Source organism: Pristiophorus japonicus, chromosome 8, assembly GCF_044704955.1.
Source record: "Pristiophorus japonicus isolate sPriJap1 chromosome 8, sPriJap1.hap1, whole genome shotgun sequence".
NCBI lineage: Eukaryota > Metazoa > Chordata > Chondrichthyes > Pristiophoridae > Pristiophorus > Pristiophorus japonicus.
The window spans coordinates 63,106,723-63,178,811 of NC_091984.1; positions in this window are offsets into that span (position 1 = coordinate 63,106,723).

The window sequence follows — 72,089 nt, forward strand, 5'->3', positions numbered from 1 at the left end:
CCTCTGATTTAATGGCCTAAGTGTGGTATACTTTTTACAACCTCACAATGCACACAGGACTCCAAGATGGCTCCATTCCTTTTATCCTTGTCGAAGCTGCATTACCACGGTTGTCCACTAGGTGGAACCTATATTACACTTCTCCCTCCTAATGAAGAATAAAACAAAAAAATCATCATACATAACTTGCATGATTACACATAACAAAAGATATGGGGCTAGATTTTGCACTTTTGTGCAGATCGTCCATAAATGGGCGTTATTTCCAGTGTGGGCGGTAAAACTGGGTTTTCAGATTGCTGGTTTGCCGCCCATTTTCAAAGCCCCTAGTCTCCATTTTAAAATTTGGGCGTCACCACGAGCGATCTGAAATGGGTATTAGCATTAAATCTCTGACCTTCTGCCGTAAAGTGTCGCCATCCTTAGCAATGGTATGGCAACGGTCGTTTCCCACGATTCAGGAGGTCAGGGGGCATCATTACATGCGCAGAAGAGGAAACAGAGAGAGAGTGATGAGAGAGGGACTGCAAGTGTGTGTGGGTGTGGCTATTGCTGGAGGGAGATTCACCAGCAGCAAAAGACCTACTAAGCACCAAGAACGTAGTTGGCACCAAATAATAGATAACATGGAAGGGATGGAGGAGGCCCTGGTGCTGTTAGCCAGGAACACTGGTGGCAGAGGGCTCCCAGTGGTTCCAGAGCATGGCACTGCACCCCAAGGTGCTGCACCCCCATTGCCAATGACACTTGAGATCCAGGAGGAACATCTTGCTTCTGGCTCGAAGCACGAACCCACCTGGGGACCGTCCTCTCCCGTATCCGTCCAAGAAGCGGTTCTGCTGTCATCCCGCCCCCCCCCCCCCCTGAGGAGCTCCTCGGCCAGGCAGTTTCGAGTGAGGAGGGGAAGGGGAAGTGGTAGAGGTGGGAAGGAAAAGCGGGGGGGGGGGGGGCAGCGGCAGGAAAGTGAGATGCATGGCCGCAGGTGTTGTCTGGGGCATATTTTTAGGTTGCGGCTGCTATTTTGGTGGGAGGATCAGGGCAAGGGGCGAGGGGGATACCTTGTTGGATTGCATTTGTGTTCTGTTTTGCGGGAAATGGGGACCATTATAATGATGTAAATGTGATAAATTTGTTGTGGGCTGGGGCGGGGGTGGGGTGGGGTATTTATAACAGATATACTTATGATTTCAGACAAATGGTCGGATTAAATGTTTTTTATTTAACATAACTGTCATGTATTCAACTATCATTGTAACCCATGTTTAAGCTGACCTAAGTTGTACACCTTAAGAACATTGACCACAAGAGGGTGAACTTGTGGGAGATACTCCTAACTTGGACTTTCAGGTATAAAAGGGGAAGCTCCACCCACCTTCATCACTTGAGGTCTTGGTAATAAAGGTAACTGGTCACAGAGTGACCTTCACTCAAGTATGAGCCTCGTATGCATTTATACTGTATAGTAAGACATATCATTGGCGACGAGAAACTGGGATTTAAACCACACGAGCATGGCCACTAGCAGCACAGAAGAGAGGTACTGTGTTAGTGATGATTGGGACGACTTTATTGAGAGACTATAGCAAAGTTTTGTCACTAAGGAATGGTTGGGACAGGATTCGGCCGACAAACGCAGGGCTCATCTCCTGACGGTTTGTGGATCCAGAACGTACTCCCTGATGAAGGACCTTCTAGTGCCAGAGAAGCCGGCGGACAAGACGTTCGAAGAGCTCAGTAAGTTGATCGGGGAACACCATAAACCAGCGAGCAGCATGCACATGGCGAGACACCGGTTTTACACGCACCGGCGGCGAGAAGGGCAAAGCGTTCCTGACTTCGTGGCAGATCTCCAGCGACTGGCGAGCCTATGTAAGTTCCCAAATGCATGCAGAGCGGAGATGCTGCGAGACTTTTTTATTGAGGGCATCGGGCACGCTGGGGTTTTCAGGAAACTGATTGAGACCAAAGACTTAAACTTGGAAGTGGCGGCTCTGATAGCCCAGACATTTATCTCAGGGGAGGAAGAGACCAGAATGATGTATGACAAAAATCTTGGCTCAAATGCGGCAAACAGGGAGTCAACATTGTTAACGTGGCACACAGTTCTCTAGGCAGACAAGGGCAATAGGACATGCCCCAGCATGCAGTCGAACCCAAAGGGGGTATTCAACAGAGACAATGGCTAGCTGAACGGCGATTCATGCCATCGCAATGGACAATGCGGCCAGTAATGGGGCCATCAACACCTGTTAATGGTGCGCTTATGGATAGTTACAGAGACAGAGATGATCTTTTGTTTCCAACAACGGGGCCTCCAGCTCATGCTGCAGGTGTGGAGGCAAACACCCAGCCAGAGCTTGCAGGTATCAGCAATATACCTGCAGAAACTACAACATCAGCGGTCACTTGGCACGTATATGCAGGAAGCCTGCAGCCAGGTTGATGTAGGAGGAGGATGGGCCCGAGGTAAGCCCTACGAGGCCAAATGAATACTGGGGGAAATCGCTGGAAGCTGAAGTTCAGCGAGTTCATGTGGAGCACATATACAGTTCATACACCAGGACGCCACCGATAATGATGAAAGTGCTCCTCAATGGCATCCCAGTATTAATGGAGCTAGACACGGGGCCAGCCAGTCCCTGATGAGTATCAAACAGTTTGAAAGGTTGTGGGTGTCCAAGGCCAGGAGGCCAAAATTATTGCGGAGTGACGCACAGCTACGGACATATACAAAGGAGATCATACCAGTTTTAGGCAGCGCCACAGTAGTCGCGACCCACAAAGATTCGGAGAACAGGTTGCCACTCCTTCCTGGGGAGGAGGGTAGCAGCAGACGGGATCAGACCCATTGCGTTCAAAATGGAAGCGATCCAGAGAGCACCCAGATCCCGTAACACGACAGACTGCATTCGTTCCTCGGGCTCCTGAACTATTTTCTTCCCAAATTAAGCACATTGTTAGAACCACTACATGTGCTCCTACGCAAAGGTCGCGATTAGGTCTGGGGGGACAGCCAGGAAATGGCTTTTGATAGAGCACGCAATTTGTTATGCTCCAACAAACTGTTAACATTATATGACCCGTGTAAGAAACTTGTTTTAACGTGCGATGCGTCGCCCTATGGGGTCGGGTGTGTGTTGCAGCATGTGAATGCCAATGGTCAGTTACAGCCGGTAGCTTATGCCTCCAGAAGTCTGCCCTAGGCAGAAAGGGGCTACGGGATGGTAGAAAAGGAAGTGCTAGCATGTATATATGCAGTAAAAAAAATGCACCAGTACCTGTTTGGCAGGAAATTTGAGCTGGAGACAGATCACAAACCCCTAACGTCCCTTTTGGCCGACAACAAGGCCATAAATGCGAATGCATCGGCCCGCATACAGAGGTGGGCACTTATATTAGCTGCCTATGACTACACAATTCGGCACAGACCAGGCACTTAAAACGGCACCAATGCACTCAGCAGACTCCCACTAGCCACCATTGAGGGTGTGGATATATGAACGGGATTATATGGAATTTAAAACAGTAAAGTAAACTGGATATATGAAAATGTATAAGCCATGGAAAAATAACTAAGAGAATGTCAGATTGCAAATAATACAACATCAGCACAATTAACAGGCTTTCTCAAGGTTTTAAGTTACTAATCCTGCCAACAATATAAATTGTAACATGAAATGAATATATGGATAAATCTGCAGAATTGCAAGGTCTCAGTTAGTAGTCACACCACTAAAATTGTAACATTCAGAGGCAATGTTTGAGCTTTCGTAAAAACATCCCATATAGATTGACTAATGAGTGACTGAGTTAGAATGTCAATCTAATTGTATCTTGTTATCTATTTTCAAAAATGTATAACTGTTGTCGCTTTACGATGTAACTTCACTTATCCGTAGGGAGTGTGTACGCTCTATCGAGAGAGTATATCTTCTGTCTGATAAGTCTTGCCGGCCGGTAAAATAAAGACTGCTTTGTTTAAAGCACAATAGGTATTCGACTCAGTAATTTTACTGAACCAGATTGAGAGAAAAGAATCTACATTTACATTTGGTGTCAGAAGTGGGATCTCAACGGACGACTGCCGAAAACTTGCGAATTAAGAGCCAGACTAGCCTTGGACGAGACGAGGGGAAAATGGCCACTGGAGTGAGTATGATTTCAATACTGTTCCAGTTTCCCCCGGTTTCAAAAGTCTGAGGAAAGTTTAGCCACTCGCTGGTTCTCGGGTAGTGTCTGAACGAGATCCATAACAATCTGGCGAATACCTTCTAAATTTAGAAATAAGTGTTCAAGTCAGGTGTGACGTCGACCTTGTATATCACTTGGCCCGTCTAGGCACTGATTAAATTTAAACTGCGCAGTGACACGAAAGGATAGGGAAATTTGGAGACTAAAAGAAATTAAATAACGCTCATAAGAAATCAGATTTAGAAAATTAGGCTCACAGGGAATTAAGTAAGGCTTATGGGGAATTAAATAGAGGATAGGTGTTCAAGTCAGGTGTGACGTCAACCTCGTATATCACTTGGCCCGTCTAGGCACTGATTGAATTTAAATCACGCAGCAACTCAAAAGGTAGGGCTAGATAAGCGCGCGGCGGCGCGAATGCGCAGCGGCGTGGGACGTGCGGCGGCGCGAGCGCGCGGCAGTGAACGTGGGCCGACGCAGACGCGCGGCAGCGCAAACGCGCAGTGGCGTGGGACGTGCGGCAGCATGAGCGCGCGGCAGAGTGAACGTGGGCCGACGCAGACGTGAAGCAGTGTGAAACGTGTAGCGGCGTGGGACGTGCGGCAGCGTGAGTGCGCGGCAGAGTGAACGTGGGCCGATGCGAACGCGCAGCAATGCGAACTGCGGGGTGATGCCGAAGTCAGTGCTGGTTTCAGTAAGTCTGTGTTTATTTTAAGTGTTTCAAATCGCGCGGCGACGTGAACCGCGGGGCGACGCGGAAGTCTGTGTTTATTTTAAGTGTTTCAAATCACGCGGCGACGCGAACTGCGGGGCGATGCGGAAGTCAGTGTTAGTTTTAGTAAGGTCTGTGTTTATTTTAAGTGTTTCAAATCGCGCGGCGACACGAACCGCGGGGCGACACGGAAGTCAGTGTTAGTTTTAGTAAAGTCTGTTTATTTTAAGTGTTTCAAATCGCGCGGCGACGCGAACCGCGGGGCGACGCGGAAGTCAGTGTTAGTTTTAGTAAAGTCTGTTTATTTTTAGTTTGTTCAAAGTCAGTGTTAGTTTCAGTAAAGTCTGTGTTTATTTTAAGTTTGTTCAAATCGCACGACGACGCGAACGCGTAACGACACAGTAATTAGAGTCAGTTTAAATACGAGGGGCAGCGTGAAAATGGGTAATCAGTTGGATAAAACAACGGATGCGGATAGTCCGCTACAAAAGTTATGTGAGGAATTCCCTGAAAGAGCTGGAGACTTTAGAAAATTATCAGGAGCCCTGAACAAATTATTAGGAGATGACCAGTGGCCTCTAGGTGGCACTAGAAGCATAGAGGTAGCAAAAAAAGCACAGGGATTAATTTGGAGAAGGGGACGAGGAAAAGGGGACAAAAATTTAATTGCAACATGGCGACACTATTGTCAAAAATTAAAAGATGCATCACTTCTGTCAAGTTGGCAAATAAATGCTATTAAATTGGGATTCTCATTGACAGAGGGAACACATGTTAAAACTGTAGACGTCTTTAAAAAAAAGAATGTGCACACGAGAAACTTACTAAGAGATCCTCTGGGACCTCTGAGAAAGGTATTGACCGACTACGTAGTCAAATGGCTGGCTTTGCGTTAACCGAGGCTGATGATGAAATTGATGAGTGGTCACTGACTCAGCGCCCAACGGCACCTCCCGCACCCCCTGGCCCCTTGCTCCAGTCCTCTTCCCAACACCCTCCACCTTACACTCTGGCGAGAGGAGTTAAAAATAACCCCATACCACCAAAGCAACAAACCCAAACTGACTCCTCATCCTCTGATAGTGATTCGGATCCCCAGTTCACAAGCAATATAGCCGAAAGGACCAGATCTCATACTCAAAAGGGCAGAACTATATCTCGATATCACAGACAGTCCCGTAAATCTTCTAGTCAATCTACCAGCCCAAGTTGTGAAAGACATAGCAAACACCCCCGCCGATCGAGACGCAGAACTGTCAAGCAGTCAGACAGCTCTGAAACATCCTCTGGCCTAGAAATGATTTCCAAGATCCCAAAGTCCCGACACCAATTCCCTGTCAGACCAATGCCAAACCCTGATGCACAACAAGCTGCAGACCAGCCCACTATAGATGTCTATGTGCCCTGGAAACCGAACGAAATTATGGCCCTTATGGCCAGCATACCAGATCGGAAAAAAGAACCTATCAAATTTATAGATTATCTTCGAACAACTATTTCAGTTTATAATGCAGAATCAAGGGACCTGTGGGCCTTGGTAAAGCAAACCTTGAGCTCAACTGAACACACCCGATTTCTAACTCACCTAGGACGTGCTACTCATGATGCATTGTTGGTTGCTCACCCTAACGATATCCAGGATTGCCTAAATGCTATCTTCAATGCTCTCACCACGACCCTTCAGAAGCCCATTAGTATGGCCACAGTATTAGAAACTAAACCCAAGCGTGAAGAAACTTCCGATGAATTTATGGAAAGATTTATTGAAATATACGGGAGTCAATCAGGAGATAATGCCTTCAGGGCAGGAGAGGATTCTCCTCAATTCTGCGCTATCCTACTTCAGTGCCTGCCCTATTCGATTGCTCACGCTATCCGGACAAATAATATGAATTGGGCAGATAACAGTAAAGCCCAGATGGAAAGGGCGGTTAGATATTATTGGCAGGAAAAGAAAGGGGAGGGGGGAGGTGCACCCCCAACCCGGGTCAAGACTGAATACGTGACTAGAAAGGAAGAGCCGCCTCAGGTGGAAGGACCAAAACCTGACCCAAGGGGATACCAGATGGAACCGCAGTATTGCGTGCCGGGTTGGGTGGATAAACAGGGATACGGTTATATCGAACACCCAAATGGCCCGGGCCCTGCTAATTACGGACCGCCCTACTGTCCCCGGCCTGGTATGGGAAGAGGTCGGGGCTGGGAAAGACGAGATGGATGTTTTAATTGTGGGCAGGAAGGACATTGGAATAAAAATTGCCCCTACTGTCAGCGTGGAAAAGGAAGAGGAGGAAGAGGAGGGGGGCAAGGGAGGAGAGGAGGATCTTACACTAACTTCTCCCAGAACAACCCCTTTGGTCAATTGTCCCCCGATTGACTACGCAGCTTGATTGTGCAGGGATCCTCCCCGGACGACGAACCAATGATATTGTTAAAAATCCTGAATGAGTGGCAACCCTTTTTGATAGATACGGGAGCCTTCATGTCTTCTGTACAATCAAAGCTTAAACTCCCTGCCTCTACTGAAACACAGGAACTTTCAGGATTCCTGGGACAAATCTCGACATTCCCGGTGTCAGAACCAGTTAAAGTGGGTTACCAGGAAGAATCGGTAGAACATCGATTTGTCATCACTACCAATCTGGACTGTAACTTGATGGCTAGAGACCTCCTCTGCAAATTCCAGTTGCATTTGGAGTGTGGAGATGATGGGATTATTGTAAAACAGGGAACCCTTAACCCTTAAGTATTATACCACTAGAACCCCTCAGTGGTGGTCTCTGGACCTGTCGCAGGCACCCTATCACGTAACCCTAGCATACGATCCCAGCGGAAAGAATCAGGACCTGCAGAACTTTTATCAGGATCACGAAGGGGAAGTGAAGAGAATTATATTAAGGGCTAGAGTGACTGGACCGGAAGGAGAGGCAGATTTTGTGGAAATGGATAAGAATCTGTGGAAACAGCCCCTAACAATGGCACCGCATATTACTCGTGAAGTATTAGCCCCTCACCATGCTAAAGATTTGGGAGTGATGGTACGCAAGGCCATAGATGAGGCTGACCCTACCAGCCGGGATGTGCAAATCGTAAAACATGGCCGAACAGTCCAATTTCATGGGGACCCCGAGAAGGTCTTAACGACTCTACAGCATCATACTGGCTCGGACATACCTGACTATGTGGATCCTCATGTGTGGACAGAGGACCCCTCCCATGTGGGTTATACTCCATTGATCCGATTGAGATCCCAGTGAAGGGCAATGTGGACTGGCCCTCTATCCAACAGTACCCACTGAAATCACAGGCAATACCGAGTATCCACCGACTGATTAAGGGGCTAATGGAACAGGGGATTTTGGTCCGATGCCAGTCCCCGTGTAATACTCCTATACTGGCAGTGCCTAAGCCAGGCAGACCAAACGAATACCGTTTAGTCCAAGACCTTCGAGCTATCAATGCTATCGTCCAGCCCCTGCACGCTCTGGTTCCCAACCCAGCACAGATACTGTCTTTAATCCCAGCAGACGCCAAGATCTTCACAATAATAGACCTCCAACACGCCTTCTTCGCTTTACCGCTAGCCCAGGCGAGTCAGTATCTATTTGCCTTCACTTACCAGGGACAGCAATATACCTGGACTAGACTTCCCCAAGGGTTCATCCACTCCCCAACCTTATTCTCAAGGTGCCTGCAGAAACAGTTACAATCTCTCACGCTGACTAAGGGATCTACTTTAATTCAGTATGTGGACGATTTACTGGTATCCAGCACAGATGAACCAAGTAATAGAGAGGATGCTAATCAGTTATTGAATTACTTGTCCTCCCTGGGATACATAGTATCCCCGTCAAAGGTCAAAATTGGCCAGTCTCAAGTCAAATTTCTTGGGATCATTTTATCAGGCACCCACCGAGCCTTGGAGGCATGTCAAATCAAACCCATCTGCCAGTTTTCAGTCCCTAGCACGGCTAGACAAATGCGGCAGTGGCTGGATATGATAAATTACTGTAGATCCTGGATCCCTAATGCTGCCCTGATGACCAAGCAACTCACACCGTACACTACCAAGGAAGGCAGCTTTAAAATAGAAACCACAGACATCCAAGCCTTTAAGGAACTAAAAACAGCCCTGCTGCAAGCTCCGGCTTTGGGACGGCCCGTCTACGACCGTCCCTTTCAACTGTATTGTACGATCATGAAAGATTGTGCTACCGCTGTCTTAACTCAGAAACACGGGGATAAACATAGACCTGTTGCTTACTACTCTTCTAAAATAGATCCCGTGGCCTTGGGACACCCCGTATGTACTCAAATATTAACTGCTATCTACAATAGCCTACAATCTGCCGCCAACCTTACCCTCCAGCAGGATATTGTTGTATATACCTCTCACTCCGTAGCTGCCCTCTTGGGTCAACTGCAGACTCAATATCTTACCATGGCTAGGCAAAGTAGATATGAGATCTACCTACTAAATAATCCAAGGCTGACCTTTCGGCACTGTACTGCCATCAATCTGGCCTGTTTTCTTACCGAGCCACCCCAAGATGAGGAAGAACCCAGTCATGATTGTTTATCTTTAATTCAGGAGGCCACATCAGTCAGGGAGGATTTAGTTGATGTACCAATGGAAGATCCAGACTGTATTATGTATGTAGATGGAAGTTCTTCCATTGACCCAGAAGACAGACGAAATTCTGGATACGCTATAGTAAACCAGGAGAATCAGACTGTGGAATCTGCCGCCTTTGAGACCGCCTATTCCGCCCAACAAGCTGAACTATTTGCTCTTACCCGAGCCTGTATCTTGGCTAAAGACCTTAAGGTTAATATCTATACCGACTCTGGGTATGCCTTTGGAGTAGCCCATGATTTCGGACAATTATGGAAAAATAGGGGATTCCTAACCTCACAGGGGAATGAGATATCTCAAACAGCTAGTATCTGATTTGTTGCAAGCCCTCATGTTCCCCAAACACATTGCCATTGTCAAATGTACCGCCCACACTACCGGAAATTCTCTGGTTGATATAGGGAATCGTTGTGCTGACCAAGAGGCCAAACAGGCCTCTCGTGGACAACGAATGGTAGTGCCTAGAATGATGAGTCAAACTAAAACCTTAGAAAGGATAAGTTAGCCTCGGAAAAACCAATGCCAACCATCCAAGATGTTATTAAAGCACAGGAGGACGCTCCTGAAAAAGATAAACTGTTGTGGAAAGATTATGGATGTACCTATGACAATGTCTCTAAACTCTGGACCACTCCCGCGGAACAGACTTGCATGTCTGACGAGTTGGCCTCATGGGTTATAGAATGTCTGCATTTTGCTACTCATTGTGGAGCAAGGGCGACAAGTGATACGCTTTTGGCTACTTGGTGGCACCCAAGACTTCAGGCGTTGGCCCAGAACACTAGTAGTCGTTGCCTTGTTTGCCAACAGCATAATCCAGGGAAGGGAGTCCCCTGTGATTGGGGTAAGACGCTCCTACCAGAAGGTCCCTTTGAGACCTTACAGTTGGACTACATTGAGTTGCAAAGGGTTCAGTGTTACAAATATGTGCGAGTAATAGTGGATGTATTCAGCAAATAGATCGAAGCTTATCCTACCCTGGACAATAAAGCTCAAACTGTTGTTAAAGTGTTAATGAGGGAAATTGTTCCTAGATATGGTATCCCTGCTCGACTGAGTTCTGATAATGGCCCTCACTTTATTGGCCAAGTTAACAAAGAATTCTGCTCCCAGATGCACATTAACCAGCAGCTGCATTGCGCCTACCGACCCCAAGCTGTGGGATTAGTTGAACGTGCTAATCAAACTCTGAAAACTAAACTTGCAAAACTAGTAGCATCAACTGGACTAAATTGGCTTAAACTCCTTCCCATAGCCCTATTCCAGATACGCACTACCCCAACTGGTAAAACTAGGCTGACCCCCGCTGAAGTCATTTATGGTAAACCCCTAAGAACCCCTTGAAATCAGAATGTCCCCTCCACTGTCCAGTTCCACCACATGACTGAGGAGATGACCACATACATTCTTTCCTTAACTCAGGCTCTGCGAGTAGCCCACAACCAGGTTCGAGGGGCTCACCTTGACCTCCCAGTCTTACCTGAATCATCCCTCGTGGTCCCAGGGAAGTATGTCTTGATTAAGAAATGGATTCGAAAGGGATTGGAGCCGCGATGGGAGGGGCCTTTTCAGGTGTTACTCACTACCCCTACTGCAGCTAAGGTTGAGGGGAAAAATGCCTGGGTTCACCTGCACCACTGCAAGCTCATCACCCTTTAACAAATCTATTTTACTGGTTATTCTAACTACTGTTTCTGTTCCAGACTTCCTCTTCTCCATAGCTAAACAAGGCCGTTGGCATCCTAATTGGAATGTGGACCAGTTTGAACTTTTACCCGTAGTGATAGACAGCCAGCTACACCAACAGTGACCTGAGAAGAGAGACGGGAAAACTGAACTCTTTTAAATCAGCAAAATAATTGGACTATTTATCTGAATCCTGAGCCATAAGATGAGACTGTGTCTGTATGCCACAGTCTGTATAATAGTGTTAATATATGACAGTTTTGGCGCATGGGAAGGAAGACAAAGGCGAGAGCTCCATGTAAACACCTTTTTGTATATGTCTTACGTTTATGCGCAAAAAGGGCACTTTTCTAGATGCTGGGTGTGTTCACATATCCCTATACATTCCAAAGGGGGAATTCCTTTGCGCACCGTTCCATTGACCCTAACTGAGACTATCAGATGGATTCAGAGCCAAACTATAATAAGAGGAGGGGGGCCAATACAGGTACGAATGATGAAAGGCGGGTCAAAAGAGGGATCACGGAGACCAGGAGGAGTATCATACCGTTACCACCTGAACAAACACGGGGAGGTCACCAAGTGGGAGAGTATTGGAGATCCCATTAGTCAGACATTCCAGGGATGGTACCAACCAACCTACAACCGTGAAAAGGAACCCCCATTCATAGCTCTGACCAATATCTCAGGGATTGGGAGGCCAACAGGGGGCATATGTCTAATTCGAAATGATACCAGTAACAAGGGACATATCGTAGGGTACAGCAATTGCCCACACAGTCTCAACCTCACCACAGGTGCACGAGTCACCATCCACTCTCACGATCCAAATAACACAGGTGGAAGTTTGTGGGCCCAGTCCTGGGACCCGGAGGCAATATATCAGAAAGCAGCTTTTAACGGCACGTATTTCGTGTGCGGTCATAAGGCATATCCTTGGTTGCCCAGGCGATGGACAGGGTCCTGCTATATGGGATATGTGGTGCCATTTGTGCGACAAGTACGTACCCTGGCGGAAGTACATGCCTCCAGCCGATATAAGCGAGCCATCACCCCCGCCGACAAGTTCTTTGGGGTCCTGGTGTTCCCAATCGGGATAAAACGTCTCATGGACGAAGTACAGAACTTAGAAATGATATTGGAACAGGTAGCTAACAATACTGCTGAAGCTCTGGAAGGCATCACAGCTGAAATGGTAGCAATAAGGACTGTAGCATTACAAAACCGTATGGCCCTCGATTACCTGTTAGCTGAGAAAGGGGGAACGTGTGCCCTGATAGGATCTGAATGTTGCACTTACATTCCTGATAGTTCAGAAAACATAACCAATCTTTCTGATCATATAAGGAGGGAGGTGAAGAAGTTATCCACACCAGCAAAAGAACCTAGCAGGTCTGATTGGCTTTTAGGTAGGTCTTGGAGATCCTATCTAATGCATGGGGCAATTGTTCTCATCGTAATAATAATTACCTGTTGTTTGATTGTTGGTTGCCTTAACCTCTGCTGTAAAGTAATGATGGCAAGGTTAGCAAACCCTCTTGTGGTCAAGGGTTCCCGGGTTATGATCCAACAAACTAAAGAATCTACATCTACTAAAGAACTACTCAACAATATGATTCTGGAAATGGAGTGTGAACGAATGAATGCAATACTCTTAGAATAATCCTAAATGTTATCATGGAATGATAAAAGGAGGGAATGTGGATATATGAACGGGATATATGGAATTAAAAACAGTAAAGTAAACTGGATATATGAAAATGTATAAGCCATGGAAAAATAACTAAGAAAATGTCAGATTGCAAATAATACAACATCAGCACAATTAACAGGCTTTCTCAAGGTTTTAAGTTACTAATCCTGCCAACAATATAAATTGTAACATGAAATGAATATATGGATAAATCTGCAGAATTGCAAGGTCTCAGTTAGTAGTCACACCACTAAAATTGTAACATTCAGAAGCAATGCTTGAGCTTTCGTAAAAACATCCCATATAGATTGACTAATGAGTGGCTGAGTTAGAATGTCAATCTAATTGTATCTTGTTATCTATTTTCAAAAATGTATAACTGTTGTCGCTTTACGATGTAACTTCACTTATGCGTAGGGAGTGTGTACGCTCTATCGAGAGAGTATATCTTCTGTCTGATAAGTCTTGCCGGCCGGAAAAATAAAAACTGCTTTGTTTAAAGCACAATAGGTATTCGACTCAGTAATTTTACTGAACCAGATTGAGAGAAAAGAATCTACATTTACAAGGGGGCCACTGAGCATGATACTGAGATGGTCAAGGCTGTTGAAGCTTTCGAAAGCAAAGGCTCACCTGTGACAGCCGTCAGATTAAAGTCTGGACAAATAAAGACCCGCTACTGTCTTTAAAATGTGTCCTGAATGGGGACTGGGCAGCCACGTACGGGACATGCCCTGAGGAATTTAAATCGTTTCATAGGCGCAAGGATGAACTCTCGATCCAGGCCGATTGCCTACTGTGGGGAAACCGAGTAGTCATGCCCCAGAGCGGCAGAGAGGTGTTTATCAGAGGACTTCACAATGAGCACCCGGGCATTGTCATAACGATGGCAATTGCCAGGTCACACGTTTGGTGGCCAGGGATAGATGCAGACCTGGAACTTTGTGTTCGCAGGTGCAACACGTGTGCTCAGTTGGGCAACACACCCAGGGAAGCCCCCCTTAGCCCCTGGTCCTGACCCGCCAAACCATGGTCACACATCCATGTGGACTAGGCAGATCCTTTCATGGGAAAAATGTTTTTGGTTGTAGTAGACGCCTACTCCAAATGGATTGAGTGTGCCATTTTAAATTCAAGCACATCCTCTGCCACGGTAGAAAGTCTATGGGCAATGTTCACCGCCCACGGTCTACCGGATGTCTTGGTCAGCGACAATGGCCCGTGCTTCACAAGCACTGAATTCCAGGACTTCATGGCAGGCAATGGAATCAACCATGTCAGAACGGCACCGTTCAAGCCAGCCTCAAACGGTCAGGCAGATCGAGCAGTGCAGATAATAAAACAGGGGATGCTCAGAATCCAAGGGGGTTCCCTACAAAGCCGCTTATCACACCTCCTGTTGGCCAATAGCTTCTGACCACACTCGCTCACAGGGGTTCCACCCGCAGAGCTGCTGATGAAAAGGACGCTCAAATTCAGGTTATCCCTTATACACTCTACTATGAAAGAAATTGTTGAGAGCTGGCGTCAGTCACAATGTGACTACCATGACAGGAATGCGAGGGCGCGATGTATTGATGTCAATGACCCTGTTTTTGTCCTTAATTATGCTGCAGGGCCCAAATGGCTTGCAGGCACTGTGGTTGCCAAAGAGGGGAATTTGGTAGTTAAACTTGCCAATGGACAAATCTGCCACAAACACGTGGATCAAACTAAAAGGAGGTTCAGCAACCCCATAGAAGAAGCAGAGGAAGAACACAACGTAGAGTTTACTCCACCACAGGTGACCGAACACCGGAACCAAGTGGAGGTGAACCCAGTCACTGTGGGCAGTCTGGACAGGCCTGAGGCACCGCAAACAGCAGACACTCAGGCCAGCGCCCAACAACCGGAGCCCCAACTCAGGCACTCTACAAGGGAGCGTAAACCACCAGAGAGACTTAACCTGTGAGGGGGGAGGTGATGTCATGTATTCAACTGTCACTGTAACCCATGTATAAGTTGAGAACATTGACCACAAGGGGGTGAACTTGTGGGAGACACTCCTAACCTGGCCTTTCAGGTATAAAAGGGGAAGCTTCACCCACCTTCATCACTTGAGGTCTTGGTAATAAAGGTAACTGGTCACAGAATGACCTTCTCTCAAGTATGGGCCTCGTGTGCATTTATACTGTATAGTAAGGACATATCAATAACGTTGTTGCGCATTGACTCAGATAGCTGCACCGTTACACACTGGTGATTCCTTAACATGAAGGGGTATAATTACACTTAACTTGAATCATCTTACACTTTAACTGTCACCAAGGTGGTACACACCATTGATGTATGACCTGCACACCCAGCAGCGTTGCAGCTTTGTAATACCACCAATGTTCTTTCAAGCAAAGTGCTCATTTATGAGCTCCTGACGTAAGAGTCTTGCAGTTATGATGCCACCACACGCCCTTTCCTGCGGTATAGAGGGTGGTGGGGGCATGGCTTCAGCATCAGCCTGATTGTCTGGCCCAATGTCAGCATCCACCTCCTTGTCCTCTTTTTCCTCTCTCTCCTGAGGTGGACCTTCAAACCCTTCAGGCAATTCTTGTCCCCTCCTGAAAGCCAAGTTGTGCAGCATGCAGCACACCATCACAAATTGAGCTGCCTGCTCAGGGTGGTATTGGAGCTCGCCTCCTGAGTGGTCCAGGCATCTAAAGCACTGCTTAAGCACTCCAATGGTTTTCTCCACGATATTGCGAGTGGATCTATGGCTCTCGTTGTATCGCTTCTCGGTTTCAGTGTGGGTGTCACGCAGGGGGGGTCATCAGTCAGGTGGCGAGGCCATATCCTTTGTCACCAAGCATCCAGCATTGACCTTGTGGCTGATTGGTAAACATGTCAGATACAGTGCTCTCACACAGGATGTGAACATCATGGATGCTTCCCGGAAATTTAGCATTTACTGCCATAATAATTTGCTGGTGGTCGACAACGAGTTGCACATTCAGGGAGTGGAATCCCTTGTGGTTCCTGAAAACCTCTGCATCCTGAAAAGGTGCCCGCACCATGATATTGGTACAGTCTATTGCTCCCTGCACCTTGTGAAAGTTAGAAATTTGGTAGAATCCTAAAGCCTTCTCAGTCTGAGCCTCCCTGGTCATAGGGAAGCTGCTAAAGTCCATCCAGCATGCGTACAGGGCTTCAGCGAGCTTTCCAATGCAGCAATGTGTGGCATGCTGAGATATACCGCAAATATCGCCAGCTGAGGCCTGAAAGTAACCCGATGCGTAGAACGACAGTGCCGCGGTGACCTTGACCTCGATGGACAGTGCGGTCCTGATGGTGCTGGCAGGCTGCAGATCTCCCTTGATGAGCTGGCATATCTCACTGATAACCTCTTTGTGGAAGTGCAGTCTCCGAAGGCAGGTGGTGTCGCACAAGTTGAGGTAAGACTGCTTCTCCCTGTACTTGTGGAGGATGTAACTTCTGGTCCTCCTCATCAGTCTGGCACGTCTTACATTGGGCACATGATGCTGTCTAGCATACATTCTGCCATCTCTAGTCTGCAGCATGTGCATGGTCATCTGGAGAGGGTGAGAAATGACAGGCCCCATTCCAATAGTTATCTGCTTTACACCGATTGTTCACAAAGAATGAATGTCCCCTCTAAGACACCAAGTAAATTCCAATCGTCCACAGTAAGATAAGATGTTTGTTCAGATATTCACATAATCTCAAAACACCTCCAGAATACATCTGAACTCCCACGAGGTTGAAGCAGAGCAGACTTTTAAATGATGCGACCTGCGATTTAGAACATGGCGTCCATACGGCTGTGAGTAGTTCTGGTTAGTTCAACTTTTTCACTGTGGTTTTTTTAGCGAGCGATATTGTTGGCAAGATGTGTGCGAGGTGCCGAAAGTAAGGATGGGCGATATACTGGGCATTAGTTTTGGCAAATTTGATCTTTACGACAAAAAACAGTGGCCGATCGGTATTATTAAATATCGGCGTTAATTACGTGCCAAAAGTAACGATCACCGATATTATGGGCGTTGGGATCAGCCATTCTGATGATTTTTCCCAAAAAAAGTGGGCAGGCGGTATTATTTTTTCTCAGTGTTGCGCACATGCCGAAAGTAGCGCTTGGCGATAAGTGACCGAGAAATTGGCGACAGCTTCCATTTTGTGCCTAAATGGGCGATATATGGGCGTTACACCTCATTTCAGCGTTAAAATGGATGTTAAGTGGGTGATATGCATGCAAAAATAATGGAAAATCTAGCCCATGGACTTATTTTGCCATATTTACAAATCAAACTTAACCACTGGTTTTCTGTTTCAAAGAGGATACCTTCACTCTCGAACTGAACCTTCCAAACATGGTGTCAAACTTAAACTCATTCTAGGCTGATCCTGAGGAGAATTTTCCTCCAAGGAATGCCCTTGATCTACATTTGAACTCTCTACAACTTCAGATTGTTTGTCTGCCTGACTCGGACTCAGACTTAAATTCTGACTTTCTCTTGGACTTGTTGCTAGTACATTTGATGTTGGATATGCTACTGGTACTCTACTTGTAATAAGACTATCTGATGAGTCAGAAATAATCGAATCATTCCAACTTTCAACTCCTTTCACATCTGTAGGTAAAATATGATCAATGTGAACAAACCTAACCTGTCCATGATCAAACATCTTGACCAAATATGTGCAAGGACCACATATCTTCACCACTCTTCCTGGTAACCACGTTACCCATTTATGGTGATGGTTCTTCACTCTCATCTTCTGATTTAATTTCGCCCTTCTCTCTCTTACTCTACCTTTATCATGATTCTCTTTCTGTCTTAATTGTTTCTCTTCTACTGACTGTGCCAAGTTTGGTTTTAACAACAAGAACCTAGTTCGTGGCTGTCGTTTGAGAAACAACTCTGCTAGTGTTTTACCAGTAGTTGTATAAGGAGTATTACGATACATAATTAGAAAAATAGCCAAATTGTGGTCCAACAACACCTGTCGTTTCTTTGGATTTGGATCCAAAATTTGTTTGATGAGGGCACGTTTTACAATTTGTACTGTGCGCTCTGCTGCACCATTTGAAGCAGGGTGTTATGGTGGAACTTTGGGGTATGTTTCACACCATTTCTGCTCATGAACTGTGCAAATTCTTCTGAACAAAATTGTGGTCCATTATCAGACGCAATTTCTTCTGGGAGGTCATATGAAGAAAATAATCTTCGCAACTGGTCGAGTGTTTTACTTGTTGTTATTTTCCGCATCAGAAACACCTCTACACATTTCGAATGGTTATCAATCACAATGAACAATTGCTGTCCTTCTAGCAATATGTAACCTTTGCCACACCCTGTGAGGCCATTTCCATGGCTGTAACGGTACTGATGGTGCTTTCTTGCTTACCAATTGATATGTTATTCACTGACTAACGATGTATTCTATCTTTATCTTGACCTGGCCACCATAAGTAACTGCATGCAAAACTCTTGGTCAAGCACATTCCCAGGTGCCGGTCATGAAGATCTCCTAATAGATTGGACCTGAATTTATTTGGGATAACCACTCTTGCACCCCACATGATACAATCTTTATCTATGGACAATTCATTCCTATGAATGAAGACTGGATGAATATCTTTCTCTGATACTTAGTGTTACATCCACTGAATGAACTGTTGAAAAATAGGTCCATTGGAAGTGGTCAGAAGAATGCGATGCAGCATTCAAGGAGTATAAAAGCTAGTTGGTAGAGAATACCATGTTCCTTCACTATGATGTATCTAAGGAGATCAAGCTAGCATGTGATGCCTCTCTATATGAGTTGGAGCAGTGACCTCTCATGTACTACATAGTGGGGAGGAGAGACCAATTGCTTTTGTTTCACACACTTTCAGTGCCAGTGAGCGTAATTATGCACAAATTGAAAAGGAAATTTTGGCATTAATTTTTGGGGTCAAGACATTCCACAAATACTTGTATGGTCGTAAGTTTACCATTATTACAGACCATAAGCCCGACAGCAATCCTCCATCCAAAGTCCCCAGTTCTAACATTAGCTGCAGCCCAACTGCAGAGATGGGCTTTAATTTTGTCAGCACCTCGCACAGTCAGTAGAAGAGAAACAATTAAGGCAGAAAGAGAATTATGATAGAAGTCAGGTAAGAGAGAGAAGTGTGAAACTGAATCAGAACGTTAGAGTTGAAGAACCATCACCATAAATTGTTAAAGTGGTTACCAGAAAGAGTGGTGAAGATATGTGGTCCTCGCACATATTTGGTCAAGATGTTTGATCATGGACAGGTTAGGTTTGTTCACATTGATCATATTTTACCTACAGATGTGGAAGGAGTTGAAAGTTGAATGATTCGATTATTTCTGACTCGTCAGATAGTCTAGTACCAGTAGCATATCCTACATCAGATGTACTAGAAACAAGTCCAAGAGAAAGTCAGAATTTAAATCTGAGTTCGAATCAGGCAGACAAACAGTCTGAAGTTGTAGAGAGTTCAAATGTAGATCAAGGGTTGCCCTTAGAGAAAAACTCTCCTCAGGAATGAGTCTAAGTTCGACACTAAGTTTGAAAAGTTCTGTTCGTGAGAGAAGGTATCCTCTTTGAAACAGAAAACCGGTGGTTAAGTTTGATTTGTAAATATGGCAAAATAAGTCCATATCTTTTGTTGAGTAAAACCATGCAAATTATGTATGATGATTATTTTGTTATGATTACTTTTTCAGTAAGGAAGGAGAAGTGTAAATAGAGCTCCCTCTAGTGGACTACTGCTCCACCTAGTGGACTACTATGATAATGCAACTCCTGACGTAAAATAAAAAGATCATGTGGCAAGGTCACATGATGACAGTTTCCAGTAAGAGCCATCTTGTGTAATGTGTTTGTTAGTGATGTCTTAAGGAATATATCACAAGAGAGAAATAAGGGGAGAGAGAGAGAATGGGGCAGAGAGAGAGAGACTTGGGGGGGGGGGTGGACAGAGACTGGGGTAGAGAGAGAGACTGGGGGGAGAGAGAGAGAGACTGAGAGAGAGACTGGGGAGAAAGAGAGAGTCTGAGGGGGGAGAGAGAGACTGGGGGGGAGAGAGTGAGATAGGGAGAGAGAACGAGACTAGGGGGAGAGAGACTAGGAGGGGAGAGAGAGAAGCTGGGATAGAGAGAGACTGGGAGAGAGAGAGACTGGGGTAGAGAAAGAGAGTGAGGGAGAGAGAGAGACTGGGGTAGAGAGAGAGAGAGAGACTGGGAAGAGATAGACGGGGGGAGAGAGAAAGACTGGGGGAGAGAGAGGGACTGGGGGGAAAAACAGAGACTGGGAGGGCAGGGGAGAGAGAAACTGTGGTAATAATAATAACTTTTATTTATATAGCGCCTTTAACGTATTAAAACGTCCCAAGGCGTTTCACAAGACAAAACAGATAAATTTGACACCGAGCCATAAAAGAAGAAATTAAGGCAGATGACCAAAAGTTTGGTTAAAGAGGTAGGTTTTAAGGAACATCTTAAGGAGGAAAGAGAGGTGGAGAGGTTTAGGGAGGGAGTTCCAGAGCTTAGGGTCCAAACAGCTGAAGGCACGGCCACCGATGGTTAAGCGATTATAATGAGGGATGTTCAAGAGGCCGGAATTAGAGGAGCACAGTCATCTTGTGGGGTTGTGAGGCTGAAAAAGATTACAGAGATAGGAAGAGGCAAAGCCATGGAGTGATTTGTAAACGAGGTTGAGAATTTTTAAATCGAGGCGTTGTTTAACCGGGAGCCAAGGTAGGTCAGAAAGGACAGGGGTAATGGGTGATCCTGACTTGGTCTTCCCAATATTTAATTGGGGAACATTTCTGCTCATCCAGTATTGATGAGAGAGAGAGAGAGACTGGGGCAGAGAGAGACTGGGGGATAAAGAGAGATTGGGGGAAGAAAGAGAGCGATAGTTTTGGGTAGAGAGAGAGAGACTGGGGCAGAGAGAGAGAGAGACTGAGGTGGGGAGAGAGAGAGACTAGGGCAGAGAGAGAGACTGAGGCAGAGAGAGAGACTTGAGGGGAGAGAGAATGAGACTGGGGCAGAGAGAGAGGGGGAGAGAGACTGGGGCAGAGAAAGAGACTGGGAGAGAGAGAGATTGGGGCAGAGAGAGAGAGAGATTGGGGCAGAGAAAGAGACTGGGAGAGAGAGAGAGAGATTGGGGCAGAGAAAGAGACTGGGAGAGAGAGAGATTGGGGCAGAGAGAGAGAGAGATTGGGGCAGAGAAAGAGACTGGGAGAGAGAGAGAGAGAGATTGGGGCAGAGAAAGAGACTGGGAGAGAGAGAGATTGGGGCAGAGAGAGAGAGAGAGAGATTGGGACAGAGAGAGACTGTGGGGAGAGAGAGAGACTGGAGGATAGAGAAAGAGAGACTGGGGGCAGAGAGAGAGACTTAGGCAGAGAGAGAGATTGGGGATAGAGAGAGAGACTGGGAGCAGAGAGAGAAAAACTGGAGCAGAGAGAGATAGACTGGGAAGCAGAGAGAGACCGAGGGGGAGAGAGACTGAGAGGGGAAAGAGTGGGGGAAAGGGAGAGAGACTGGGGCAGAGAGAGGGGGAGACTGGAGGATAGAGAGAGAGAGACTGGGGGATAGAAATAGAGACTGGGGGCAGAGAGAGACTGGGGGAGAGAGAGAGACTGGGGGAGAGAGAGACTGGGGGAGAGAGAGAGAGACTGGGAAAGAGAGAGAGAGAGACTGGGGGAAGAGAGAGAGACTGGGGGAGAGAGAGAGAGACTGGGGGAGAGAGAGACTGGGGAGAGAGAGACTGGGGGAGAGAGAGAGAGAGAGACTGGGGGAGAGAGACTGGGGGAGAGAGAGAGAGACTGGGGGAGAGAGAGACTGGGGGAGAGAGAGAGAGAGACTGGGGGAGAGAGAGAGACTGGGGAGAGAGAGACTGGGGGAGAGAGAGACTGGAGGAGAGAGAGACTGGAGGAGAGAGAGACTGGAGGAGAGAGAGAGAGACTGGGGGAGAGAGAGAGAGACTGGGGGAGAGAGAGAGAGACTGGGGGAGAGAGAGACTGAGGGAGAGAGAGACTGGGGGAGAGAGAGAGAGACTGGAGGAGAGAGAGACTGGGGGAGAGAGAGACTGGGGGAGAGAGAGAGACTGGGGGAGAGAGAGAGAGAGAGACTGGGGGAGAGAGAGAGAGACTGGGGGAGAGAGAGAGAGAGACTGGGGGAGAGAGAGACTGGGGGAGAGAGAGAGAGAGAGACTGGGGGAGAGAGAGAGACTGGGGAGAGAGAGACTGGAGGAGAGAGAGACTGGAGGAGAGAGAGACTGGAGGAGAGAGAGAGAGACTGGGGGAGAGAGAGAGAGACTGGGGGAGAGAGAGAGAGACTGGGGGAGAGAGAGACTGAGGGAGAGAGAGACTGGGGGAGAGAGAGAGAGAGAGAGACTGGAGGAGAGAGAGAGAGAGAGACTGGGAGGAGATGGAGATACTGGGGAGAGAGAGAGAGAGAGAGACTGGGGGAGAGAGAGAGAGAGACTGGGGTAGAGAGAGAGAGAGAGAGAGATTGGGGAGAGAGATAGAAGATGGAGAAGAGAGAGAGACTGGGGGGAGAGAGAGCGAGAAACTCGGGAGAGAGAGAGAGATTGGATCAGAGAGAGAGAGAGACTGGGGTATAGAGAGAGACATTGGGGGGAGAGAGAGATAAAGTATGGGGCAGAGAGAAAGAGTGACTGGGAGGGCAGAGGCTGGGGGATATAGAGAGAGACTGGGCAGAGGGAGAGAGACTGGGGAGAGAGTGAGACTGGGGCAGAAAGAGAGAAAGAGAGACTGGGGATGAGCGAGAGAGATGGGGGATAGAGAGAGAGAGACTGGAGATAGAGAGAGAGAGAGAGACTAGGGGCAGAGAGAGAAAGATATGGGAGGAGAGAGAGAGAGATTGGGGGAGAGAGATACTGGGGGCAGGGAGAAGGAGTGGGGCAGAGAGACTGAGGCTGGGGGTAGAGGCAATCGGAGGGAAGAGAGAAAGAAAGAGAGGGAATTCAAGGAAGACAGATCATGTTCTTCCAACCCCACCCCCTTTACACCCACACCACATTCTCCCTCTCCTTCCCCCTACACCTGATTGATTTCTCGGAAGCTTGGTTTGTGTGTGGCAAGTGACATAATTGGAGTGTCGAAATCCGGACATCATGACACTTTCACTATTCACTTCATACCTAATAAACCTGTTAACAATCTGTGACCCACACACAATGCCCCATCCATGGTATGAGGCAGAGGGGGCGGGGGGGTGGGTGGGGCTAAAGTCAGGAACTTGTTGACAAGGTTATGAATCCATGGGGGAGGAACTTGGGCAGAGGGAGCAGGTCAGGTCAGGAACTTGGGGGGTAGGGGTGGGAGGAGGATCAGAAACTTGGGGGGAAAAGTTCAGAAGCTTGAGGGAAGTCAGGCACTTGGGCTGGGATGGGGCAGGAACTTGGGCTGGGGGGCATGAAGTTGGGCTGGGGTATGGGTCAGGAACTTGGGCAGGGGGGGCGGGGAGGTTTTAACCTGTGGAGTCGGAAGTCAGAATGGCTCGAATTACACTTTGCAAAGTCACTGTTTATGAAGACAGGGCGGTTCTAATTACATATTCCAGAGAAACTGCATGGGGACCAAACAGCAATCAGGTCATGTGATCAAGGGGACCGAATCAGAGCATTTCGCTATTGCAAATAAACATGTCCATAAATGCTGGTCTTGCCAGCGACGCCCTTATCCCAGGAACAAATTTTTAAAAATGTAATATACCGAACAAGCAATCATAAGTAAGTCAGCTTGTCTAACTCATTCATATCAAAGACTCTGCACCCGAAGTTGCTCAATTATATATTTTGGGGGGGGGCAATCTGCGATGGGCAATAAAAGCAAACTAAAACTAAAAAATGGTAAAAAAAAAAAAATTTAAAAGCTCTTTATCTGAATGCACGCAGCATTCGTAACAAAATAGATAAGTTGATGGCTCAAATAGATGTAAATAGGTTTGATCTGATAGCCATTACCGAGACGTGGTTGCAAGGTGACTAAGGCTGGGATCCAAATATTCAGGGATATTTGACAATTCAGAAGGACAGACAGAAAGGAAAAGGAGGTGGGGCAGCACTGTTAATAAAGGATGAGATCAGTGCATTAGTGAGAAACAATATTGGCTCAGAAGATCAAGATGTTGAATCAGTTTGAGTGGAAATAAGAAATAATAAGGGGAAAAAATTGCTGGTGGGTGTAGTCTATAGACCCCTCCTGCTCCATCCACTGCCAAACAAAGCCTGTTAATTCTGCACCACAGAATAAATGTTCCTTGAAGTTCAGCAATGCGAATTAATGATTAAAGTAGAACTAACTTCAATTACACAAACAGGAAAAACATGCTTCTTATAAGAATAAAGCTACAATCACAGACACATAAATAACATCTCAGTAAATTGAAAGTATTTTTTATCACTCCAGGCACTATATTTTTTATTATGCAGGGAACATTGGATCATTATTACATTGAATATTACATTGGATCAAAATTACTGAAGCTGTTGACCAAAATTGCCTCGTTTTTATATTTTCCAAGTCTGCCTTCACATGGGTTGCTCAAATTACATGTTCGTGGTTGATAGTAAATGAGTAGAAACATTTTCTATCTCTGCTTCTGCTTGTCTCTTTCTTTATTTCTATTGTTTTCTGCGTATTTTTGGTTTTCTCTCTTTTTTTCTTTTTCTGTGGCCCAATCTTTCTCTGTAATCTATGTCTGTCTCTCCCTCTCTATCTGTCACTGTATTTATCTGTGGTTCTCTTTCTTTGTCCATGTTCCTGTATGTATCTATGTTTCTCTCTCTATTGGGGGAAATTTCGGGCCGCGTTTAGAACGGCGCACCTCCGAGAGGCACGCCTGTTTTGTGGGCTAAAAAGTGCGCCTCATACTTGCTGCGAGATTCTCCGCTCCAAATCGGGCCCGTTCCAGGCCGGCGCGGCAAGGAAGCATCTGCGGGGGGCAGGGCCAAAGTGTCGCGCCAATTCTCTGCCAGCAGGGGGGCGGGGCTAGCTCACAGAAGCTGACGTCGTGCCGGCAGCCCTGCACATGCACGTTAGAGTGTGAGCGCATGCGCAGTGTGATACAAACATTGGCACTCGGCCATTTTTAAAGGTACATCAGGAAAAGTGCTGTTTTGTTTTGAGGAGCTGTGGAAAGGCTTGTGAGTGATTTTTGCTGAATTTTTGTGCCTGAAGGAATGCTTTTAGCAGCACTGTTGAAGAAATCACCTGCTGAAATCAGTGAGTGCTGTTTATTGCTGCTAAACTTCCAGAACAGTGCTGCATGGGTGCATGCAAAATAAGGACTGTGTGTTTTGAAAAATCAGAGTGTCAATTGAATACAGCAATGGAACAACGTCCACCAAGAACAAAGAATTTCTTGCATGAGGAAGTGGAGACATTAGTTAACGTCATTGAGCAGAGATGGCAGGAGCTAGATACCAGCAACAGAGGTCGCATAAAAGTGTCACCCAAAGAAATGAAGAAACGCTGGAACCTAGTTGCAGAAGGTTACTGTGCAGTGGTGCATACCAGGAGATCTGGAAGCCAGTGTAAAAGTAAATGGCACGACCTTGGTCAAGTAGTTACTGTAAGTAATATTTTCATTTTTCAATGGAATCGTAATTGTAAATGTGACTATCTATATGTGTCCCACCCTGCAGAAAGTGTAAAAAGTTATATTTTAATCTTTGCAGAAGAAATTGGCCCACAACAAAAGGGAAGCAACTCAAACAGGAGGAGGCACGCCAAATCTGCATCCACTGACACCCTTGGAACAGAGGGTCGCTGCTATGATGAGTCGTACATGGAGAAAAGCAATCCGTACAGCACAAGCTGGGCCCACACGCGAGGAAGAGGGTAAGTCCTGAAAATGCATCGTGGCCCTTCAAATCAACCTGCTGCCTGGCCTGTTATGTGTGAGAGTACTCATGCCACCCATCCTGCCCCCTCCTCTGCTGCTAAACATTTGACTGTTATGATATATTTTGCAGTAGATGATGATGCCAATCCTGAAGATCCAGAAGAAGAACCAGAAGAACTAGATGCGGACGATCCAGACCAAGGTTGGCTGCAGGCGGTGACGGAAATGTCTTCAGGGGAGACCTTCCAACTTAATATTTATGAGCCCACATTAGCAGACATCAGAGTTTCAACGCATTGCATAGGTTCTGGTTCCACCTTCCATGGTTTTGATTCCGATGTTGCGGGTCCCAGTGGTGCTGCTGGTGTAATCCAGCAGTTTACAGCCACTGCCCCACCATCCCAGCCTGCGCCTCCCACTTGCATAGGTTCTGCTTCCACCTTCCATGGTTATGATTCCGACGTTGCAGGTCCCAGTGGTGCTGCTGATGTAATGCAGCAGTTTACACCCACTGCCCCACCGTCCCAGCCCACGGCTCGCACTCGAGTGCTGCTATTTGGAACACCCAGGGTCCCACCGTTCTAGCCCGTGGCTCCCAGTGTAGTGGTGCCGTGAGGCAGACCCAGGCAGAAGAGAAGGAGATTGGAAACACGTTCTCCTAAGATGCAGCGTGCAACAGCTGCAGCTCAGGTTGTGGCATTGGGTGTGGAGACCAATGAGCTTACCCGATCACTCGTGGGCAACGTCAGTGCAGTGGGTGAAGAGGTAATGGTACTGACGGGAGAAATAGCAGTAATGACACGGGAAATGAGGGAGGGAATGTCCGAGGGAGTGCAAGCGACAGCACAGGCCGTCAGGGAGTGCTTGGGTGAGGTAGCTGCTGCAATAAGGGCACACAGCCTGGCCAATCAAATGACACCCCCATGAAGAAGTAAACATTCATTGAGATGTGGATGAGACATGGTTGCAGCCTTTCTTTGCTGCTTTTGTTCTTGTTCTTGATGTAACTGTAGTGACGTTTTTCCAATTGAAATTGTTTTGTAATTTTTGTAACTTTACAACTTATAAGTGATCTTAGGGTTGTGAAGTGATCTTACAGTGTAAATGCTCTCACATTTTGTAACTTATTTAATTTTGCACCTAAAAAGTGATCTTGAAGTTTAAGTGATCTTAAGAGTGTAAGATTTTTCACATTGAAATTGTTTTGTAACTTTTGTAACTTTACAAGTTTATGGGGCCAAGTTTCGGCCTGAGTTGCTCCTGTTTTTTTGGAGCAACTGGTTTAGAATGGAGTATCTTAGAAATTGCAATTCTCGGCATTTAGTTTGCTCCAGTTCTAGTCAGTTAGAACAGTTTCAGTTTGGAACAGATTTTTTTTTTCAAAAGGGGGGGTGTCCGGCCACTTACGTCTGTTTTGAAAGTTTAGGCAGTGAAAACATACTCCAAACTAACTTAGAATGGAGTAAGTGTAGATTTTTGTACGCTCAGAAAAACCTTGCCTACACTTAGAAAATCAGGCGTAGGTTACAAATGAGGCGTAGGGAACTGGGGGGGGGGGGGGGGGGAAGGGAACTTTACAAACATTAAACAATTCAGTTTTACAAATAAAGAGCCATCATCAATAATAAATGATAAATACATCAATAAATCAACCAATAAATCAATCAAAAAAAATTAATTAAAAAATTTTAAAAAATTTAAAATCAATAAATAAAAAATGTCCTACTCACCGACTGCAGGACCAGGAGCCCTCCAACAGCATGCTGGGATGGGCCCCCCCCCCCAGTGTGTCGCTCTCTCTCTCTGTCTGTCTGTGTGTCTCTCTCTCACTCTCATCAGGGAGGGGGGAGAAGAGAGGAAGGGAGGTGGGGGAGAGGAGGGGGTGGGAGGGGAGAGGAGAGGGAGGGAGGGAGGGAGGGAGGGGGAGAGGAGAGGGAGGGAGGGGAAGAGTAGAGGGAGGGAGGGAGGGGGGAGAGTAGAGGGAGGGAGGGAGGGGGAGAGTAGAGGGAGGGAGGGAGGGGAAGAGAAGAGGGGGGAGGCTGAACGGGCCCGGCTGACGTGAAGAAGCCGGGCCGAAGACTTCGGGTGGGGGGGGTCGTCGGAGCGGGAGCTGGGGGCGGGGGGTCGTCGGAGCGGGAGCTGGGGGGGATCGCGGAGCGGGAGCTGGGGGGGGGGTCGCGGAGCGGGAGCTGGGGGGGGGGGTCGTCGGAGCGGGAGCTGGGGGGGATCGCGGAGCGGGAGCTGGGGGGGGGGTCGCGGAGCGGGAGCTGGGGGGGATCGCGGAGCGGGAGCTGGGGGGGGGGTCGCGGAGCGGGAGCTGGGGGGGGGGGTCGTCGGAGCGGGAGCTGGGGGGGATCGCGGAGCGGGAGCTGGGGGGGGGGGTCGCGGAGCGGGAGCTGGGGGGGGGGGGTCGTCGGAGCGGGAGCTGGGGGGGGGGGGTGTCCGGGGGGGAGCTGGGCGGGGGTCGCAGCGGGAGCTGGTGGGGGCGGGGGTTGGGGGGTTGAGAGAGCCAGATGAACAGGGGCGGAAGCTGGAGCCAGAGCAGGAGCTGGACGAGGGAGGTGCAGCCTCATTCACGGATGAGCTGCTGGCGCAGGGCTCGAGCAATCGTTAAAGGAACACGATGGACGCCCTCCTCCGACCTCGTGCTCCGGCATCAGGCACTTGCATGCTTTCCTGATCATCATCATCATCCTCATCCTGCTCTTCCAAATTACTATCATCAGGCACTGGTCCCTCATGTGGGTCTTCTGGTTCCATTACCAACTCCTGCTGCCTCATGATGGCTAAGTTATGCAGCATGCAGCACACAACAGTGAACTGACCGACAATCTTAGGAGAGTATTGCAAGTGGCCTCCGGAATGGTCCAGGCATCGGAAATGCTGTTTCAAGATGCCAATGGTCCTCGCTATGATGCTGCGCATCGCAATGTGCGCCATGTTGTATTGATGGTCAGCTTCCGTCCGTGTTATGCGTAGGGGCGTGATGAGCCAGGTGGCCAGGCCGTACCCTTTGTCTCCCAGTAGCCAGCTCTGCCCTTCTGGCTGCTGCTCAAACATGTCAGATATAACGCTGTCGCGTAGGATGAACGCATCATGGGTGCTGCCAGGGTATCTCGCATCGACTGACATAGAAACATAGAAACATAGAAAATAGGTGCAGGAGTAGGCCATTCAGCCCTTCAAACCTGCACCACCATTCAATAAGATCAGGCTCATCATTCCCTCAGTACCCCTTTCCTGCTTTCTCTCCATACCCCTTGATCTCTTTAGCCGTAAGGGCCATATCTAACTCCCTCTTGAATATATCCAATGAACTGGCATCAACAACTCTCTGCGGCAGGGAATTCCACAGGTTAACAAATCTCTGAGTGAAGAAGTTTCTCCTTATCTCAGTCCTAAATGGCCTACCCCTTATCCTAAGACTATGTCCCCTGGTTTGTACCGAGGCGGTCCACCAGGGAAAGAAAGGCTCCCGACCGCCTCACCTTGTAAATAGTTTTCACTTTGACTTTGGGGGGTGGTGGGGGAGTGATGTTGTGTATCTGTAAAGCATGCACTCCCATGTTCCGCCACCAGAGAGCGCAACCCCTGAGGTCCCTAGATTCTGGGGAGGTTCCAGCATATTGGAAAACTGCAAATGTAATGCCCCTATTTAAAAAAGGAGGCAGACAAAAAGCAGGAAACTATAGACCAGTTAGCCTAAAATCTGTGGTTGCTAAAATATTGGAGTCCGTTATTAAAGAAGCAGTAGCAGGACATTTGGATAAGCAAAATTCGGTCAGGCAGAGTCAGCATGGATTTATGAAGGGGAAGTCATTTTTAACAAATTTGCTGGAGTTCTTTAAGGATGTAACGAACAGGGTGGATAAAGGGGAACCAGTGGATTGTATTGTGTTCCTAACTGCACACAGGGAGGTTAAAGTAACAGTGACCTCAGTCTTTGTTAAGACACTCCAGAGAGAGGAACAGGCCTTAGATGCTGGGATCCCTTGGGACTTCAGGGGATGCGCTCCCTGGTGGCGGAACATGGGAGTGCAAGCTTTACAGATACACAACATCACTCCCCCCCCCCCCCCAAAATCAAAGTGAAAACTATTTACAAGGTGAGGCGGTCGGGAGCCTTTCTTTCCCTTGTGGACCGCCTCGGTACAAATGTCTGTTCTGGTGTGTTGGCTGTGCCCTCACTGGGCTGGCGTGTTGTTGGCCCTGCAGGGCTGCTGGGTGAGCCTGGCCTTGCTGGGCTGTTGGGCGTGATGGGTTCAATTTCCTGGTCCAGGGTGGTGTCGTTGATCCTTTGGGTGTGGTCTCGAAAAAGGTGGTGTCTGCTGTGGGTTGTTCAGGGCAGTTTGTGAACTGCAGCCTCGTTTGGTCCAGGTGCTTTCTGCAAATTTGTCCATTGTCTAGTTTGACTACAAACACCCTACTTCCTTCTTTAGCTATCACCGTGCCCGAGATCCACTTGGTATGTGCTAAACTATGTCCATAGTTTAGCACATACACAGGGTCATTCAGATCAATTTCCCGTGACACAGTGGCGCGACCATCATTTACATTTTATTGCTGCCGCATGCTCTCTGCCTGATCATGCAGGTTGGGGTGAACCAGCGAGAGTCTGGTTTTAAGTGTCCTTTTCATGAGTAGCTCAGCCGGGGCCACCCCTGTAAGTGAGTGGGGTCTCGTGTGGTGGCTGAGCAGTACTCGGAACAGGCGGGTTTGGAGTGAGCCTTCTGTGACTCGTTTAAGGCTCTGTTTGATCGTTTGTACTGCCCGCTCTGCCTGCCCATTGGAGGCTGGTTTAAACGGGGCCGAGGTGACATGTTTGATCCCATTGCGGGTCATGAATTCTTTAAATTCAGCACTGGTGAAACATGGCCCACTGTCACTGACCAGTATGTCAGGCAGGCAAACATGGCCCTCAGGCTTTCAATGGTGGTGGTGGCAGTACTTCCCGACATTATTTCACATTCAATCCATTTTGAAAAAGCATCCACCACCACCAGGAACATTTTACCGAGAAACGGGCCCGCATAGTCGACATGGATCCTCGACCATGGTCTGGAGGCCAGGACCACAAACTTAGTGGTGCCTCTCTGGGCGCGTTGCTCAACTGAGCAGACACGCTGCATTGCCGTACACAGGACTCTAAGTCAGAGTCGATACCGGGCCACCACACGTGGGATCTGGCTATCGCTTTCATCATTACTATACCCGGGTGTGTGCTGTGGAGATCAGAGATGAATGTCTCCCTCCCCTTTTTTGGTAGCACTAGGCGGTTACCCCACAACAGGCAGTCTGCCTGAATGGACAGCTCGTCCTTTCGCCGCTGGAATGGCTTGATTCGCTCTTGCATTTCAACGGGGATGCTGGCCCAGCTCCCATGCAGTACACAGTTTTTTACTAGGGACAGCAGAGGACCTTGGCTGGTACAAGTCCTAATCTGGCGGGTCGTGACAGGTGATTTATCATTTTCAAACACTTCCATGACCATCAACAAGTCTGTGTGCTGCGCCACCATCAACAAGTTTGCAGGCTGCGCCATTTCCACCCCCGTGTTGGGCAATGGTAGCCGACTGAGAGCATCCGCACAGCTCTCGGTGCCTGGCCTGTGGCGGATGGTATAGTTATACGCTGATAGCGCGAGTGCCCACCTTTGTATGCGGGCTGAGGCATTAGTATTTATCCCATTGTTTTCAGCGAACAGGGATATGAGGGGCTTGTGATCGGTTTCCAGCTCAAATTTGAGGCCAAACAGGTACTGATGCACTTTTTTTACCCCAAACACACACGCTAATGCCTCTTTCTCAATCTTGCTGTCGGCTCTCTCAGCCTTAGACAAGCTCCTGGAGGCATAGGCGACAGGTTGCAACTTCCCCGCAACGTTAGCTTGTTGTAATACACACCCGACTCCGTATGATGACACATCATGTGCTAGCACAAATCTTTTACACGGGATATACAATAGAAGCAGCTTGTTGGAGCATAAAATGTTTCTGTTTTTTTTTTTCCCATACCCAGTTCTCATCTTTACGTAATAATACATGTAAGGGCTCTAACAGGGTGCTTAACCCCAGTAGGAAGTTACCAAAATAGTTGAGGAGTCCCAGGAACGACCACAGCTCTGTGACGTTCTGTGGCCTGGGCGCGTTCCTGATAGCCTCTGTCTTGGCGTCTGTGGGCCGAATGCCGTCCGCCGCGATCTTTCTCCCCAAAAACTCCACTTCTGTTGCCATGAAGACGCATTTCGACCTCTTCAGCCGCAGCCCTACGCGATCCAGTCGCTGGTGGACCTCCTCCAGGTTTCGTAGGTGCTCGATGGTGTCCCGACCCGTGACCAATGTGTCGTCTTGAAAAACCACCGTGCGTGGTACCGACTTGCGTAGGCTCTCCATGTTTCTCTGGAAGATCGCTGCAGCCGACCGAATTCCAAACAGGCATCTGTTGTAGATGAACAGTCCCTTGTGCGTGTTGATGCAGCCTCCCTTCGAAGACTCCTCCAGCTCATGCGTCATGTAGGCCGAAGTCAGGTCGAGCTTGGTGAACGTCTTGCCTCCTACCAGCATCGCAAATAGGTCGTCTGCCTTAGGTAGCGGGTATTGGTCCTGTATCGAGAAACGATTAATAGTTACTTTATAATCGCCGCAAATTCTGACCGTGCCATCACTTTTGAGTACTGGAACAATCAGGCTCGCCCACTCACTGAATTCCACTGGGGGGATGATGCCCTCGCGTTGCAGCCTGTCCAGCTCGATTTCTACTCTCTCCCTCATCATGTGAGGTACCGCTCGCGCCTTGTGGTGAATGGGTCGTGCATCTGGGACCAAGTGGATCCGCACCTTCACCCCGGAAAAGTTTCCAATGCCTGGCTCAAAAAGGGAAGGAAATTTGTTAAGAACCTGGGTACATGAGGCCTCATTGACATAAGTTAGCGCTCGGATGTCATCCCAGTTCCAGCGGATTTTGCCCAGCCAGCTCCTTCCAAGCAGTGTGAGGCCATCGCCCAGGACAATCCAGAGTGGCAGTTCATGCACCGTGCCCCCGTAGGTGACCTTGACCATGGCGCTGCCCAGGACAGTGATGAGCTCTTTGGTGTACATTCTCAGTTTCGTGTGGATGGGGCTCAGGGCTGGTCTGAGTGCCTTGTTCCTCCACAGTCTCTCAGACATCTTTTTACTCATGATGGATTGGCTAGTGCCAGTGTCCAGTTCCATGGCTATGGGTAAGCCATTCAATTTTACATTTAGCATTATAGGTGGACATTTCGTCGAAAATGTGTGCACCCCATGTACTTCAGCATCTGCCTCCTCTCTCTGAGGCTCGAAATTGCTATGATCCACCATGGAACGATCTTCCTCTGCCACATGGTGGTTCGCAGGTTTTGCAGAGTTTGTAGTTCATCTGCAAGCTCATTGGAGGTGCCCCATTGTTCCACAGCTCTTGCAAACATACCCTTTGAAGCGGCATGAATAGGCTGAATGGAAGCCTCCACAATGCCAAGAAGGTGTGAATTGCCTTGCATTCATCCTTTGTTGTGGACTCTGAGTCATCTGGGTCACCTGAGGCCTGCTGGCAGTTGCAGACTCGTGGTTTCTGCCCTGTACATTTCTGCTCGCAAACACAGTTTCAGTTAATTTATAAACATTGCTAGCACTTGTGTGCTGAGAGATTCGTTTGGTGTTATCACTGGTAGACATAGATGCCTGTGCTATCGCAATGGCCTTACTGAGGGTCGGTATCTCTACAGTCAAAAGTTTTCGTAGGATGGTCTCGTGGCCAATGCCCAGTACAAAAAAGTCTCTGAGCATCTGCTCCAGGTAGCCATCAAATTCACATTGTCCTGCAAGTCGCCTTAGCTCGGCGACGTAGCTCGCCACTTCCTGACCTTCAGATCGCTGGCACGTGTAGAATCGATACCTCGCCATCAGCACGCTCTCCCTCAGGTTAAGATGCTCCCGAACCAGTGTACACAGCTCCTCATACGACTTATCTGTGGGTTTCACCGGAGCCAGAAGATTCTTCATGAGGCTGTAGGTCGGTGCCCCGCAGACCGTGAGGAGGACCACTCTCCTTTTTGCAGCGCTTCCTTCTCCGTCCAGCTCGTTGGCTACAAAGTACTGGTCCAGCCATTCGACATAAGCTTCCCAGTCCTCACCCTCCGAGAACTTCTCCTGGATGCCCACAGTTTGCTGCATCTTTGCGTTGGATTCGTATACTCGTCGCCAGTTATTGTGTTCCTAACACAGATGAGACTGCACTCAGGGAGGTTAAAGTAACAGTGACCTCAGTCTTTATTAAGACACTCCAGAGAGAGGAACAGGCCTTAAGGGGCCGGCTTATATACAGTGCTCCCAAGGGATGCTAGGATCCCTTGGGACTTCAGGGGATGTGCTCCCTGGTGGCGGAACATGGGAGTACATGCTTTACAGATACACAACAGATGTGGTGTATTTGGACTTCCAGAGGCATTTGACAAGGTGCCACATCAAAGGTTACCGCACTAGATAAAAGTTCACGGGGTTGGGGGTAATATATTAGCATGGGTAGAGGATTGGCTAACTAACAGAAAACAGAGAGTTGGGATAAATGGTTCATTCTCTGGTTGGAAACCAGTAACTAGTGGAGTGCCGCAGGGATCAATGCTGGGACCCCAAATATTTACAATCTATATTAACGACTTGGAAGAAGGGACTGAGTGTAAGGTAGCCAAGTTTGTTGACGATACAAAGATGGGAGGAAAAGCAATGTATGAGGAGGACACAAAAAATCTGCAAAAGGACATAGACATAAAGTGAGTGGGCAAAAATTGGCAGATGGGGTATAATGTTGGAAAGTGTGAGGTCATGCACTTTGGCAGAAAAAATCAAAGAGCAAGTTATTATTTAAATGCAGAAAGATTGCAAAGTGCCGCAGTACATCGGAACCTGGAGGTACTTGTGCATGAAACAAAAAAGGATAGTATGCAGGTACAGCAAGTGATCAGGACAGCCAATGGAATCTTGGCCTTTATTGTAAAGGGGATGGAGTATAAAAGCAGGGAAGTCTTGCTACAGCTATACAAAGTATTGGTGAGGCCACATCTGGAATACTGCGTGCAGTTTTGGTTTTCATATTTATGAAAGGATATACTTGCTTTGGAGCTAATTTAGAGAAGGTTCACTAGGTTGATTCCGGGGATGAGGGGGTTGACTTATGAGAAAAGGTTGAGTAAGTTGGGCCTCTACTCATTGGACTTCAGGAGAATGAGAGGTGATCTTATCGAAATGTATAAGATTATGAGGGGACTTGACAAGGTGGATGCAGAGAGGATGTTTCCACTGATGGGGGAGACTAGAACTAGAGTGCACGATCTTAGAATAAGGGGCCACCCATTTAAAACAGAGATGAGGAGGAATGTCTTCTCTCAGAGGGTTGTAAATCTGTGGAATTTGCTGCCTCGGAGAGCAATGGAAGCTGGGACATTGAATAAATTTAAGACAGAAATATACAGTTTCTTGAGCGATAATGGGATAAGGGGTTATGGGGAGCGGGCGGGGAAGTAGAGCTGAGTCCATGATCAGATCAGCCATGATCTTATTGAATGGCGGAGCAGGCTCGAGGGGCCATATGGTCTACTCCTGCTCCTATGTTCTTATGTTATTGGTTCCGGCCCTGTTGAGGTCCCTCCTCCCCTAGAACTGGTTCCACTGCCACCGGAATCGGAAGCACTCCCTCCTGCACTACCTCTCCAGCCATGCATTCATCTGCTTTATCCTCCTATTTCTATGCTCACTTGTGCATGGCGCTGGGAGTAATCTGGAGGTTACTAACTTTGAAGTCCTGCTGTTTAATCTCCAGCTGATAACACTTCCTGCACATGTGTTTTTCCAGGACGCGGGAAGGAGCCTAGACTTCCCACATGGTGCAGGATGTGCATTCCACGGGACTGAGCTGCCCTGCCATGCCTCTATTTAATAGGCTAATAACTACTATACAGAAACTTAAGACTAAGATGTATCTAACTCAAGTTATTAATATATATTATTAACAGTTACAAATTTAATATAGTATTAACAGTAACTAATATAATATTAACAGTTACTACTCTGCTAGCTCCTACTTTATCTCTAACCAGCTATTTAACCTCGGCCCCTAACTCGAGGAAAACAAAATGGCGTGACCTTTACCAACCAATCAGTTACCAGTAATCCTGTGATGTCACTCCTGGATTTTTATTTTCTCTCAACACTGCTCTCTGTTTATATTCTCACTGCTCCTCGCTATTTCCTCTCAGGCCCATGCAGTGGTCGGCCTCCCGCTCCCAGTTTATATTCTCGCTGCTTCCTCACAGATAGATGAATTAATGGCACAAATAGAGATAAATGGGTTTGATCTAGTAGCCATTACTGAGATGTGGTTGCAGGGTGACCAAGGTAGGGAACTAAATATTCCCGGATACTTGACTTTTAGAAAAGATGGACAAAATGGAAAAGGAGGTGGAATAGTCCTGAAATTAATGATCAGATAAAGGCAGTAGAGAGAAAGGATCTTAACCCAGAAAATCAGATGTAGAATCAGTATGCGTGGAGTTACGAAATAACAAAGGGCAGAAAACATTGGTAGTTTATAGATGCCATAACAGTAATCATTGTGTTGGAGAGAGTATAAATCAGGAAATTAGAGGAGCGTGTTACAAGGGTAATGCAATAATCATGGGGGACTTTAATCTTCATAGAGAAAGGGCAAACCAAATTGGCAAAAGTAGCTTGGAGGATGAGTTCATGGAATGTTTTTGAGACAGTTTTCTGGAACATTGGCCCTGAAATTCCAGTCGGAGGCTTCTTTCGGATGAATGCCTCCGACCGGAGAATTTTTCCAAAAGTACCTGGTGGTCCCGGAGGAACGTGGAATTCCGTTTGGGAGGCCTTCTCTTCCTGCGCTGTGGAGCACGCTCCCATCCTCCAGGTTCCCACGCAGAAGATGCAGTCACATGTGACTGCTCAACCAATCAGGTACAGTATTCCACTGCATTCTCATTAAATGCAATGAGAATTCCGTATCTACGAGTTCTCATTGCTATTAATTGAGAAAAAAAACAAACACAATAACACCAAATAAAAAATAAAAAACACACCTCACATAATTAAAATTAATTGAAATTAAAGTTAATAAATATCTTAGAGAAAAATTATTTTTCCGAGTTTTAAAAAAGTTTTTTTAATTATGGTTTAAAATACATTTAACGTAGTGGGCTGGGTTTTAAAAAATAAAATGTGTTTGTTTAATTTTATTTTTCATGTTTTAAGTATGTTTTAAAACTCTTATGCCTGTAAAAGTAGATTATGCGCCTGCTTTTATCAGGCGCAAGAGTTTTGAGGATATTTGCTGGGCAAGATATGGGTAAATACTGCAATCTTGCCCAAGCAAATGTTCTCGCTCCTGATATGTGGATGATCTGTCAGAGCTTGACAGATCAGAAAAGCCAGTTTTCAGCACATGCGCATTGTGCGCTGAAAAACGGCTTTTGCGATGCCTTCCTGGGTCCGTACACACTCAGCACGGACCCAGAGAGACCGTAATTTCTGGGGCAATATGTCAAGGGACCAAATAGGGAACCGGCTATTTTAGATCTTGTAATGTGTAATGAGACAGGATTAATTAATAATCTTATAATAAACGTTCCTCTGGGGAAGAGTGATCATAATATGATAGAATTTCCTATTAAGTTTGAGAGTGATGTGATTAAGTCTGAAACTATGGTATTAAATTTAAACAAAACCATTACAGAGGTATGAGGGGTGAGTTCACAAAGGTAGATTGGAAAATTAGATTAAAAGATATGATGGTAGATAAGCAATGGCAAACATTTAAAGAAATAATTCCTAATTCTCAACAAATATACATTCCTTAAGGAATGAAAACTCCACTGGAAAAGTGGTACAACCCTGGCAAACAAGAGAAGCTGAGGATAGTATTAGATTAAAAGAAGAAGCTTACAATGTCGCCAACAAGAATAGTAAGCCCAAGGATTGAAAGGGTTTTAAAAATCAGAAACGATGACCAAGAAATTGATAAAGAGGAAAAAATAGGATGAAAGTAAACTAGCAAGAATATAAAAACAGATTGTTAGGGGGTTTACAAGTATGTAAAAAGGAAGCGAATCGTGAAAGTAAACGTGGACCCCTTAAATGCAGAGACAGGAGAAGTTATTGTGGGGAATAAGGAAATGGCAGAGACATTAAACAAATATTTTGTGTCTGTTTTCACAGTTGAGGACACAAAGAACATATCCGAAATTGTGGGTAATCAAGGTTCGAACAAGAGTTAGGAACTTAAAGTAAATAATATTAGTAAAGAAAAATTACTGGAAAAATTTAATGCTGACAAATTCTCTGGACCTGATGGGTTACACTTTAGGGGCTGGATTATCTGCTCTTTTGTGCCTGTATGCACCCCGGAGGGGTGGTAAATGGTATATCTGGGCATTACGCCAGGCGTCCAGGTTTTAGCGGCCTACCGGTAAATTAGGCTCTTGATTTGCGGTGGCACAAAAACTTACCACCCTGACCTCCAGTTTGACTGAGATCGTGACATCAATCGTCATGCCATACTGCGCTAGCACCCCAGATGGAAAATTCGGCCCTCACGCCTCATTTAACGTTCGCCCCAGGAAACGTCTGAAAAATATGGCGGTGCCAGGGTGCAGCAGGTAGTATTGCCGGTGTTTCTAAATGGAGGGATGAGGATCCTACATCACAGGTCACACTAAATGCAACGGTTGCACACACCACGCTGTGTGAAGCTCCAACTTGCAAACGACACTTTTATTTGCCAATACAGTGTCCTTACAAGGTCAGTGAGAGAATTTAATGGGGGCATTAGTAGCTCGCCACTGTGTCATGCTAGTTGCTATTGCCAGGAGACGTCAAGCTAAAAGAAGAGCTGCTGGCCATGTCGGGCCACGGATGAGGAGAGGCCGAATAATCTGGGGAGGAGGCCTTACCACCCACCACCTCCCCCCCCACGGATTTACAGGCATCAAACTTATACCTCCAGCTCTCTGAGGAACAGTGTGTGAGAAGGCTGCATTTCTGAAAGGAAATGCTGACAAAGATATGCCAGCTCCTACAGGCAGACCTAAAGCCTTCCAGCACCAACAGGACTGCGCTTCCCATCAAAGTAACAGTGACTGTGGTGCTGGCCTTCTATGCCTCCGGCTCCTTCCAGGCAGCAGCAGGGGAAATATATGCAGCATCTCTCAATACACTACACATCACTGCATTTGCCACATCACAAAGGCTCTGTATGCCTTCAGAATGGACTTCATAAAGTTCCCAATGAGCAGAGAGAGCCAGAATGAGAGGGTATGTGGGTTTGGCAGAATTGCAGGCTTCCTGAGGGTTCAAGGAGCCATTGACTGCACACACGTCACCTTGCGAGCACCATTCGACAATGCAGAGGTATTCAGAAATCAAAAGGGATACCACTCCCTAAATGTCCAGCTGGTGTGTGACCACACGCAGCGCATCCTCGCAGTGAATACGCGCTGTCCAGAGAAAGCACATGATGCTTTCATTTTGCGTGAGAGCAGTGTCTCAAGAATGATTCAGTGACAAAGGGAAGGGCAGGACTGGCTGACCAGGGACAAAGGATGCGGCCTAGCCACCTGGCTCATAAACCCCCTCCGCAACAGAAGCTACAATGACAGCCATGCAGCCAACCACAACATCATCGAACAGACAATTGGGGTGCTCAAGCAGTGCTTCCGATGACTGGACCACTCTGGAGGCAGTGTGGAGATGTTGCCGGAGCAAGAGCCGCATGTCGCCAGCTCATAATGGACCGGTTTGCTTGAATGGAGGAAGCTGAGGGATGAATCTAATACTGACCATGCTATGTACCACCATTCAGGCACATCTACGCTGAGCTTTTGAATGACCCCACAGTTAAGGGTCAAAGCGACATGTTTATCAAAAAAAGTAACAAACAATCCACCCCCAACAAAACCAAATGAGACAATAAATCATCAGAACCAACCAATACAATAAATAGCGTTCTGCTGCAAGTAATTTAACAACAGTGCATTATTAAAAAACAACTATTTGCAGGCATTATCATAATTTATCAAGGTATCTGCAGAATGCTGTCCCATCCCCTAATGGGACTTGGCTTGAGATTTCCCCCCCCCCCCACCCCCGCCGCCCCCTGTCGCTTCCCTTCATCCCACTCCCACTCCTCCTCAATGAGGCCTCAGTGTGTACAGCAAGGCTGCTTGAGGGCTGCTGTGTTAGGGGGCAGACAGTGCAGAGGGTGTATGAGGACACCCTGGACCAATTCTGGGCTTGGAAGGGCCGGCTATGAACTGCTGCACCTCATCATCGGCGGAATCAGTCACTGGTGGCTCGGGTGTGTACCATGTAGGGTGCATGGTTGGAGAGTCAGTAATGGGAGCTGGAATGCTGTCATCCTAAGGAAGGACAGCACCTTCCATTTACTGGGAGCCATTGAGACTCCGATGGGGCTGGGCCTCAACATCCGGAGCACGATGTGTCTCCATAACTTGCTGGCCTGCTTCGGCACCATCCCTTCCCCGTTGGACAGTGGGGAACACAGAGAGGATGGCACCAGTCATCGACCACATCACATCACCAAGCTGCAGCATAACTTGTGCCTGCGATTCGATCGATGCTGCAACGTGATCAATGGCACATGCCACACACTCTGGAACACCACTGTCACTGCTGGAGGCCACCTGCCTCTGTGAGTGGGCAATGATGGCCTCGCTGGAGTCCTGAGTTGTATCGACAATGTGTGACGCTGCCTCCGCAACAGTCACAGAAAGCCTGTCGATGCTCTCTGGGATCCGACACAATGTAGCCATGAGCTCACGGTGCATGTCTGTGTTTTCCCTGGACATTTCCACCAAGTCCAGTTCCATGTCTGCCTATTGTTGATCAGACCTACTTTGCCGACTCACCTTCCGGAGAGCTAGCCTTCGAGATTCTCCTCTCGCTGTGCATTGCTGTAGGCGACTAGGGACAGGAGCCTCTGACGATTCAAAGCCAGGGAAATTGGGCTCGTACCCAGATGTGCTTTGTTGCGACAGGCCAACTAGTGGGATCTGCGGCTCAGGTATTTCAGTCTCCTCACACGCTTCATCATCTCCCCTATGGCCAGATGTCGATGACTCCCTGGACGCCTGTCGCGATTGTGGTTAGTCGTATGCAAGCAGAAAACAACAGACGTGTGGTTAGCAGCGGGGTAGGGGCAGGGTGATAGCAGGAAGGTGGCTTTGCACATGTACATGTGAAGGCCCCATGCCACTTCATAATACTTCTCAATGAAGTCACATCAGTCACACAATCCATTGACATACTCTCACTATCCGAGCTGGTGCTCTAATGAGGGCAGACACCCGTTCCTCCTCATCTGTTCAATCGAGGAGCTGAGGCGGACCCCCGCCTGTCCAGTGCTGCTCACGCCTTTTGTGCGAGAGCTTCGCCTGCAATGAGAAAAATAGGAAGGATTCAGAAAGGGTTCACCTCATGCCACATATGCCTACCATAGTTCAATAGCTGAGACTGTGTGGATGTGCAAATGTCTTCACTTCAATCTGTGTGGATGTTGCACGAGCTTTGTGAGCAATTGGTAGGAGTTGCGAGGGAGGTACATAGGGGTTGCAGGTGATCTTTATGAAACCCATATCAGCAGTGGGAGTGCATTGCGGGGAAGGTTCTCAATGATTAGGGAACAAGAGGGTACGTGCATCCTTAATTAAGAGGCAATAGCTGGAGAAGTCAGCCTTCAGCTTTCTGATGCATTGTGAAACCCACACCACAGGCTGTAAAACTTTGATAATGGGCAGATACATGAAAGGCCTCACATCGTATCTGACATTCATGTTGGAAGGATAGCAGGCATACATAAATGTGAAGGGTACTCACCCTGACAAGCCTGGTAAGGTCGTTGAACTTTTTGCAACTTTGGGTGCCAGTTCTGGCAACTGTGTCTGCCGCAGACACCTCCTGGGCAATTTCATGCCATAATCTCTTGAAAATTGTTGGCAGCAGTCTCCCTTCCCCAACCAGATGGAGTGATGTCCACCTCCTCTCCACTGTGTGGACTAAGACCTCAGCAGCCTCTGTGGAAAAACGCCTGTCCTCCTGCTGCTCCATCTCTGCAGAAATGCCAGAAGTCGGACGTGTCATCTGTGCATGCGCAGCTGAAATAACGTCTGCGCCCGGGAAAACAAAAATACGACTGTGTATGCGCAAAATAGCCGCCTCTTTTAACAACGCGATTTTCGGCTCGCGCGCACAAAGTCCGTTGTGTGACGCCTGATTTATCATCCCCTGATGAGTGACCCTCATTTTTTGCCAAAATTTGCAGTCGAAGGCACAAACTTTTTTCAGGCGGTATCGGGACTACTCCACCGCGATTAGCGCCCCGAAATCGGGAAAGCTGAAAATCTAGCCCTAGGTTTAAAAAGAGGTGGCTGCAGAGCCAGCGGATGCATTGATCTTCCAAAGTTCCCTAGATTCTAGAACGGTCCCAGTGGATTGGAAGGTAGCAAATGTAACCCCGCTATTCAAGAAAGGAAGGAGAGAGAATACAGGGAACTATAGGCCTGTTAGCCTGACATCAGTAGTGGGGGAAATGCTGTAGTCTATTATTAACGATGTGGTAATAGGGCACTTGGAAAATCAAAATATATTTAGGCAGAGTCAACATGGCTTTATGAAAGGGAAATCATGTTTGACAAATCCATGAGAGTTTTTTGAGGGTGTAACTGGCAGGGTAGATAAGGGGAACTAGTGGATCTAGTATATTTGGATGTTCAGAAGAGATTCAATATAATGCCACTCAGGAGGTTGTTACACAAGATTAGGGCTCATGGAATTGGGGGTAATATATTAGCATGGATTAAAGATGGTTAACGGAAGAAAACAGAGAGTAGGAATAAACAGGTCATTTTCGGGATGTATATTCAGGATATAATTGTAGACTGTGCTTGGGCCTCAGATATTTACAATTTAGATGAGGGGACTGAGTGTAATATATCCAAGTTTGCTGATGATACAAAGCAAGATGGGGAAGTATGCTGTGAAGAGGACGCAAAGAGGCTGCAATGGGATATTGACCGGTTGGGTAAGAAAGTAGCAGATGGAGTATAATGTGGGGAAGTGTGAAATTATCCACTTTGGTAGGAAGAATGAAAAAGCAAAATACTTTTAGTAGGTGTGAGACTAGTAAATGTTGATATGTAAAGGGATTTGGGGTCCTTGTACATGAATCACAGAAAGTTAACATGCAGATACAGCAGGCAATTAGGAAGGCAAATTACTTTATTGCAAGAGGGTGAAGTCTTACTGCTATTATATAGGGCTTTGGTGAGACCACACCTAGAGTACTTTGTGCAGTTTTGGTCTCTTTATCTAAGGAAGAATATAGTTGCCTTGGAGGGGGTGCAACAAATCAATCACTAGATTGATTCCTGGGATGAGAGGGCTGTCCTATGAGGAGAGATTGAGCAGAATGTGCCGATATGCTCTTGAGTTTAGAAGAATGAGAGGTGATCTCATTGAAACATATAAAATTCTTTGAGAGATTGACAGGGTAGATGCTGAGAGACTGTTACCCCCGGCTGGTGAGTCTAGAACTAGGGTCACAGACTCAGGATAAGGAGTCAGCCATTTAGGATTCAAATGAGGAGCAACCTCCACTCAGAAGGTTGTCAATCTTTGGAATTCTCTATCCCAGAGGGCTGTGGATGCTCAGTCAATGAGTATATTCAAGACAGAGAGTTTTGGGCACTAAGGGAATCAAGGCAGCAGGGAGTAAGAAGGGAAGGTGGAGTAGATGTAGAAGTTCAGCCATTATCTTATTGAATGGCGGAGCAGGCTCGATGGGCTATATGGCCTACTCCTGCTCCTATTTATTATGTTCTTCTGTTCTCTTTGTTGTTTCTCATTTGAGCCTGCACATTCAGCTGTTGCTCTGCTTATCCATCGCTATTAAACAGCAACTCTTCCTCCCAACTCGACATCTGGTACACATGCTCTTTTGAAACCTTTTCTCCCTGTATCTATTCTGCTGATTTGAAATCTGCAGCAAGACCTCAAACTGAAGCTAGGAGTTGAGAGTAAGAGTTGTTATTTAAATGCCACAGTGGCAGAGGAGTGGAGCCGATAAATATGCACTCAGCTCCTCTAACAATTTAAATTCTGTCTTCCAACTCTTCAGTCCCAGCTCTCATCAGCGGTACATGTGTATGAAATCAGCTAATTTGAATTTACTACAACCCAGGCAGTCACTCGTCATTCACCAGGGCTCCAGTGGCTTTTAATGTGTGCTACCATTGATATCTCGCTGAAGAAGCCTACTCTGCCCGATGGTATGAAATTCAGATGCAAACAAAATAAGAAATAGTTGCAACTCTTTTTATTGGTTTTATGCCTGCATGTGGGGAAAATGCTGGCCCGGATTTTGCCGTCAGCGTTAACCTCTGGGGCCCAAGTTTCGGCCTCAGTTGCTCCTGATTTTTTGGAGCAACTGGTGTAGAACGGAGTATCTTAGAAATTCAGATTCTCGACATTTAGTTTGCTCCAGTCCTGGTCAGTTAGAACAGTTTCACTTTGTAACAGAATTTTTTTTTCAAAAGGGAGCGTGTCCGGCCACTTACGCCTGTTTTCAAAGTTTCGGCAGTGAAAACTTACTCCAAACTAACTTAGAATGGAGTAAGTGAAGATTTTTGTACGCTCGAAAAAACCTTGTCTACACTTTAGAAAATCAGGCGTAGGTTACAAATCAGGCGTAGGGAATGGGGGGAGGGGGGTTTAAAGGGAAGTTTACAAACATTAAACACTTCAGTTTTACAAATAAAGAGCCATCATCAATAATAAATGATAAAAACATCAATAAATCAACCAATAAATCAATCAAAAAAAATTAATAAGAAATAATGTTTTTTTTAAATCAATAAATAAAACATTTTCTACTTACCGACTGCAGCAACGGGAGCCCTCCCCCAGTGTGTCTCTGTCAGTGTCTCTATCTCTCTGTCTATCTGTCTGTGTGTGTCTCTCACTCTCTGTCTGTCAGTGTCTGTGTTTCTGACAGCGAGGGGAGGGGGAGGAGGGGAGTAGAGGGAGAGAGGGGGGGATAGAGGAAGAGAGGGGGGCAGGGGGAGGGAAGGGAGGGAGGCAGAGGGGGAGGGATGGGGGAGAAGGGGGAGGGAAGGGGGAGAAGGGGGAGGGGGGAGAAAAGGGGGAGAGGAGGAGGAGAAGGGGGGAGGAGGAGAAGGGGGGGAGGAGGAGAAGGGGAAGGGGGGAGAGGAGAAGGGGAAAGAGAAGGGGGAGAGGAGAAGGGGAAAGGAGAAGGGGGGGGAAAGGAGAAGGGGGGGGGAGGATGAACGGGCCGGGTCCGGCCGGGCCCAAGACTTCGGGCAGGGCCCGTCCCCAGCACCAGATTTACAGGTAGGTGGCGTTGGGTCGGGTCGATCCGGGGTCCGGGGTCGGGAGCGCAGGTCGGGTCGGGGGGAGCGTGGGTCGGGGTCGGGAGCGTGGGTCAGGGGGGGTGGAGGGAGGTCGGGTCGGGTCCGGTCCGGTCCGTGGGGGGGGGGGGGGTCGGGAGCACGGGTCAGGTCGGGGGGGGGAGGATGGAGGTCAGGTTGGTTCAGGTAGTGGGGGGAGGGAGGGAGCGCGGGTCGGTTCGTGTCGGGGGCGGGGGGAGGGAGGTCAGGTTGGGTCGGGTCGGGTCCGGAGGGGGAGAGGGAGGTCAGGTCAGGTGGAGGGGGGGGTGGCGCGGGTCGGGTCCGGTCCGGGGGCGGGGGGGGGGGGGAGGGGAAAGCGGGAGTCGAGTCAGGTCGGGAGGAAGCAGGAGCTAGGCGTGGGAGGAGCCTTATGCACACAGCCCCAGTGAGGCCATTCGGCCAGGGCTAGGGGCTGCGTGCTTCGGGCCCCTCCCACACAGTTTTGGGCGCCTGGAGCTACTGCACATGCGCGCCCACTGTAGTGCGCATATGCAGAGGTCCCGGCACTGTTTTCAGCGCAGGGACCTAGCTCCACCCCCTACAGCTCGTGCTGCGCCGCGCCCGGCTCAAGAGGACCAGCAGGGAGTCGGAGAACCTGGAAGTTTTTTTTAGGCGCACTTTGTGGCGCGAAAAACGGGCGTCCAGGTCGGGGCTGTGCCGTTCTAGGCGCGGCCCGAAACTTGGGCCCCTGGTGTTGTGTATGGAGAAAGAGTCAGACTGCACACTGTGAGCTCAAAGTAAAGTGTGACCTTAATCTTTTACTGCAGGTCTCCAGAGTGCCTCTGCAACCTGTGAAGCCTCCTTAAATACCTGTGCTCCCAAGGGATTACGGAATCCCTTGGAACTCCAAGGGATGAGCCCTCTGGTGGCTGTATAGAGTAAGTACAAGTATAACAACACTGCCCCCCCAAAGTCAATAGTGTAACTATTTACAACGTGAGTCGATCTGGGACCCTTTTTGCCCTGATTGATCGTCTCGTTATGAAAGCTGGTGTTGTTGAATCATTTGTTGGGCCCTCGCTGGGCTGCTGTGCAACTGGCCTTGCTGGGCTGCCTGGTGTGTTGGGCCCTGCTGGGCTGCTGTGGATGATGGGTTCTGCTTCATGATCAACCATGGTGCCGGTTGCCACTGGTGTGTATGTTGGAGGATCAAAAAAGGTAGGGTCCAAGGTGGGTTGCTCAGGATAGTCCATGAATCTGAGTTTGATTTGGTCCAAGTGTTTCCGGTGAATGAGTCCATTTGAAAATTTGACCCAAAACACCCTGCTCTCCTCTTTGGCCAAGACAGTGCCGGGAAGGACCTTGTCCATAATTTAATACAAATACAGGATCATTGATTTCAATCTCGCATGACACATTTGCTCTATCATAGTATGCACTTTGTTGAAGCCGCCTGCTCTCTACCTGTTCATGTAGATCAGGGTGAACTAATGAGAGCCTTGTCTTAAGTGCTCTTTTCATGAACAGTTCAGCAGGTGGGATCCCAGTGAGTGAGTGGGGTCTCGTGCGGTAGCTAAGCAGGACTCGGGATAGGCGAGTCTGCAGTGAGCCTTCAGTTACCCTCTTCAAGCCTTGCTTGATGGTTTGCACTGCTCTCTCTGCCTGACCATTGGACGCTGGTTTAAACGGGGCAGATGTGACATGTTTGATCCCATTACGGGTCATGAATTCTTTGAACTCAGCACTGGAAAACATGGCCTGTTGTCGCTCACCAGGACATCGGGTAGGCCGTGTGTGGCAATCATGGCCCGCAGGCCTTCAGTAGTGGCAGCGGACGTGCTAGCCAACATTATCTCACATTCAATCCACTTGGAGTACATGTCTACAACCACAAGGAACATTTTACCCAAGAACGGGTCTGCATAGTCGACGTGTACCCTAGATCACGGTTTGGAGGGCCAAGACCATAAACTTAGCGGCACCACCCTGGATACATTGCTTAACTACAAACATGTATTACATCTGTGAACACAGGACTCTAAGTCCGCATTGATACCGGGCCACCACGTGTGGGATCTGGCTATCGCTTTCATCATTACGATGCCTGCGTGGATACTGTGGAGGTCATTGATGAAGGTGTCTCTGCCCTTCTTGGGGACCACTACTCGATTGCCCCACAGAAGGCAGCCTGCCTGTATAGACATTTCATCTTTGCACGCTGGAACGGCTTTATCTCTTCCTGCATTTCCACTAGGACACTGGACCAGCTCCCGTGAAACACACAGCTTTTGACTAGAGGTAATAAGGGATCCTGGCTTGTCCAGGTTTTGATCTGCCGGGCAGTGACGGGTGATTGCTCACTCTCAAATGCTTCCATAACCATGGCTAGATCTGCGGGCTGTGCAATTTCCAGCCCCATGGTGGGCAATGGCAGCCTACTGAGAGCATCGGCACAGTTTTCTGTGCCTGGCCTGTGGCGGATGGCATAGCTGTATGCGGACAACGTGAACGCCCATCTCTGGACGCGGGCCGATGCGTTGGTATTTATCACTTATATCCCTTTACATTTTCTTCGCTGTTCAGGAATATAAGTGGCTTATGGTCAGTTTCCAATTCCAATTTTAGCCCAAACAAGTATTGATGCATTTTCTTTACCCCATAGACACACGCTAACGCTTCTTTCTCAATCATGCTGTAGGCTCTCTCCGCCTTAGACAGCCTCCTGGATGCATAAGCAACCGGTTGCAGTTTCCTGAAATCATTAGCTTGTTGCAGTACACACCCGATGCCATATGACGACGCATCACATGCTTACATGGATCATACAACACAAGCAATTTGTTTGAGCATAACAATTTTCTCGCTTTTACAAATGCATTTTCTTGGCTTTTGCCCTAAACCCATTCGTCCCCTTTTTGTAGAAAGACATGCAGTGGTTCTAACATTGTGCTGAGAACCGGTAAGAAGTTACCAAAATAGTTCAGGAGTCCCAGAAACGACCGCAGCTCCGTCACGTTCTGTGGCCTCAGTGCGTTCTCGATTGCCTCCGTCTTCGCGTTGGTGGGCCTGATGCTGTCCGCTGCAATCCTCCTTCCCAGGAACTCCACTTCAGGCACCAGGAAAATGCACTTCGAGCGTTTTTAACCTGAGCCCCACGCAGTTGAGTCAACTAAGAACCTCCTCCAGGTTCTGCAGATGCTCGACTGTGTTCCAACCTGTGACCAAGATGTTGTCCTGGAAAACCACGATGAGCGGGACCGACTTCAGTAAGCTTTCCATGTTTCTCTGGAATATCTCCGCCGCCGATCAGATTCCAAACGGGCATCTGTTATAAACAAAAATACCTTTGTCCGTGTTGATGCAGGTGAGGGCCTTCAATGCTTCCTCCAGTTCCTGCGTCATGTAGGCTAAAGTCACATCCAGCTTCGTGAACGTCTTTCCTTCCACCAGCGTTGCAAAGAGGCCGTCGGCCTTTGGTAGTGGATATTGGTCCTGCAGGGAGAAACGATTGATAGTTACTTTGTAATCGCCACACATTCTGACGGTACCGTGTCCCTTGAGGACTGAGACGATAGGACGGTCCTACTCGTTGAACTTGATTGGGGAAATGATGCCCTCTCTTTGCAGCCGGTCTAGCTCGATATCTACCCTTTCTCTGATCATGTACGGTACTGCTCTCGCCTTGTGATGGATGGGTCGTGCCCCCGGAATTAGGTGGATCTGCACTTTTGTTCCTTGGAATTTCCCGATGCCTGGTTCGAACAGCGAAGGAAATTTGTTTAAGACCTGGGCACACTAAGTGCCATCAGCGGGCGATGGCGCTCAGACGTTGTCCCAGTTCCAGCGTATCTTTCCCAGCCAGCTCCTGCTGAGCAGCGTGGGACCATCGCCCGGTACCATCCAGAGTGGTAGCTTGTGCACCGCTCCATCGTAGGAGACCTTTATGGTAGCACTGCCGATTACAGGAATCAGTTCTTTCGTGTAAATTCTTAGTTTCGTGCAAACTGGAGTTAAGACTGGCCTTGAGGCATTGTTGCACCACAACCTTTCGAAAGTCTTTTTGCCCATGATGGACTGGCTTGCGCCCGTGTCCAGCTCCATTGACACCGGGAGTCCATTTAGTTTAACATTCAGCATTATCGGGGGACAATTCGTGGTGAATGTGTGCACCCCATGTACCTCTGCCTCCTCGATCTGAGGCTCTGGTTCATCGTGATCTTCTGTGGATCTGTCCTCCTCTGCAACATGGTGGTTTGCAGGTTTAACAGGCTTTGCAGCTCGCCTGCACACTCGTTGGAGGTGTCCCATTGTTCCATAGCCCTTGCGAACGTACTCTTTGAATCAGCATGAATGGAAACGATGATCACCCCCGCAGCGCCAACAAGGTGTTAATGGCGTTGCATTCATCACCCTTGATGGTGGACTCTGAGACATCTGCGGACGTGTAGCTGCAGGTATGTGTGACCTGCCCTGTACGTTATAATTCAAAAACAACATCACTTTGTTCACAGTACTTGTAGCAGCACTTGTGTGCTGAGAGATTTGCTTCGTATTGTCACTGGTGGCAATGAACGCCTGGACTATCGCTATGGCCTTACTCAAGGTTGGGGTCCCTACAGTCAAAAATTTGCAAAGTATGGTTTCATGGCCAATACCAAGTATGAAAAAGCCTCTGAGCATGTGCTCCCAATGTCTTTCAAATTTGCAATGTCCTGCAAGGCATTGTAGCTCGTCGACATAACTCGCCACTTCCTGGCTTTCAGACCTTGTGTAGTTGTAGAACCGGTACCTCGCCATCAGAACACTTTCCTTCGGGTTCAAATGCTCTCGGACCAGTGTGCACAAATCGTCGTACGATTTCTCCGTGGGTTTTGCTGGAGTGATCAGATTCTACATGAGGCTATATGTTGGTGCCCCACAGATAGTAAGGAGGATCACCCTTCGTTTGGCAGCGCTCTCTTCTCCATCTAGCTCATTGGCCACAAAGTATTGGTAAAGTCGCTCCACAGAAGTTTCCCAATCATCGCCCTCCGAGAATTTCTCCAGGATGCCCACTGTTCTCTGCATCTTTGGGTTCGCTATCTGTATCTCATCGCCAGTTGTTGTGTATGGAGAAAGAGTCAGACTGAACACTGGGAGCTCAAAATAAAGTGTGACCTTAGTCTTTTATTGCAGGTCTCCAGAGTGCCTCTCCAACCTGTGAAGCCTCCTTAAATACCTGTGCTCCCAAGGGATTATGGAATTCCTTGGAACTCCAGGGGATGAGCCCTCTGGTGGCTGTACAGAGTAAATACAAGTATACATATATAACATCTGGAATTCGCTACCGCAGAGAGTTATTGATACCAGTTCGTTAGATATATTCAAGAGGGAGTTAGCTATGGCCCTGACGGCTAAAGGGATCAAGGTGTATGGAGAGAAAGCAGGAAAGGGGTACTGAGGTGAATGATCAGCCATGATTTTATTGAATGGTGGTGCAGGCTCAAATGGCCAAATGGCCTACTTCTGCACCTATTTTCTTTGTTTCTATGTTTCTACGTGCCGCTGGCCCACAAAGACCTAGTGAGCTCTGTGGCATCAATTTCAGCTCCTGACCTTTGTTTGAATCTGACACCAAATCAAGCGAATCCTAAGCGTCCAGCAAAATTGATGTCATCAAGCTGGCTAAATAGCCAATCACATTGAAGAATTCTCATAGACAGCAAACCAGGAAGTAAAATTCACAGATTCTAATTTACTTCTTATAAATATTATTTTATAAATTTTACCGAGAGCGAAATAAAGATTGGGACATACACATATGATTAAGGCAGAAGCTGAAATATCAAGCATTTCATTAAACATTAAAAAAAACATTGGGCCTGAATTTGCGGCCCTTATGGGCACGTATGAAGTGCGCACACGTCCATAGGGGCTGCGCAAGTTCCGGGTTTAGGCATGCGAAGCGCATGCACCTAAACCCAGAACTTGCGATCTGTCAAGAATTCTCTAGACAGATCCACCACATATGAAGACAAAGGGCCTCCGCTATTTGCCCAACTCCTGCCCAGCGAATGTGCTTCAAATTTTTACTCCTGGTAAAAGCAGGCATAAGGCCTGCTTTTACCAGCATAAGCATTTTATAAAGTAGAAAAATAAACAATTATCACTAATTTGTATATTAAAAACCCTGTTCATTAAGGTAAGTTTATTTTTAGCCCTCTTAAAACATATTAATAAAAATTAAATACATTTTTTGTATAAAATATTTAATTAAATTGTTTATTGATTAATTTTAAATATGTAATCTGTTTTTAAAAAATTTATTTAATGTGTTTGTGTGTTTTAACAGCGATATTCCATCGTCCTTGTGGCAGAGCAGTGAATGATTGACTGCAACTTCAGGATTTCTCCCCTTATCGTCGCAAGCACTAAATCCTGAAGTTGCGGTCAGTTTCAGAGGGCTAACGACTGCGAACGCTGACACTTTTGTTGTCATTACCACGGCAAAATCCAGGCCATTAGTTTTGATTTGCCAAGTGTGTTGATGTGGAACCTAAAAACAGAAAAAATTGAAAATCGTGGATTTAATATTAACTCCACAAATATAGCAATAAACCAGAAAACAGGGAAGGTACTTATGCTTTAAATAAGGAGCATGGCATGCTGACACCGCAGCCTGGTCCAGGGCCCTTGTTTAACTACAGTACACAATTCTCATTAAGCGCTTAATTCTTGCCATTTATCTTTGATTGTAATCACTATCTAAGCAATCTGGATCACAGTAATAAATCTTTTTGAAAGGACTTTCAATTGTTCTTAACATGATGCATTAACTATACCGAGCTATCCCAGCCTTACAACTTTTCCTCAGTGGCATTTGGTCTGATGATACATTGTTGTGTATGTAATAACTCAATGGACTGAATACTGTAAACTCCGAACAGGTACACACCTGGCTCTACTTTATTAGGGCCCAAAAAGTATTACATTACAAGACGGCTGGCCTTTTATACCTGGGCCGCACACATGTGCGCACAGCCCAGTGACCTCCAATAGTGGCACCACCTGGTGGCTAGTAAACCCAAGCATACATGACAATATCCCCCTAACGATTTTTTTACAAATTGAGACGGTCCGGGGCTTTCCGTTCCCGAGTTGATCGTCTCAGTTGAACTCCAGCCTTGGACGAGCGTTCTGAGTCTGTTATGACTGGGAGCTGGGTAGCCGATCTGATGGGAGTGGCAATGACCATGTCAAGGATTGAAAGTCCAGATTCATTGATGATAGCGGAGTCCTCTGATGACTGAGGGTAGCTTGGTTGGTCGCTGATTGTGTCTTCCTCAGACTGTTCCGGTTCATCCATGTGCCACAACTTTATCTGATCGACATGTTTCCTGTATGTCTGCCCATTCTTGAGCTTAACGATAAACACTCTGTTACCCTCCTTGGCCGTAACAGTACTGGCGAACCATTTGGGACCGTGACCATAATTCAGTACATACGCAGTGTTGTGTCCTTACACACTACAGCAAATCAACACGAGGCACATACTGGAGACAAGGTCACTCTGTGACCTGTACCTTTATTCACAGGACCAAGAAGTGATGACCCTGCGTGGGACCTCCCTTTATATACCTGGATGACCAGGTGAGGAGTGTTTCCCACAAGTTCACCCCCTGTGGTCAAGGTGTGCATTTCTCAGGTGTATACAGTGTACAGTGTTGTTACATAAAGATTACAGTTATGTGAGGTTACAAACATGACATCACCTCCCCCCAACGTCTTTGGGTCAAAGATTGAGTCTTTCAGGCGGTCGACGCTCTCTCGTGGAGCGCCGCAGTTGAGGCTCTGGTTGTTGAGCCTTGGCATGCGTCTTTGTCACCTGTGGTGATTCCGGCTCGTCCGGGCTGGCCGCAGGGACTGTGCATGCTGCTGACGGTTCTTGTTGCTCGTTCACTGGCAGTGGTGTGGGCAGCATCTCATGATTTTCCTCAGGTTCCTCAGTGTCCATGCTGAAACTTTTTTACTTGGTCCAGATGCTTGCGGCATATCTACCCATTGTTGAGTCTGACCACTATGACTCTATTCCCCTCTTTCCCAATTACAGTACACTCGAGCCACAGCATGATTAAGAACAAATACAGGGTCATCGATTTCTATCCATTTCCCCTTTGAGTTACGGTCGTGGCACTCATTTTGGGACTGGTGCTTGCCCTCAACAATGTCTGACAAGCCTGGATCAATGAGGGACAACCGAGTTTTTAGTGTACGTTTCATGAGTAGTTCCGCTGGCGGGACTCCCGTGAGCGAGTGCGGTCGGGACCTGTAGGCCAGCAGGAGGCGCGATAGACGGTATTGAAGGAAGGGTCCTGAATCCGGAGCATGCCTTGCTTTATGATTTGGACCACACGTTCCGCCTGGCCATTGGAAGCCGGCTTGAACAGCGCTGTCCTGACATGTTTGATGCCATTACCCGACATGAACTCCCGCTATTCATAGCTAGTGAAACACGGGCCGTTGTCGCTAACTAGGATGTGTGGCAAGCCGTGGGTCGCAAAGACCACACACAGACTCTCCACTGTGGTGGATGTCGTGCACGAATTCAATATGATGCACTCGATCCATTTCGAGTACGCATCAACAACAATGAGGAACATTTTTCCCACGAACGGGCCCAAGTAGTCTACGTGAATACGTGACCATGGCTTGGTGGGCCAGGGCCACGGGTTGAGTGGGGCCTCCCTGGGGGCACTGCCCAGCTGGGCACACGTCGTGCACCTGCGAACACAGTGTTCCAGGTCTGAGTCAATTCCCGGCCACCACACATGTGACCGGGCAATGGCCTCCATCAGCACAATGCCTGGGTGCTCACTGTCAAGTTCCATGATGAATGCTTCCCTACCCCTCTGGGGCATGACTACCAGAGTGGTAGTTCATCCATCCGTCTATGAAACGGTCTGACCGCTTCAGGGCATGCTCCGTGTGTGGGCGCCCAATCCCCAGTCAGGACACATTTCTTAATCAGAGATAGGAGGGGATCTCTGTTTGTCCAGATTTTGATCTGGCGGGCTGTGATGGGGGAGCCTGCGCTGTCAAAGGCATCGCCAGCCACGACCATCTCCGCGCTTTGCTCTGCTGCCCCCTCAGTGGTGGCCAGTGGAAGCCTGCTGAGCGCGTCAGCGCAATTTTCGGTACCTGGCCGGTGCCGTATGGTGTAGTCATACGCAACCAGCGTGAGAGCCCATCACTGTATGCGAGCTGATGCATTGGCATTGACAGCTTTGCTGTCGGACAACAGGGATGTTAACGGCTTGTGGTCCATTTCTAACTCGAACCTTCTGCCAAAAAGGTACTGGTGCATCTTTTTCACCCCGTAGACACATGCAAGTGCTACCTTTTCAACCATCCAATACCCCCTTCCTGCTTGGGAGAGTGACCTGGAGGTATAAGCCACAGGTTGGAGTTGGCCCTCATCATTACTCTGCTGCAACACGCACCCAACCACATAGATGATGCATCGCATGTCAAAGCCAATTTCTTACAGGGGTTGTACAGGATCAATAACTTATTAGAACAAAGCAGGTTTCGCGCCCGATTGACAGTCCGTTCCTGACAGTCCCCCAAAACCAGTCACAACCCTTATGCAGGAGCACGTGTAGCAGCTCCAGCAATGTACTTAAGTTCGGCAGAAAGTTCCCGAAATAGTTCAATAGTCCCAGAAATGAACGCAACTCCGATGTGTTGCCGGGCCTGGGTGCGCAACGGATCGCCTCCATTTGGATTTGGTGGGCCAGATCCCATCTGCAGCAACCCTCCTGCCCAAAAACTCAACCTCTGGGGCCAAAAACACACACTTGGACTTCTTTAGTCACAGGCCTACCCGGTCCAGTCGACGTAGAATCTCCTCCAGGTTGTAAAGGTGTTCCTCGGTGTCTCGACCCATGATAAGGATGTCGTCCTGGAATACGATTGTTCCGGGGATGGATTTTAGCAGGCTTTCCATGTTCCTCTGAAAGTTAGTGGCTGCTGATCGAATGCCAAACGGACACCTGTTGTAGACGAACAGCCCCTTGTGCGTGGTGATGGTGGTCAGTAGCTTGGATTCTTCGGCCAGTTCCTGGGTCATGTAGGCTGAAGTGAGGTCCAACTTGGTGAACAGCTTGTCGCCTGCCAGCGTGGCAAAAAGATCCTCTGCTCTCGGAAGCGGGTATTGGTCCTGAAGGGACACTCGGTTAATGGTGGCCTTGTAGTCGCCACAGATCCTGACCGAGCCATCCGTTTTTAGAACAGGGATGATGGGGCTTGCCCAGTCGCTGAATTCAACGGGTGAAATTATGCCCTCTCTTAACAACCTGTCCAACTCACTCTCAGTTTTCTCCCGCATCACATACGGCACAGCTCTGGCTTTGTGATGCACTGGTGTGGCGTCCGGGGTGATGTGTATCCTTACTTTGGTGCCTTTGAAAGTCCCGAGGCCAGGTTGAAATAATGACTCGAACTTTATTAGGACCTGTGAGCATGAACTTTGCTCCACAGATGAAATGGCGTGCACATCCCCCCATTTCCAGTTCATCTCGTCTAGTCAGCTCCTCCCCAAAAGCGCGGGACCATTTCCCGGGACAATCCAGAGTGGCAGCCGGTTCTGAGATACATTATGTGTGACCACCAACATTGCACTGCCTAGCACTGGGATGATCTCTTTGGTGTACGTCCATAATTGTGTGTCAATGCGTTTTAGTTTGGGTCTGCTAGCTCTGAGCGGCCACAGTTTCTCGAATTGTCTCACAAGTGACTGGCTGGCTCCTGTGTCCAGCTCCATGTGTACCGGGATGCCGTTTAACAGTACTCTCATCATCATAGGTGGCGTATTTGTGTATGAGCTGTGGATGTTTGCCACCTGGACCCGCTGAACTTCAGCATCCATTGCTGTGGCCCAGGCATACCCTTGCCTTGCAGACCCCTCTTGTGGTTCATCCACTTCGTAAACCAGCCTCGCTGCAGGCTTCCTGCACATCCTGGCTAAATGTCCACTCAAGTTACAATTTCTGCAGATGAATTGTTGAAACCGGCAGGTCTTCACAGCATGTTTGCCCCCGCACCTCCAGCATGAGCTGAGATTGTTGTGAACAAAAGAGCTGTTACCAATCACCACTAAGGACTCAACGTTTCACAACTGATAATATCGGGTCCTGGCTGGTCCAGGTCTTGTTAAGCTGTGACAGGGGTTCCTTCACTTTCAAAAGCATCCATGACTAACAGTCGGTCTGCTGGTTGTGGCGTTTCCACCTCTGGTGTGGGCAACGGCAGACGGCGCAATGCATCGGCACAATTCTCAGTGCCAGGTCTATGGCGAATGACATAATCATAGGCAGATAATGTCAGTGCCCACCTCTGGATGCGGGACGATGCATTGGTATTGATACCTTTGTTTTCTGAAAACAATGAAATGAGTGGCTTGTGATCTGTTTCCAGTTCAAACCGAAGACCAAACAGGTACTGATGCATCTTTTTAACCCCATACACACAGGCTAGTGCTTCTTTCTCCACCATGCTGTCGACTCTTTCCGCCATTGACAAACTTTTTGAAGCATATGCAACAGGTTGTAATTTGCCCAACTCATTAGTTTGTTGGAGCACACAACCAACTCCATATGACAAAGCATCACAGGCCAATAATAAACACTGACACGGATCATAATGTACCATCAGCTTGTTAGAGCAAAGCAGATAAGTAGCTTTCTCAAAAGCTGTATCTTGAGACGCACCCCAAACCCAGTTTGTCGCCTTTTCTTAGCAGCATGTGCAGTGGCTCTAATAAGGTGCTCAATCTAGGTAAGAAATTACCGAAGTAGTTGAGTAGACCAAGGAATGAACTCAGCTCCATCACATTCTGAGGCTTGGATGAATTTTTGATGGCCTTGGTTTTCGCATCTGTAGGCCAGATACCATCGGCAGCAATTTTCCTCCCCAGGAATTCGACTTCCGGTGCCATGAAGACGCACTTCGAGCATTTCAGTCTGAGTCCCACTTTGTCCAGACGATGTAGAACCTCTTCCAGGTTGTTCAGATGTTCGGTGGAGTCACGACCTGTGACCAGTATGTCATCTTGGAACACGACGGTTCTGGGGACGGACTTCAGTAGACTCTCCATGTTCCTCTGAAATATGGCTGCAGCCGAGTGAATTCCGAAAGGATACCTGTTGTAGATAAACAGTCCTTTATGAGTGTTGATGCACGTAAGTTTCTTCGACGTGTCGATCAGCTCCTGTGTCATGTAGGCCGACGGCAGATCCAATTTGGTGAACGACTTTCTCCCGGCTAGTGTTGCAAGCAGGTCATCAGCCTTCGATAACGGGTATTGATCCTGTTTCGAAACTCGGTTGATCGTAACCTTGTAGTCTCCACAAATCCTGACAGTGCCATCACTCTTCAACACAGGAAAAATGGAACTGCTCCATTTGTTAAATTCGACCGGTGATATGATCCCTTCACGCTGGAGTCTGTCCAGTTCGATTTCAACCTTCTTCCGCATCATGTACGGAACTGCCCAAGCTTTATGGTGGACGGCTCTTGCATCTGAGTCCACGTGGATCTGCACCTTGGCTCCTGTGAAATTGCCGATGCCTGGTTCAAACAGCGAAGGGAACTTGCTCAGCACTTGAACACGTAGCATATCCTCCGACGACAACAGTGCTTTGATCTCGTTCCCATTCCATTTGATTTCTTCTAACCAGTTCCTGCCGAACAGCGTTGGACCATTACCTGGAACGGTAAATCGTGAACCGCACCATCATACGACACCTTGATTACTGCACTGCCAATCACCGTTATGAGTTCTTTAGTGTACGTACACAACTTGGCATTGACTGGACTCAGCTTAGGCCTCACAGCCTTAGTATCCCACAGCCTGTCGAATGTCCTCTAGCTCATTATTGATTTACTCGCACCCGTGTCCAATTCCATCGATACCGGCACATCATTAAGTTTTACATTAATCGTTATCGGTTGGCTCTTTGTTAGGAACGAATATAGTCCATACACTTCCTCCTCTGGTATCTCGGATTGCATATCCAGATCCGTGCTAGACTGGTCATCATCCTCCACATGGTGTATCGCAGCACACTTGCTCAGTTGCGGACACATACGCTGGAGATGCCCCACTCTCGAACAGCCTTTACAACTATACTGTTTAAACCGACACTGATGATGCCGATGATTTCCCCCACAACACCAGCACAGTGATATCGGATTCATCCCCATTGGTGGACTTTGAGCAGCCACAGGTTTTGCATACACAGTCAGGTAGGCCCTGCCATATGCAGCTCTGCTAAACGACGATAGTATCTTGTTTACAGTACTTGCCGAGTTCCGATTTTTCAATTATATCTGCTTTAAGCTTTTGTTCGTCGTCATGCATGATTGGGCAATCGCGATGGCCTGGCTCAAATCCAGTGTCTCCACCGCCAGTATTTTATGCAGGATCACCTTGTGGTTGATGCCGATTACAAAGAAGTCCCGCAGCATGTCTGCCAATGCAGTTTCGAACTTACACGGTCCAGCTGGACGTCTTAGGTCGGCAACGAATTCCGTTACATCCTGGCCCTCAGAACGAACGTGCGTATAGAATCGATATCTTGAGATGATGATGCCTTCATCTGGTCTGAGATGGTCACGTACCAGAGCACACAATGTTTCATAGTCCTTGTCCGTTGGACGTAAGGGCGAGAGGAGATTCTTTATGAGTCCATAGATTTTCGGACCACAAACCGTGAGGAGGATCGCCCGGCACCGAACTGCGTCTGCCTCTTTCTCCATTTTGTTGGCCACGAAGTACTGGTTCAAGCGGGCTACAGAGTCTGCCCAATCTTCTCCCTCCACGAATCACTCCAGAATTCCAATTGTGCTCATTTTTGCAAGCAAAGGTTCTTGTTACCTCAACGCCAAATGTTGTGTATGCAATAACTCAGTAGTCTGAATAATGTAAACTCCGAACAGGTACAAACCTGGCTCTACTTTATTAGGGCCCAAAAAGTGATAACATTACAAGATGGCTGTCCATTTATACCTGAGCCGCATACACTGACCTCCGACATTGGCGCCACCTGGTGGCTAGTAAATCCAAGCATACATACATGACATATATACACCTCAGTGCAAGTCAGCGTTTAGCTCTGTTGTTGATTTTAAATCTCGTCTCTGATTCAATTCTGCTGAGCTGGGGAAGAGCCTGAACTGATGTCAGGAGTTAGAAGGACATTTGCCATTTAAATAGCACAGTGTTGGGACGGAGCCAAAGCCAATAGTAGCAGCTGCTACAAAATGCACTTGAGGATACATACACTCTGCAGAATCATCATCATCATAGGCGGTGCAGAAGTATGCTTCAGTTACAGATCAAATTTTTATGTTGAATAAGCCCCTGCTATAATTGGTATTTTTTTTTTAATCCCTCTTATCCTTATGTTGATGCATATATTCCATCCTGTAGTCAGGCGGTGCATTCTGTGCTGCTTTGATTTTCCTCTTTTCCTCTCTGTTATAGATATTAAAATAACAGTCAAAAATATTCAATTAACTTGCAGTGAATCCTGACATTTTAATCTCTCTCCTTGGTGACTCTATATCAGAAAATATGCATTCTGGTTAGTTTGCACTTCAGTTTTAGTCAGAGAGCTTCACCTAGGAGCTTTAAGACTTGAAAGTCTCTAACCTGATTAGTGACCAGTTTAAATTCCATGGTTGCTTAGCTAACCCATGCCTAATGAGACAATTTTCACTTTGAGAGCATTAAGCTTTGCAACTTAACATGCAATTTTTGCCCACAGGGCCACTTTCAGATTAAGTGTTACTTATTAAATTTACACTGCCATCAGCAGCTGGAATTTAAAGCAGTACCCAATTTCACCGGGGTTCTGCCCATTTTTCTAGGCAGCCATTTTCTGTTTGGGGGAAGGGATGTCTTGTGGTGGGGGCTGTGGGTGGATCTTCCAGAATACTTGCGAAAAAGTTGACAGGCCTTTGTGGATTCAAATAACTGTCAGCTAAATTCAAAAGGAGCCACAAGTCGTACACTCAAAGAAAGAATTGCACAGTTGTTTGTGTTGAATTGTATGTCTTGGCTCCTCCCTTACACATGCAAGTTGTTGTTGTTGTTGTAAGTTATCTACTTGAAGACCAAACTAAGTGACTGGCCCTGAAATTGCAGTCGGAGGCTCGGACGAACACCTCCGACCCGAAATTTCTCTATGAATGTACCTGGTGGGCCCGGAGGCGCCTTCGATTCCGGTCGGAGGCCTTCTTTACACGTGCTTCGCAGCGCGTCCACGTCTTCTTGATGGCTCCAGGGTGACCAAGGCTGGGAACTCAACATCGAGGGGTATTCAACATTCCGGGAGGATAGACAGAAAGGAAAAGGAGGTGGGGTGGCGTTGCTGGTTAAAGAGGAAATTAATGCAATAGTAAGGAAGGACATTAGCTTGGATGATGTGGAATCGGTGTGGGTGGAGTTACGGAATACCAAACGGCAGAAAACACTAGTGAGAGTTGTGTACAGACCACCAAACAGTAGTAGTGAGGTTGGGGACAGCATCAAACAAGAAATTAGGGATGCGTGCAATAAAGATGCAGCAGTTATCATGGGCGAATTTAATCTACATATTGACTGGGCTAACCAAACTGGTAGCAATGTGGTGGGGAAGGATTTCCTGGAGTGTATTAGGGATGGTTTCCTAGACCAAAATGTTGAGGAACCAACTAGAGGGCTGGCCATCCTAGACTCGGTGATGTGTAATGAGAAAGGACTAATTAGCAATCTTGGGGAAGAGTGACCATAATATGGTGGAATTCTTTATTAAGATGGAGAGTGACACAGTTAATTCAGAGACTAGGGTCCTGAACTTAAGGAAAGGTAACTTCGATGATATGAGATGTGAATTGGCTAAATAGACTGTCGAGTGATACTTAAAGGGTTGACGGTGGATAGGCAATGGCAAACATTTAAAGATCACATGGATGAACTTCAACAATTGTACATCCCTATTTGGAGTAAAAATGAAATGGGGAAGGTGGCTCAACTGTGGCTAACAAGGGAAATTAAGGATAATGTTAAATCCAAGGACGAGGCATATAAATTGGCCAGAAAAAGCAGCAAACCTGAGGACTGGGAGAATTTTGTAATACAGCAGAGGAGGACAAAGGGTTTAATTAGGAGGGGGAAAGTTGAATATGAGAGGAAGCTTGCTGGGAACATAAAAACTGACTGCAAAAGCTTCTATAGATATGTGAAGAGAAAAAGATTAGTGAAAACAAACGTAGGTCCCTTGCAGTCAGATTCAGGTGAATTTATAATGGGGGACAAAGAAATGGCGGACCAGTTAAACAAATACTTTGGTTCTGACTTCACGAAGGAAGGCACAAATAACCTTCCGGAAATACTAGGGGACCGAGGGTCTAGTGAGAAGGAGGAACAGAAGGAAATCCTTATTAGGCGGGAAATTGTGTTCGGGAAATTGATGGGATTGAAGGCCGATAAATCCCCGGGGCTTGATAGTCTGCGTCCCAGAGTACTTAAGGAAGTAGCCCCAGAAATAGTGGATGCATTGGTGATCATTTTCCAACAGTCTATCGACTCTGGATCAGTTTCTATGGACTGGAGGGTAACTAATGTAATCCTACTTTTTAAGAAAGGAGGAAGAGAGAAAATGGGGAATTATAGACCAGTTAGCCTGACATCAGTAGTGGGGAAAATGTTGGAATCAATTATTAAAGATGAAATAGCAGCACATTTGGAAAGCAGTGATGGGATCGGTCCAAGTCAGCATGGATTTATGAAAGGGAAATCCTGCTTGACAAATACTCTGGAGTTTTTTGAGGATGTAACTAGTAGAGTAGACAAGGGAGAACCAGTGGATGTGTATTTGGACTTTCAAAAGGCTTTTGACAAGGTCCCACACAAGAGATTGGTGTGCAAAATTAAAGCACATGGTATTGGGGATAATGTACTGACGTGGATAGAGAACTGGTTGGCAGACAGGAAGCATGGAGTCGGGATAAACGGGTCCTTTTCAGAATGGCAGGCAATGACTAGTGGAGTGCCGTAGGGCTCAGTGCTGGGTCCCCAGCTATATACAATATACATTAATGATTTGGATGAGGGAATTGAGTGTAATATCTCCAAGTTTGCAGATGACACTAAACTGGGTGGCGGTGTGAGCTGTGATGAGGACGCTAAAAGGCTGCAGGATGACTTGGACAGGTTAGGTGAGTGGGCAAATGCGTGGCAGATGCAGTATAATGTGGATAAATGTGAGGTTATCCACTTTGGTGGCAAAAACACGAAGGCAGAATATTATCTGAATGGCGGCAGATTAGGAAAAGGGGAGGTGCAGCGAGACCTGGGTGTCATGGTACATCAGTCATTGAAAGTTGGCATGCAGGTTCAGCAGGCGGTGAAGAAGACAAATGGTATGTTGGCCTTCATAGCTAGGGGATTTGAGTAAAGGAGCAGGGAGGTCTTACTGCAGTTGTACAGGGCCTTGGTGAGGCCACATCTGGAATATTGTGTTCAGTTTTGGTCTACTAATCTGAGGAAGGACGTTCTTGCTATTGAAGGAGTGCAGCGAAGGTTCACCAGACTGATTCCTGGGATGGTGGGACTTACCTATCAAGAAAGACTGGATCAACTGGGCTTGTATTCACTGGAGTTCAGAAGAATGAGATGGGACCTCATAGAAACGTTTAAAATCCTGACGGGTTTAGACAGGTTAGATGCAGGAAGAATGTTCCCAATGTTGGGGAAGTCCAGAACCAGGAGTCACAGTCTGAGGATAAGGGGTAAGCCATTTAGGACCGAGATGAGGAGAGACTTCTTCACCCAGAGAGTGGTGAACCTGTGGAATTCTCTGCCACAGAAAGTGGTTGGGGCCAATTCACTAAATATATTCAAAAGGGAGTTAGATGAAGTCCTTACTACTCGGGGGATCAAGGGGTATGGCGAGAAAGCAGGAAGGGGGTACTGAAGTTTCATGTTCAACCATGAACTCATTGAATGGCGGTGCAGGCTAGAAGAGCTGAATGGCCTGCTCCTGCACCTATTTTCTATGTTTCTATGTTTCTATTCTCATTGATAGTAATGGGAACTCGTAAAAACAGAGTTCCCATTACTATCAATGAGAATAATTCTCTAAAACACCCAAACACAACATAGTAAATTTTTAAAAAAACACACATATTTAAAATTAATTGAAATTAAAGTTATTTAAATCTTTTAGAAAAAATATATATTTTTGGAATTTTTTTAAAAATATGTTTTAATGGGTTTAAAATGAACTTACCTTACAGGACAGGGTCTTTACTATAAAAATGTGTATTTAAATTTTATTTTTTATGTTTTAAAACTCTTTCACCAGATGTAAAAGTTTGAAGGGCATTCGCTGGGAAAGAGATGGGCAAATAGCCCAATCTCTGCTGCGCGGATGTCCTTCTCCTGGGGATGCGGAGGATCTGTTAGGAGATAACTTGACAGATCGGAAAAGCCGGTTTTTGGCGCATGCGCATTGCGAGGCCTCGCCGGGTTCGTACGTATTCCGTATGGACCCAGCGAGGCCGGAGTTTCAGGGCCATAATCTCAAGTTAGGCCGAATATTGATTCTGAATCCAGAAGGCTTTTAATTCCTTATATTGTGACTGAATTAAAAAAGCCACTCTAGGCTAAAACTAGACAAAAGTGGTTATTTTTTGTCACATCGACATCAAATCTGCGCATCTAACATTAATTATTTTTGATGTCTAAACTGTTGCAGCTCCTAATTTCTTACAGCGTCACTGAGATCTTAAATTCATTAGATGGCGTAGTAGAACCTAGGTATATGGTGAACATTCTATTGTTGACTTGTCAGAATCATGAGGTTATTCAGATATTTGACAAACTTCTCAGTTTCATCATCAACATAGGCAGTCCCTCGAAATCGAGGAAGACTTACTTCTATTCTAAAAGTGAGTTCTCAGGTGACTGTACAGTCCAATATGGGAATTACAGTCTCTGTCACAGGTGGGACAGATAGTCATTGAAGGACCCTTTGTCTGAAAAAGTTCTTCCAGATTTCATTCCTGAATGGTTTAGCTCTAATTTTAAGATTATGCCCTCTTATTCCGGATCCCCCCACCTGTATCTACCCTATAATTTCAAGTACTTCAATTAGATTACCCTTCAACATTCTAAACTACGATCTTCTCCTTTTTGCATTCCAGTTGTCTTGAGTTAAAGGTCCATATTCCATCAGCTCTTTTGATTACTTTTGGCATACTCTCCTTTGCATCCTTCAGAACTCCTCCTCCTCTGCCATCAACATGGCATAGGAATTCCCGTAGGACGGCTCATGGTTTTAAGGTCAATCCTTTATTGGGCAGGAGTCAAAAAGTTGCAAGTGGCCTGAAAGTCCTACAGTTTGGCAGTTTGAAGTCTGTATCAGCAACTCCCAGGTATTGTCTAGCAATTGCTTTTAGCTGCTGGACTTACTGAATCCCTTCATACAGGTCTTAAAAACAATAGAGCATCACATCAGATCTTGTTATAAATAAAAAAATATCAAGCAAATTTATTTTAGGAAAGGTGTACAGGCACATAACAAACAATAATATAATATAATTAATTAATATAACTATATATTTACAGCAGAAAACTTTCCACCTAACTACATGAGTGGACAAAATAAAAAGATCACAGATCTCAGAACTAAGCTAATCCTTTGTAAATAACTTTTCAATTGCATTGGCCTGGAATTTGCAGTCAGCGGAAAAATGACAGCACTTGATGCTCACCTCAAAGAAAGCTACCCACTGTCATGTATGGAGAAAGAATCAGATTAAACACTGTGAGCTCAAAGTAAAGTGTGACCGTAGTCTTTTATTGCAAGTCTCCAGAGTGCCTCTCCAACCTGTGAAGCCTCCTTAAATACCTGTGCTCCCAAGGGATTATGGGATCACTTGGGACTCCAGGGGATGAGCCCTCTGGTGACTGTACAGAGTAAATACAAGTATATATATATAACAACGCTCCTCCACCACGCCCCCCCCCCCCCCCCCCGCAAAGTCAATTGTGTAACTATTTACAGTGTGAGTCAATCTGGGGCCCTTCTTGTCCTGGTTGATCGTCTCGGTGTGAAAGCTGGTGTTGTTGAATTATTTGTTGTGTCCTCGCAGGGCTGCTGTGCAGCTGACCTTGCTGGCCTGCCTGGTGTGTTGGGCCCTGCTGGGCTGCTGTGGATGATGGGGGATCAACAAAGGTATGGTCCAAGTGGGGTTGCTCAGGATAGTCCGTGAATCTGAGTTTGATTTGGTCCAAGTGTTTCCGGTGAATGAGTCCATTTGAACGTTTGACCCGAAACACCCTGCTCCCCTCTTTGGCCACAACAGTGCCGGAAGCCACTTGGGACCTTGTCCATAATTTAATACAAATACAGGATCATTGGTGTCAATCTCGCGTGACACTTTTGCGCTATCATGGTATGCACTTTGTTGAAGCCGCCTGCTCTCTACCTGTTCATGTAGATCAGGGTGAACTAACGAGAGCCTTGTCTTAAGTGCTCTTTTCATGAGCAGTTCAGCTGGTGGGATCCCAGTGAGTGAGTGGGGTCTCGTGCGGTAGCTAAGCAGGACTCGGGATAGGCGAGTCTGCAGCGAGCCCTCAGTTACCCTCTTCAAGCCTTGCTTGATGGTTTGCACTGCTCTCTCTGCCTGACCATTCGATGCTGGTTTAAACGGGGCAGATGTGACATGTTTGATCCCGTTACGAGTCATGAATTCTTTGAACTCAGCACTGGTAAAACATGACCCGTTGTCGCTCACCAGGACATCGGGTAGGCCGTGTGTGGCAAACATGGCCCGCAGGCTTTCAGTAGTGGCAGCGGATGGGCTAGCCGACATTATCTCACATTCAATCCACTTGGAGTACGCATCTACAACCACAAGGAACATTTTACCCAAGAACGGGCCTGCATAGTCGATGTGTACCCTAGACCACGGTTTGGAGAGCCAAGACCATAAACATAGCAGTGCCTCGCTGGGTACATTGCTTAACTGCGAGCATGTATTACATCTGTGAATGCAGGACTCTAAGTCTGCATCGATACAGGGCCACCACACGTGGGATCTGGCTATCGCTTTCATCATTACGATGCCTGGGTGAGTACTGTGGAGGTCATTGATGAAGGTGTCTCTGCCCTTGTTGGGGACCACTACTAGGTTGCTCCACAGAAGGCAGTCTGCCTGTATAGACATTTCACCTTTGCGCCGCTGGAACGGCTTTATCTCTTCCTGCATTTCCACTGGGACACTGGACCAGCTCCCATAAAGCACACAGCTTTTGACTAGAGATAATACGGGGTCCTGACTTGTCCAGGTTTTGATCTGCCCAGCAGTGATGGGTGATTGCTCACTCTCAAATGCTTCCACAACCATGGCTAGATCTGTGGGCTGTGCCATTTCCACCCCCGTGGTAGGCAATGGCAGCCTACTGAGAGCATTGGTACAGGTTTCTGTGCCTGGCCTGTGGCGGATGGCGTAGTTGTATGTGGACAACGTGAGCGCCCATCTCTGGATGTGGGCCGATGCATTGGTATTTATCCCTTTACTCTCGGAGAACAGGGATATAAGTGGCTTATGGTCAGTTTCCAATTCGAATTTTAGCCCAAACAGGTATTGATGCATTTTCTTTACCCCATAAACACACGCTAACGCTTCTTTCTCAATCATGCGGCAGTTGGTGAGGCCTATAAAAGGCCCAGCAGGAGAGTGAGGCGGCGGCAGTTGGAGCAGCGCGAGTCCGGGGTTGGTGAGGCCTATGAAAGGCCCAGCGGGAGAGTGAGGCGGTGGCAGTTGGAGCAGCGCGAGTCCGGGGTTGGTGAGGCGAGCATGTGCAGCTACAGGGAGAAGGCAAAAAAGAAGTAGAAAGAAACAGAAGGGTGACGTCACAGCCAAGGGGGTGGGTGATTGGCTGGTGATTGGTGAGCAGTTTATCTTTTTTCTTTTTTATAACAGTGAGTAAACTTTAGCATTGTTGTTGCCTATCTAAGGGTTAAGTCATGACAGGACAGCGCGGTCACGTGTTATGCTCCTCCTGTACCATGTGGGAGCTCAGGGACGACTCCAGTGTCCCTGACGACTACGTGTGCGGGAAGTGTGTCTGCCTCCAGCTCCTGACGGACCGCGTTGCGGAGTTGGAGCTGAGGGTGGATTCACTCTGGAGCATCCACGATGCTGAGAATGACGTGAGTAGCACGTGTAGCGAGTTGGTCTTACCGCAGGTGAAGGGTCCACAGCCAGATAGGGAATGGAAGACCAGCAGGAAAAGTAGTGCAACGGGGGTGGTGCAGGGGTCCCCTGTGGTCATCCCCCTGCAAAACAGATACACTGCTTTGAGTGCTGTTGGGGGGGGGATGACTCATCGGGGGAGGGCAGCAGCGGCCAGGTTCATGGCACCGTGGCTGGCTCTGTTGCACAGGAGGGCGGGAAAAAGAGTGGGAGAGCGATAGTGATAGAGGATTCAATTGTAAGGGGAATAGATAGGCATTTATGCGGCCGCAACCGAGACTCCAGGATGGTATGTTGCCTCCCTGGTGCAAGGGTCAAGGATGTCTCGGAGCGGGTGCAGGACATTCTAAAAAGGGAAGGAGAACAGCCAGTTGTCGTGGTGCACATTGGTACCAACGACATAGGTAAAAAAAGGGATGAGGTCCTACGAAACGAATTTAAGGAGCTAGGAGCTAAATTAAAAAGTAGGACCTCAAAAGTAGTAATCTCGGGATTGCTACCAGTGCCACGTGCTAGTCAGAGTAAGAATCGCAGGATAGCGCAGATGAATATGTGGCTTGAACAGTGGTGCAGCAGGGAGGGATTCAAATTCCTGGGGCATTGGAACCGGTTCTGAGAGAGGTGGGACCAGTACAAAATGGACGGTCTGCACCTGGGCAGGACCGGAACCAATGTCCTAGGGGGAGTGTTTGCTAGTGCTGTTGGGGAGGAGTTAAACTAATATGGCAGGGGGATGGGAACCAATGCAGGGAGACAGAGGGAAACAAAAAGGAGACAAAAACAATAGACAGAAAGGAGATGAGGAAAAGTGGAGGGCAGAGAAACCCAAGGCAAAGAACAAAAAGGGCCACTGTACAGCAAAATTCTAAAAGGACAAGGGGTGTTAAAAAAACAAGCCTGAAGGCTTTGTGTCTTAATGCAAGGAGTATCCATAATAAGGTGGATGAATTAACTGTGCAAATAGATGTTAACAAATATGATGTGATTGGGATTACGGAGACGTGGCTCCAGGATGATCAGGGCTGGGAACTCAACATCCAAGGGTATTCAACATTCAGGAAGGATAGAATAAAAGGAAAAGGAGGTGGGGTAGCATTGCTGGCTAAAGAGGAGATTAATGCAATAGTTGGAATGGACATTAGCTTGGATGATGTGGAATCTATATGGGTAGAGCTGCAGAACACCAAAGGGCAAAAAACGTTATTGGGAGTTGTGTACAGACTTCCAACCAGTCGTAGTGATGTTGGGGAGGGCATCAAACAGGAAATTAGGGGTGCATGCAATAAGGGTGCAGCAGTTATAATGGGTGACTTTAATATGCACATAGATTGGGCTAACCAAACTGGAAGCAATACGGTGGAGGAGGATTTCCTGGAGTGCATAAGGGATGGTTTTCTAGACCAAGATGTCGAGGAACCAACTAGGGGGGAGGCCATCTTAGACTGGGTGTTGTGTAATGAGAGAGGATTAATTAGCAATCCCGTTGTGCGAGGCCCCTTGGGGAAGAGTGACCATAATATGGTGGAATTCTGCATTAGGATGGAGAATGAAACAGTTAATTCAGAGACCAAGGTCCAGAAATTAAAGAAGGGTAACTTTGAAGGTATGAGGCGTGAATTGGCTCGGATTGATTGGCGAATAATACTTAAGGGGTTGACTGTGGATGGGCAATGGCAGACATTTAGAGACCGCATGGATGAACTACAATAATTGTACATTCCTGTCTGGCGTAAAAATAAAAAAGGGAAGGTGGCTCAACCGTGGCTATCAAGGGAAATCAGGGATAGTATTAAAGCCAAGGAAGTGGCATACAAATTGACCAGAAATAGCAGTGAATCCGGAGACTGGGAGAAATTTAGAACTCAGCAGAGGAGGACAAAGGGTTTGATTAGGGCAGGGAAAATAGAGTACGAGAAGAAGCTTGCAGGGAACATTAAGACGGATTGCAAAAGTTTCTATAGATATGTAAAGAGAAAAAGGTTAGAAAAGACAAATATAGGTCCCCTGCAGTCAGAATCAGGGGAAGTCATAACGGGGAACAAAGAAATGGCAGACCAATTGAACAAGTACTTTGGTTCGGTATTCACTAAGGAGGACATTAACAACCTTCCGGATATAAGAGGGGTCAGAGGGTCTAGTAAGGAGGAGGAACTGAGGGAAATCCTTATTAGTCGGGAAATTGTGTTGGGGAAATTAATGAGATTGAAGGCCGATAAATCCCCAGGGCCTGATGGACTGCAGCCCAGAGTACTTAAGGAGGTGGCCTTGGAAATAGTGGATGCATTGACAGTCATTTTCCAACAGTCCATTGACTCCGAATCAGTTCCTATCGAGTGGAGGGTAGCCAATGTAACCCCACTTTTTAAAAAGGAGGGAAAGAGAAAACAGGGAATTATAGCCTGACATCGGTAGTGGGTAAAATGATGGAATCAATTATTAAGGATGTCATGGCAGCGCATTTGGGAAGAGGTGATATGATAGGTCCAAGTCAGCATAGATTTGTGAAAGGGAAATCATGCTTGACAAATCTTCTAGAATTTTTTGAGGATGTTTCCAGTAGAGTGGACAAGGGAGAACCAGTTGATGTGGTATATTTGGACTTTCAGAAGGCTTTCGACAAGGCGGATGACACTAAGTTGGGTGGCAGTGTGAGCTGCAAGGAGGATTCTATGAGGCTGCAGAGCGACTTGGATAGGTTAGGTGAGTGGGCAAATGCATGGCAGATGAAGTATAATGTGGATAAATGTGAGGTTATCCACTTTGGTGGTAAAAACAGAGAGACAGACTATTATCTGAATGGTGACAGATTAGGAAAAGGAGAGGTGCAACGAGACCTGGGTGTCATGGTACATCAGTCATTGAAGGTTGGCATGCAGGTACAGCAGGCGGTTAAGAAAGCAAATGGCATGTTGGCCTTCATAGCGAGGGGATTTGAGTACAAGGGCAGGGAGGTGTTGCTACAATTGTACAGGGCCTTGGTGAGGCCACACCTGGAGTATTGTGTACAGTTTTGGTCTCCTAACCTGAGGAAGGACATTCTTGCTATTGAGGGAGTGCAGCGAAGGTTCACCAGACTGATTCCCGGGATGGCGGGACTGACCTATCAAGAAAGACTGGATCAACTGGGCTTGTATTCACTGGAGTTCAGAAGAATGAGAGGGGACCTCATAGAAACGTTTAAAATTCTGACAGGGTTAGAGAGGTTAGATGCAGGAAGAATGTTCCCAATGTTGGGGAAGTCCAGAACCAGGGGACACAGTCTAAGGATAAGGGGGAAGCCATTTAGGACTGAGAGGAGGAGGAATTTCTTCACCCAGAGAGTGGTGAACCTGTGGAATTCTCTACCACAGAAAGTTGTTGAGGCCAATTCACTAAATATATTCAAAAAGGAGTTAGATGAAGTCCTTACTACTAGGGGAATCAAGGGGTATGGTGAGAAAGCAGGAATGGGGTACTGAAGTTGCATGTTCAGCCATGAACTCATTGAATGGCAGTGCAGGCTAGAAGGGCCGAATGGCCTACTCCTGCACCTATTTTCTATGTTTCTATGTTTCTATGTCCCACACAAGAGATTAATGTGCAAAGTTAATGCACATGGGATTGGGGGTAGTGTGCTGACATGGATTGAGAACTGGTTGTCAGACAGAAAGCAAAGAGTAGGAGTAAATGGGTACTTTTCAGAATGGCAGGCGGTGACTAGTGGGGTTCCGCAAGGTTCTGTGCTGGGGCCCCAGCTGTTTACATTGTACATTAATGATTTAGACGAGGGGATTAAATGTAGTATCTCCAAATTTGCGGATGACACTAAGTTAGGTGGCAGTGTGAGCTGCGAGGAGGATGCTATGAGGCTGCAGAGCGACTTGGATAGGTTAGGTGAGTGGGCAAATGCATGGCAGATGAAATATAATGTGGATAAATGTGAGGTTATCCACTTTGGTGGTAAAAACAGAGAGACAGACTATTATCTGAATGGTGACAGATTAGGAAAAGGGGAGGTGCAACGTGACCTGGGTGCCATGGTACATCAGTCATTGAAGGTTGGCATGCAGGTACAGCAGGCGGTTAAGAAAGCAAATGGCATGTTGGCCTTCATAGCGAGGGGATTTGAGTACAGGGGCAAGGAGGTGTTGCTACAGGGCATTCGTGAGGCCACACCTGGAGTATTGTGTACAGTTTTGGTCTCCTAACCTGAGGAAGGACATTCTTGCAATTGAGGGAGTGCAGCGAATGTTCACCAGACTGATTCCCGGGATGGCGGGACTGACCTATCAAGAAAGACTGGATCAACTGGGCTTGTATTCACTGGAGTTCAGAAGAATGAGAGGGGACCTCATAGAAACGTTTAAAATTCTGATGGGTTTAGACAGGTTAGATGCAGGAAGAATGTTCCCAATGTTGGGGAAGTCCAGAACCAGGGGTCACAGTCTAAGGATAAGGGGTAAGCCATTTAGGACCGAGATGAGGAGGAACTTCTTCACCCAGAGAGTGGTGAACCTGTGGAATTCTCTACCACAGAAAGTTGTTGAGGCCAATTCACTAAATATATTCAA